Source organism: Vigna umbellata, chromosome 9, assembly GCF_029865625.1.
Source record: "Vigna umbellata cultivar VRB3 chromosome 9, Vumbellata_1.0, whole genome shotgun sequence".
Taxonomy (NCBI): Eukaryota; Viridiplantae; Streptophyta; class Magnoliopsida; order Fabales; family Fabaceae; genus Vigna; species Vigna umbellata.
The window spans coordinates 12,355,124-12,416,071 of NC_142173.1; the positions used below are offsets into that span (position 1 = coordinate 12,355,124).

The 60,948-nt window shown below is 32.6% G+C and overlaps 4 protein-coding genes, 1 long non-coding RNA gene and 3 pseudogenes across 12 annotated transcripts; 4 read left to right on the top strand and 4 right to left on the bottom strand.

Moving 5' to 3' along the window:
* LOC148192567 (uncharacterized) overlaps positions 1 to 3,417 on the bottom strand; it is a 6,236-nt pseudogene extending 2,819 nt beyond the window's left edge.
* Positions 3,418 to 9,512: 6,095 nt separating this feature from the next.
* Positions 9,513 to 12,307, top strand: LOC148192568 (purple acid phosphatase 18 pseudogene; annotated as a pseudogene). Its single transcript, XR_015782282.1, has 2 exons — positions 9,513 to 9,802; positions 11,585 to 12,307. The product of XR_015782282.1 is annotated as a purple acid phosphatase 18 pseudogene (transcript).
* A 1,359-nt stretch (positions 12,308 to 13,666) lies between these two features.
* LOC148192569 (uncharacterized) lies at positions 13,667 to 18,627 on the top strand. 5 transcript variants are annotated; one of them, XR_015781955.1, is made up of 6 exons: positions 13,669 to 13,969; positions 14,131 to 14,232; positions 15,713 to 15,974; positions 16,100 to 16,205; positions 17,689 to 17,747; positions 18,185 to 18,627. It is a non-coding gene; the product is annotated as an uncharacterized LOC148192569 (long non-coding RNA). The 5 variants fall into 5 exon arrangements; XR_015781952.1 differs by having other exon boundaries at positions 13,667 to 13,969; positions 14,131 to 15,974; XR_015781954.1 differs by having other exon boundaries at positions 13,669 to 14,232.
* Positions 18,628 to 20,703: 2,076 nt separating this feature from the next.
* Positions 20,704 to 26,961, bottom strand: LOC148192570 (uncharacterized; annotated as a pseudogene).
* Positions 26,962 to 33,089: 6,128 nt separating this feature from the next.
* LOC148192571 (purple acid phosphatase 18-like) lies at positions 33,090 to 37,957 on the top strand. The gene is made up of 5 exons (XM_088098680.1): positions 33,090 to 33,369; positions 35,152 to 35,820; positions 36,909 to 37,097; positions 37,172 to 37,260; positions 37,429 to 37,957. The coding sequence occupies exons 1-5, from the start codon at positions 33,238 to 33,240 to the stop codon at positions 37,646 to 37,648; spliced, it is 1,299 nt and encodes a 432-aa protein (XP_087954806.1). The 5' UTR covers positions 33,090 to 33,237; the 3' UTR covers positions 37,649 to 37,957.
* Positions 37,958 to 38,444: 487 nt separating this feature from the next.
* LOC124823055 (uncharacterized) lies at positions 38,445 to 39,972 on the bottom strand. 3 transcript variants are annotated; one of them, XR_015782144.1, is made up of 4 exons: positions 39,752 to 39,972; positions 39,473 to 39,571; positions 39,242 to 39,393; positions 38,445 to 39,128 (listed from the first exon to the last, which is right to left on the bottom strand). XR_015782144.1 is itself a non-coding variant. In XM_047295180.2 (3 exons), exons 2-3 carry the CDS (start codon positions 39,529 to 39,531, stop codon positions 38,930 to 38,932), a joined length of 489 nt encoding a protein of 162 aa, XP_047151136.1. In that variant the 5' UTR covers positions 39,532 to 39,571; positions 39,752 to 39,950; the 3' UTR covers positions 38,445 to 38,929. The 3 variants fall into 3 exon arrangements, 2 of the variants coding, with proteins under 2 accessions (XP_047151136.1, XP_047151137.1); XM_047295180.2 differs by having other exon boundaries at positions 39,242 to 39,571; positions 39,752 to 39,950; XM_047295181.2 differs by lacking the exon at positions 39,752 to 39,972 and having other exon boundaries at positions 39,242 to 39,744.
* A 14,567-nt stretch (positions 39,973 to 54,539) lies between these two features.
* On the top strand, positions 54,540 to 55,747 carry LOC148192572 (fatty acid desaturase 4, chloroplastic-like). Its single transcript, XM_088099087.1, has one exon. The coding sequence runs from the start codon at positions 54,678 to 54,680 to the stop codon at positions 55,596 to 55,598; it is 921 nt and encodes a 306-aa protein (XP_087955213.1). The 5' UTR covers positions 54,540 to 54,677; the 3' UTR covers positions 55,599 to 55,747.
* A 661-nt stretch (positions 55,748 to 56,408) lies between these two features.
* On the bottom strand, positions 56,409 to 60,699 carry LOC148192573 (vacuolar protein sorting-associated protein 22 homolog 1). Its single transcript, XM_088098320.1, has 6 exons — positions 60,432 to 60,699; positions 59,530 to 59,665; positions 58,746 to 58,900; positions 57,579 to 57,686; positions 56,863 to 56,952; positions 56,409 to 56,753 (listed from the first exon to the last, which is right to left on the bottom strand). The coding sequence occupies exons 1-6, from the start codon at positions 60,591 to 60,593 to the stop codon at positions 56,652 to 56,654; spliced, it is 753 nt and encodes a 250-aa protein (XP_087954446.1). The 5' UTR covers positions 60,594 to 60,699; the 3' UTR covers positions 56,409 to 56,651.
* Positions 60,700 to 60,948: the final 249 nt, after the last annotated feature.

Here is a 60,948-nt window from a genome sequence, read left to right on the forward strand (position 1 = left end):
TTCGTCTTTTGGCTCTTGGTTTGAAGCTGGCTTATCCACACCTATGAGCACAAATAAAATAAGGAATTTCAAGTAAGTCATAACAGATAAAAAATGCAAGAACATTGTTTATATAGATTGAACACATAATTTTACAGTTTTTAACAATTTTTAACAACAATAAACAATATATATTATAGATTACGTTAGAAACTTTATTCTTAATTCTTCTCTGTCGATACATAAATAAAAGAAAACTGATTTTCTTACCAGAGGCTTTGAAGCCTTTGTCCACCGACTCATCCCTTTTTATTTGAGTAGGTAGCTCTAAATTTTTTGTTTCACTTTGATTAGAATTGAATTTTCGAAGAAGATCTTCCATCACTCCTAATTTTTTCCTAAGTTCTTCATTTTCTTTGGAAGACATCCCCTTTATTTTGTCTAGCTTGGACATAAAACTTTCAAACTTTTCTTCAATCTTTCTATCTTTTTTCTGCAATACTCTTCTCGTCTCGTGTCTCTTGACTTGAAGGTGGCTTTTCAATACCTATGAGCATAAATAAAATACAGGTACCAATTTATATATACAAAATTGAAATTAATTTCTACATTACCACAAAATAATTTATATATAAGCTGATTTTAGTTTATAAAGAGCTTTTGTTTTTCTCTTTTAAATATGCTTCAAGAAAACTTATGCCTATATGTCAAGTTGATGGGTTCATTTCATCTCATGTCTATTTATCCATATAAATTTAATTTCTTAAAAATCCATGATGATGACTCTTAATATATAAACATAGCGCCATCATATCTTAACAACTTTTTCTAATAATTTTTTGATAATAAATTATGTATCATTGTTTTATTAGTTAGTATATCTTCGTATATTTAAAATAGATTAATCAGTGCATTGTAAAAGAATTATCAATTCGATATTTTCCATAAACATATAAGCAATATTATTCGCACGTCATTTTTTTAACAATTACATCATCATTGGTTAGAATATATTGAAAACAATAAAAAATTGAGAGTCTTATTTCCTAGATGAAATTTCACGTATAATTTTCTACTTTCCAGCAAATTTTAAATAAATAATATATCACATATTCTGTTAATGAGAGACTTTATTGTCAACCCCCTCTCTATATAAAAGAAGTTGATGTTCTTACCAGTGGCTTTCAAGTCTTGATCTAGTGATTCCTCCCTTGATTTTTGTCTTGGTAGCTCTGAACTTTTTGTTTCACTTTGATCAGAATCTTGTGAAGGCTTGGCAATCCCAGATGAGCTTTTAACTTCTTCTACTATGCTCTTCTTGTCTTTTGTCAATTGGCTAGAAGATGGCTTATCAGTTCCTATGAACACAAATAGAATACGAATATCAATGTGATAGGTGTAGCAGGATTTCTATAAACAATTTTAAGGGAGAAAAGAATAAGTTTTTTAACAAAATAATTTTTTTTTCACAAAATAAGAATTAATGGTTATTTTCCCGAGAAGCACCTGCTCCAATGGAGTCTTGATTCATCTCCTCCATTGATGTTTGGCTTGGTTGCTCTAATCCTTTTGTTTCATCTTCATTTGCATCTTCTGCGAGCTTAGAGTTGAAGTTCTGAAGGAAATTTTCAAGTTCCCTTAACTTTCTTCGTAGTTCTTCGTTTTTCTTCAGCGTGGAAAAATTGGCCTTCAAGTTCTTAAACGTGCCTTCCAAATTCATTAACTTTTCATCAATCGTTTCATCTTTTTTCCCACTCTTTTCTTCTGCCTTTTCACTTGAAGATGGCTCATCACTCCCTACAAGTCCATATCAAATAATAATATCAAATAATATGATACTATTTCCCTAACAATAATTTCCTTTGTTCAAATTATATATATATATACATATATATATATATATATATATATATATATATATATATATATGCATATATATTATATATATACACATATATACATATATACATATATATTATATATATACACATATATACATATATATTATATATATACACATATACACATATACACATATACATATATATATATATATATACATATACATATATATATATATATATACATATACATATATATATATATACATATACATATATATATATATATATATATATATCAGTACAATGCCAATTTTCATAGCATGTTTTTCTAATATAATATAAGAAAATCAAAATGGACAATGAAATTCTCAAGTGTTCACAGAAATTTTAAGGATTTTAATGTTGGTATTGAAAAAGTCTCTTATATTCTCCACTCACTTCTTTTGGTCTTCTCGAACTCATAAAAGTATTGTCTCAGAGGGAAAAGAAAATTGTTTTTTACTGATTGGATGAAGAATTTTAATAATTCTGAACACTTAAAATACATTATATTTAAAGTACTTGTAATTAAAATTTCTTTTATTTTTAAATATTATTTGGATTGAGTAATTTTTTTTTGGATAAAATAATTGATTTTTTCTTTTAAGATAAAATTTCATTTTAAAAATATGTATTTTAAAATTTAAATTTTAAAAAACTGTTAGTCAAATTTAAATTATGAAATAACATTTAACAATTTTATTTTTTTTTCTTAAATATATACGTAATGTGTATAAAAAGGTACAAGCAGAAGTGACGACTACTTGTGTAATTTTAATTTTCTTTCTTTTTCTTGAATAAGTTTCAAATTCCATTATTTTAATTATTTAAAATATTTTATTAAAATTTATAAGTTTTAATTTTTTTTTAAAATTTCCCATCCAAACAATTCAGGCTATCTAAAAATAATTAAAATTCATTAAATAAATAAATTACTCTAGTAAATCCCTTCTTTCAAATTCATTAAATAAATAAATCACTTCAAACATACTATTCTATGGCTGTAATAGCAACCAAAACCCTAATAAATCAGAACCAAAAATAGAGAAATGTACACCAAATTCGTGCGTTCATGCAGCCATCAAATTGGAACTTGTAAGGGCAAATCAAATTACTCACGTAAATATCAGATACCATGATCTCATTCCGAACTAACATCATATTTGTAATGGTAAAGAATATTAAACATTAAACATAATATACAAAAGACTTGAATATATATATATATAGAGAGAGAGAGAAATTTAGCAGCTCACCCTTTTGTGGATCGGCTTTCTCTGTTTCCAAAATTCGATCGGAAATCTCGTGGAACTTTTCTGTTTTGAAGTTGCGAAGAAGATCATCGACAAGTTTTAACGTGTCAAGGAGTTCTTCTTCGTTACTTTTCACTGTTGAAAACAAATCTTTTATGGCTGTTAGATCAGACATTAACCTGTCAAGCTTATAAGAAATATTAGGCTCTTCTCTGCTCTTAACCGATGTCAACCGTCTCTGCAGTGATGGCACTGCTTTCATTCGGTTTGTTCTGATAGACATTTTTCCTCAATTCTTAACAACTTTTCTTTCTTTCTCACAAATTTTCAAGACACAATCAAATGTTATATGTATATATACATATATATACACACACAAAGGTTTTCGTGAACTATGGCATCAGATTAAACATTATACACAAGCAAGTGAAGGAACCAAAGTGCAAAAGTTCCACGTAATTCTTTATCCCTTAAATACTTTTTACTTTTCTACATCCTTGCTTTATCTTTACATTCTTCAATATTCTTTTCATGTCTCAAATTTCAAATTTAGAATATTGGACATTCTTTTGATATAAACTACAATTAACTAATATTTAAATACATAAAATGATATATATGATGAAGTCTTAAAATAAAACTCAAATGATTATTCAAATTTAATGAACCTAAAACAAAATAAAGAAAGTTAAAACCCCGTAAATGTAAACATACAACAAAAATTATTTGGTTTCACTTGATATCTCCTTAATTGATTAGAATTTTAATCTCTTTCATTTCTTCAAGTTTCATTAAAACTGTGACATCTTTACCTCCATTGCTTTCATGAACTAATATGATTTCTAATAAAGAAAAAGAAAAAAATTTCCTTTTTAGAACATTTCAATATAAATTAAGTTTTTGTCTTTTCTCATGTCATGTGAGAGAGATCATTCAATATTAGTATCACTTCATTAGTTTATAATATCCACATTTTATTCAGTAATAAAATATTATAAAAGAGTCTACTATTATTATTAGCATTTCTCTTTCTGGATTCATTTTCCAAAATTCAAATTAAATAGTTCATTCCTTTGATTCCCTTATTGTTTTTTTTTTTTTCCTTTTTTTCGTATTGGCCAAGCATCCCAAATGAGTGTGTACATATCTCTTTTATAACTTATATAAAAACAAGTTGGGTGGGTCCCTTTTTCAATCATATAAATCAAAGCTACCAAAACACCTTTTTTGACACCAAAACATAATTGCAGAAATGTTTAATTGATCTTTACAATTTCATATTATAGGTTTCTACTTCTTTTTCAAAGACATCTTTGTCATACTCATGAATTTCAATTATAGTTGCATACACGCTATTTAAGAATTGAGGATGAACATCGATCATAAATACTTAATGGGAAAGTGACAAAAGTAGAATAACTACAATACACATCCTTTAGTTTGGCTTTTTTTGAGCCGTGTTGCACCCGTGACATGCCACCACTCTTGAGAAATGAGCAATACCTTCCATTTTTTTTTCTGATAAATTAATTTGTTGATGTTATAAAATGTTTTGAACTGAATAATTATTTTAAAACTTATCAATGTTTTATTTTTTTAATTTTTAAATTGAATAATTTTATTTTTCTAAATGTTATCTATTTTGTCTTTGTATATTACAATATCACTTAAGGAATTATACTATTCGCATTTTATAATTAAAGAGATTAAAAACGGATAAATTTCTTTTAGAATGATTAAAATTGAATTTAAAAGATATTATAATGACTTTAGAAACATATTTTATCCTAGTTTTTTTCACACGCACCCACATACTAAGTTCTTAATTTGTAATTGGAAACACACTTTTTGACCGTAGACATACTAAAATATATCTTTTAATAAATTGTTTCGATATATTGATTAACAAAATTCAATTCTAATTTAGAAATTTGAAGAAAGACGACTATATATCATTATTTCAATTTTTACTAACAGCTAATAAACTTAATTTACCAGTGCAGTCAAGAAAAATGACACCGGGTTTTTTTCGTTTATATATACCGGTTCTGCAACCGACGTATATACAGGTGATGTAAAAAGAGATAAGTTTTTCGCCTCAGTTCTGAACCGAGTCAAAAAGGTTTGGATTCTACCTCGGTTCATAGACAACCAAGGCAGTAGAGTGTTTTTAATTTTTTTTAATCTTGGTTCCTCATTCTGTTTTGTTTTTCTATGTTATTTTACTTTCTCTTTTCCTTATCTTTTGTGCCTTAAACTTCTCTCTCTATTTTTTAATATCAAGCTTATCCTACAAATGTTTTTACACAAGTGGGGGCAAAGGAAGGTGTCCTATTCAATATTTAACTCCATTGCAATCATACATCTGTGCATCATTGCATCCACGAACATTTTGCACAAATTGTTGTTTACATAAGTTATTTAACTCTCAAACAAGTTACAAAGAGAAGATATCAATTGCAAAATGAACTTTAGTTTATACCTAGAGCCCAACTCTGCATGACAGACTAATCGGAGCCCATCACCAGCGGACAGACCGATCAGATAAGATTTTTGTCCTTTACGAAGGGAGCTTACGGACGGGCTAAGCTCTTTATGACTTCTTTGGCGCCGGGTAGTCAGCCTATTTCCATCAGGCGATGGGAGTGAGACCTTTCGCCATCCAAACCGCAAACACTATCCATTTCGCCATCCACCTGCGGAGAAACAGAACCAAAAACCCAAGGAAGAGAAACGCAGACCCACCGGCTACGCCCTCGCCGCACCATCGTTGTGCTCTCACCGCCATCGCACCATCGCTGCTCTCTCGCCGCACCGTCGCTGCGCTCTCACTGCCATCGCAGCCGCCATCGAAGCCACACCATCCGAGAACTAGAGCTGAACGTGTGGTTGGAGAAGATTAGGCAACGAAAGAAGCACACAGATCTATACACTCTAGGTTTCGATGTTGAAGTGGAAAAGGAACGAGCAAACCCTAGATCTGAAGGATTGTTCGGTGAAGGTTAGAGATCGGGGTTGTATGGTGGTTTAATCGGTGAAATGGTGCAATTAAACGATGGGAAAGGCTAGAAACGAAGATTTAACTGGTGTATATGGTTAATTTCAATCGGTGAGAATGAAGGAAAGGTAAAATGGTGGATCTGACTTACAGTGAAGGTTCTGTGATGGTGGATCTGTGAAGCTGAGGACAACGAAGTTATGGCTGGTGCGAGTGAAGCGCAAGAGAACGAGGGAGACGAAGTTATGGCTGGTGCGAGTAAAGCGCGAGAGAACGAGGAAGACTCGCGTGTAGAGGAGAGGAGAAGAGGCATTTGGGGAAAAGTTCCCTAACTTGAAGGTCCCACGGTCCAATTAGAAAGGCTTATATGCCTCGGTTCATCCTGACAACCGAGGGAGTATCTCTGCCCTGTGAGGTTTATGTCTCGGTTCACCCTGCCAACCGAGACACTATTCTCTTTAGACATTGGTTTCTTAACAACCAAAGCGTAATGTGCGAGTTAAAAATACGATTTTTTACTAGTGTACTTGTAAAAATTATTATAATTTTCTTTGTTTCATCTACAAAAAAACATTTTGTTAACCATAAATAAGTTAGTTCAAACCTTAGTAAAATTAAATATGTTACCAACCTTCCTATTTTTGAACTACTAATTAGTTATCAACGTTAACGTTTTATAATATTCCTTTCATCTTTTATAAGATAAAAACAATTATTTCTAAAATTTTGAAAAAAATAATTTAATGAGACAATTGTTTAAAATACTAATATTAATACATTAACCTTCAAAAGTACTAGTAATACTATATTTTACTTGACCATAAGTGAGTGTGTTCACTTGAAAATTTGATTGGTTAATGTTTTTCAAATAGATAACAAATATTAAAATAAAAAAATGTATTATATTAGACAAACTAATTACATATACAAAATAATTTTTAAAAAAATAACGAAGTAGTAGTTATTAAGCATTAAAGTGAAAACACCAAATTTTTTTTTATAATTTTAGCTTTTGAAAGTTTATAATTAATACTCTTATATCATCATGCAAATTTAGTCACTAATTTACAAAGTGTGATTGTGAAAGAATATCCAATCAAAATATTGATATTCAAGTTATGAAAAATGTTGAATACAATGAAATATGTATGAGATTAATCTCCATTATATTGAATATACACATAAAATCATCTATTTATAATAGAATAAATATGAATTAAGTCCAAAATATAAATAACAAATAATAACAAATAAACTAAAAATATAAATAAAAGATAAAAATAATATATCTAACACTTTCTCAAGCTTGTACATACAAATTGTATGTACCAAGCTTATTACTAATATAATCCATAAAGATTTAGTGAATATATATGCTTCTGAGTGATACCAAATTGTTAATGATTTGCAAAGACAACATAAAAGATGAAATATCAACCCAGAAGACTCCCCTGATCAACTCAGAGGTTGCTCCATGTAAATTTCTTCTCGCAAATTGTCGTTAAAGAATGTATTGTTGACATCCAATAGATAAAGATGTCATTATTGAAGAGTCACCACGGCTATAAATAAACTAACAAAAGTCATCTTTTTCATGAGAGAAAAAACATATATAGTCACGTCAAACATAATAGAGATAGGAGGGAAGTTGAAAGAGACAACAACAGAAGATATCACAGATGAACAGGAGAGAGAAACCTTAGAAATCCAAGATTCTTGAAAAATGAAAATGAGCAACCTCGATGCTCTAAATAGCTACTTGAGAGGAGATGAAACGTGCGACCACACACGATGAACCTGAAAGAGAAAAAAGAGCGACCTTGATGTTCTAAATTGCTTCCTAAAGGAGACGAGACATGGCCACCATGCACAGCGAAAAATAGAGTAGATCCACAACTTCGAAAGGTGTTGAGAGCGCGTAAGAGTTCCAATGAAAGTGTCATTGATGAAACGGTCAAACTGTGTAATCGACGGTCAAAACTAGAACTTCGATAAGGGTAACGATAGACGACGATGGTAGATGACGGGGCCGCTGATAATGATGGGTGTAGTGGCTGATATAAATTTTTTTCTCAAAAGAACCTTAGGTTATAATACCCTATTGAATATAGTGAAAATTATGTATGACATTAATCTTTCTTATGTTGAATATATAGATAGGATTCTCCCTTTATAAGAATAGAAAAAAATGAGTTAAGTCTAAAGTACAAATAAGAAATAATTACAAATAAACTAAAGATAAAAGATAAAAAAATATAAAGGTAATATATCTAATATTCCAAATAACATGTTCAAATTTCTAAATAAACACTTGTAAATTGATAATGAGAAATTCAATAATTTTTTCACAAACTAAAGTTAAATTATATATGTTCCTTTATGGGTTCGAGTCACCTAAATCTGTTCCGCTGCCTCCATTCGGCCGTGATCCTTTCTTCTGCTGGTCAAAGTTTGTCTGTCCTGTACGTCTGAGAGGGTCCCTATTAAAGGTGCTCCGAAGCTTAAGTCAGTAAAGGTCCAATCGGTTGTTTAGGTGCTGCAATAAATGCATAATTAATGAATTTGCCTATCTCTTACCTTTGACCTGTATTTATAGTTTTGGTCATGGGCCTAAGATTAGCAAGTCCTTAATCACGGCCCATTCCAGAGCCCAATCTTTTAATCAGTATTTTACCTTGATCGTATATGGAGACCTACCTGTCACGACCGTCCGGTCTGAGTGTGTTGAAAGGTACCATCCGTCCCATGTGTTTATTTGGGGCCGTCTGGAGTCATCTGATACAATATATAAATAAAGAATTGTGTTTTAAGAAGAAATCAATATGAAACATTATTTATGCTGATTAAGTTATATATATATATATATATATATATATATATATATATATATATATATATATATTAGTTTGATTTATTGAGATTTTTTTATTGTTTTATTTATCGTGTCTTGAAATATATTTATCTAAATAAATTTAACTTCAATGAATATTTCATACTAAATTATAAAAATAATTGGTCTAAAAATCATTAATACTAAGAATTTGAATGTTATAAATAAATAACGATAGAACAAATATTTGCAGTACGATGTTAGCTCTGTACCAGGTATTTTCTCTGCTAAACGGATTTTGCTGTACGATATTAACTCTGTAGCAGGTATTTTATCTCCAAAAGTAAAATAAAATAAATATTTTTATACAAATTCATTTTTTATATTTATTTGATATTAATTTTTTTAAATACAAAAAAATTATATTTTTATGAGTATTTTTCTTTATAACGTGGAATATAAATATGTATCCCCTTTCAGTATTCAAAATAAAACTCCGTATCATTATTTAAAAGAAAAATTCAAAGTATATTGAACGAAACAAAAAGTTGATCGAGTGAATATTATAAACTAATCAGTCACACAGTTACAAAACAAAAAGTGGTGCACTATTGCCAAAATCCACGGACTTGAATCCCGGCGTGGTGAACAGTGATGATAGATTCCAGAAGTACATTGTCATCGTGCTGATCCAACGTTATTGACAGAGGTTTGTGTTGACACACAAATGGAACTGAAACTACTCCTAACGGTTTTATTGATTCGGTCTGCAACTGTTGCGGCTGATTACATTCGACCTCCGCCTCGAAAAGCTTTGCATCTTCCATGGCATTCTCAACCCTCCTCTTATCCTCAACAGGTCAGACTCTTCAACACTCTGTATTCTTCAATTAAATCAGTTTTTTTATATACCCTTTTGCTTATGGCTGATCAATACCACTCTTTTCCATTCTTTGTTTTCTTGTGCTTTTGGTTCAGAATCTGGGTTTTTGCAAGGAAAAAATAAGAAAGATTAACATGGGTGTATTTCATTTTTATTTCAAAACTGTTATTAACTTTGAACATGCAAGTAAACAATGTTCAACCAAGAAGATCACACTTAAAACTGGGTGGAATGGACTTGTGTCTTTTAAGTATGATCTCGGTTTTAAGTTTTGTAGATGTAATAAAATTAGTTGGAATGAGAGACTCCCGCAACCCAACCAGATTTTTGGATAAAGATTAGTCACTGAGAAATCTAATGGATAATCTATACTAGTACAATGTTTAGCGGACGAAAAGGTTGTTCCGAAAGTTGGTGCAGAGTCCCGAAAGTTGTTGCAGAGTGGTGGCACATGGCTGTGTAGAATTGGGATATAGGTTGAATAAGACGAAAATAAGAGAAGAATGAGACAAAGCATCTAAGTGTTCGTGTTTTTAGGATTTTAGACCACTTGTTTTGGATAGAATTTCCAAAACATAATAGTATTTTGATGAGAGATTAATTGGTGAGTAGTTTGAAGTTGTTGCAGAAAATAGTTTTTAATCTCATAAAAACGGACCCTAAGTGTTTATGTTTCTGGTGTGTCTTAATTTAGAATGGTTTTCCTTTACTTTGTGAATTACATAAATGAATGAGGTATTTCAAAGTTCGTCCTCATTGAGCACAATTCTTTGTTCTTACACGGTTTCGGCCCTGCTACTATGGTGAGAAAAAATATATTTTACACCCCAGAGGGGCTATAATTGGAGATACCATTGTTTCTGGTACAGAAGTTCCTATAAAAATGGGAAATGCCCTACCTTTGAGTGCGGTTTGAACTATTGATTTACGTAATTGGAAGTAACCAACTAGGTTTACGGCGAAACCTAGAAATCGATCACTGATCCAATTGGAGTACCTCTACAGGATAGACCTCAACAGAAAACTGAAGAGTAACGGCAGCAAGTGATTGAGTTCAGTAGTTCCTCATATAAAATTATTGACTCTAGAGATATAGTAATATGGAGAAGACAAAATTGTTTCAAGCACCGACAGAACCGGAAGCACCCTTTGTTTCAAACAGGGGAGGGCGGGTTATTCACATTTCATTTGATGGTCAGAGGCGAATTGAAAGCTAAGCTGTGGTAATTCTAAGGATTCCCCCTGGGAAAAAGAGAGATGTCTCCTTTCTTTGATATTTTTCCCCTTAGGGATTTTATGTAATAGAAATTGTGATATACGGAGAGATTGAAGTGAAATTCAGTGAAGCACCACTTCTTTGATTTGTGACTACTTGGTTGAGGTCCATGACATTAGACTAATTGATTAGCAGCATTTTGTGATTGGAGTCATATTTGATCTTGATTGTTATGATGAAAATTTCTTTGGGAGGTTGGCACTGCAATGTGGATGGTATTCAATTTGCACCCTCAATATGTTTGTGATTATACTCCTCATTAAAACAGGGTGTCTTAAGTGGTGAGAAATCATTATATGATGTCTGTTTGTAGTGATCGTTTGTTTGTTGTAATGCTTGTACTCTGCAAAACGCTTTCATTGAATGTTTCTTATTTGAATTTAAACTGCCCTCCTTTATTTTGGTGAATTCTATGTTAATTGTTGAACTACTCAATTAGTATCAGTTGATTTAGATTCTTATCATCAAAGTTTATATTCCAGGTACACATTTCTTTAGCAGGAGACCAGCACATGAGAGTTACTTGGATTACTGATGATAATTCTGCACCTTCAATTGTAGAATATGGAACACTGCCAGGGCAATATGGCTCTGTAGCTGAAGGAGAGACCACCTCGTACAGTTATGTGTTCTATAACTCAGGAAAGATACACCATGCCGTTATTGGTCCTTTAGAACATGATTCTGTGTACTATTATAGATGTGGTGGACAAGGTCCCGAGTTCCAGCTCAGAACTCCTCCAGCTCAACTTCCAATCACTTTTGCTGTGGCTGGGGATTTGGGTCAAACTGAATGGACTAAATCAACATTGGATCACATTGACCAATGTAAGTATAACGTTCATCTACTTCCAGGAGACCTAGCATATGCTGATTACATCCAGCATCGATGGGACTCCTTTGGTAGGCTAGTGCAGCCACTTGCTAGTTCAAGACCATGGATGGTAACACAAGGGAACCATGAAGTAGAAAGCATACCTTTGTTAAAGGATGGGTTTGTGTCCTATAATTCCAGATGGAAAATGCCATTTAAGGAAAGCGGATCAAATTCAAATNTTGTGAAGAAGTGTTTGGAAAAACAAGATAAAATCACTGAGGAAAACATTAACTGTGTTGCTTATCATTGTCATGGTATTCCTTATGTTGCTGCAACCATGTCAGGTTGGATAGCTAAGCAGATCACCAAAAAGTCAGATTCTAATTGATCTATACATACAGTGCGTGTTTATGATCTTGTTGTTTAGTTTCGAGATTTACTTTTAACAGAAGCATCAATTTTCATGTCCTTTCAATAAGTTTATACCATCCTTATGATATGGTTAAAATGAATGTAAAAGATATAAGAACTTAGGGAAGTTCATTCTCATCTTACAACTGTAAACTTCTGTATAAGTAAATTTCCTAAAAAAAGTATTAGATGCAATATCAATCTAACATATATATATACATATACACATGTATATATATATATATATATATAACTCGATTAAAAGTATGAAAACTTTCAAAAGTTCAATAAATGTTGTGTACATAACTTTTAATTACCAAATAATTTTGTATAATTAACAACGTAAAATGCATTCAAATGAAAATTTACTAGTAAATGCAGAAACGTAAATGACTTCAAAAAACAAAAGGTAAATAGTATTTTGAAAGACAACACATGTACAAAATTAAAGCGATTGTGCTTCAAGAAGAAAAATAGGGAGAGGGTAAAGGATTGCGTAAGTGTTTTGTTTTTGAATAAAAAAAGGTATACTATCCCAATTATATACAAAGCACACAATTTATTAGAGATAAACTACGTTCATACTATAATGTCTTGCTAACCTACGTTCATACTATATTCTTCGAACATGGAGGTATTTTGTATGAATTTTTTTTCTGAGGTTAATATCATAAAGCAAATGCAAATTAAAGTAATATTTAAAAATAATGGCTAAGGCTAAACTACTTTAGTTAAGAAATTAGTTTCCGGTGTAACCTCTTATATATCAAAACAATACATCAAAATTCTAGATAAATTTATTGATTTTATTCTATAATATCATTATAAAAATTCAAATAAATTTCCTCATAGTGGCAAGTCAGAATAAAAATAATATACTCATTTAAATCTACAAAGTTACACTTCCAATTATAAGTATTATTTCGGAATAATGAACTAATAGGCTACTCATTTAAATTTCCAAGATTATACCTCTAACTAATACATCAAATTTTTATTTATCATTTTATAATATATATATATATATATATATATATATATATATATATATATATATTTACAACAATTACTAAATATTAAACCCAAACATGAACAACTAAAACCATCATATAGTTGAAGGTATTAAAAAAATTAGGTCAGGGTCACCTCAATCAAATCAAAATAATAATTAAAATGAGATTATGAACCTAAAAAATAATATATTTTAGGAGGGGTTAGGTTCTGGCGGAGTTAAAAACCCCAAATAAGTTTCGGCGGTTTTGACTAAAATTGTAGTTACCCCTTTTTCTATTTTCTTCAATTTTTTTTAATGTATCCCCTTAAATAATACTCACCCCTCCCAGCGCCTTTCATTTCTTCTACCTTTCCCTGATTCTCTAGTTTCTCCCAAACCCTAATTCTTCTACCTTCACTCATTTCTTCTACCTTCCCCGCGCCTTCTCTGCACCATCTTGGTGTTGGTCCCCCCTTGTTAGGGTTGAGCAAAGTGTCGAGGCGTGGATGCATTTGTGGGCTGAGCGAGGCTTCGAGGCAGCGTGGAGGCGCCTTATTGTTCGTCGAGGTGCTCTCGGAACTGAACTGTAGATTTGCTCTCGAAATTCCTCACATCTATGGTTCACGCAGCTTAGAAAGCGGCAAGGTCACTTCATTTTCTCTTCGTTCATTTTCACTCTACACGTTTGTCTCCTGTACCTTAGTCATTGATTCTATTGTCTCTAACTCTTGTATTTTGCTGCTGTTGTTAACTATTGTATTCGATTTTGCCAACTACTGTTCCGACTGCCCCATATCCACTAACAGTGTGACCTAGAGAATTCGCGCTAGAAGAGGACAGGCTACTGATCCATACAGTATAGCTGAAAGAATCAGGGCTTTGCAAGAGCTGGTTCCTAGTGTCAACAAGTTACTAATTTTTCATCCAGCTATAATTCTGTTTTAGTACAAGTTAGGCCATAATTGCAAAATTATTGCCTAAAGTTTGGGTTTTCTATGATATATGGGCATTTTGATAGAAAGGGAATGCATGTGACTCTAAATATGTCTCTCTCTCTTCCTGCCAATGTTCTTTGATAGGATTGTGTTAATGTTATTTGTTCATGAAAAGGAAGGAATTCCTATTGCTGATATGAGAAAATATTGGACAGCTTTGCACTATGATGAATTTTTTAGCTACTATAGCCCATTGCTTTCTTTTCTATTTTCTTCAAATTCGGGGGGATTTCTTATGCTCCCTCCAAATCTACTTTCTCAAATATATTGTTCTTTCACTATTTGAAGAATAAAGAACATTCTACTGTAACTAAATTTTATCTTTTCTACTGTAACTTGTAACTGCTTTTAGGTTCAGTTTTGTTTTAGTTGCTTTCTCAAGTGCAACATTGGAGGTAAGACGGTGGTAGGGGATCTAAATATAAGTACTAGGATGATGACATTAGATGTCATTAATTAAATCATTCATTATACCAAAGCTTAAGTTGAAAAATTATTCCAATATATGCTTTGTTTTGGAGTGATAAACAGGATAGTGTGCTATAGCAACAACACTTTGATTGTCGCTCTGGTGAACTATCAAGGTTTGAAGTCCCTTTCTATTTTTGTGTAAAGATTGTGAATTCCTGTAGTAGATTTTCTTTCTTGGAGGGTTTGGTATAAGCAAATTATTTTGACTTTTGCTTACATTGAAACCTAAGCATAAGATGTTTTGAAATTCAAGATTCACCTTCCACTTATGTAACTTCTCCTTCTATGCTTTGAACCTATTTTGATGCTTAGCTAATGCTTCTTCATAGCTTCCTTTTTGATGTTATTTTAAATTATAATTAAGTCTTCATGTGTCTAGTTTTCTTTATATTTTAGATAGTCATAAGTAGTTTTAAATGTGTTTTCTGTCTTACTGAAGTAGTTTAAATAGTTTTTAACCTTTGTAATTGGTAGGTTTAGATTTTAGTAATTCTATTAAATGGTTTTATTAAGATGTTTCTTGTAGTAGTTTGATTTGTGTGATTACTTTTTGCTATAAGTAAGAGTTAGTTTAGTCTACTTTAGTTTTGAATTTTATTTTACAAATTAGTGTTACTAACTAAGATTTGTCTGACAATACTAACGGTTTCAGTTGTTCTAATTTTCTGTGACTAACATCTTTTTGCTACCTTAGTCAGTTATCTAACTTTACTAACATCTCTTGTTGTTTCTAACAGTTTTTTTACTGGTGTTGCTTTTGTAGGTTCTACTAAGTTTTTGTTGTACCAGTTCACACAGTTTCATTTTCTTTTGCTGCAGCTGTCCTATAGTTGTAGTTTCTATCTTTTATTAATATTTTATTTATAATAGTACATTAATTTAAATTTAAATGTTACTTGATTGTAGTCTTTTTGTGTTTCAGGACATTGTAGCAAAGTTATTTTAATTTTCACAGCAGAGGCCAAGGGCTTTGTGCAGCTTAACTAGAACTGGAATTGTTTCTGCTATTACTCTGCGCCAACCAGCTTCTACTAGCATCAGTGTTTCTTATGAGGCACGATTGGGAGGCCATTGAGTGGAAAAACCTGGACTTTGCGAGGCTAGGGGTTTTATTATTTCGTAAATATTTTTAAATATAGATACTGGGAGAACTTTTTCAACCGTCTGATAAGTATATCTGCAACGTAAGTTTTCAATTTTATAAATTAGAGGGAAATTGTTTCCTTAATTAGTATTACTTTATTACAATGTAATGTATTTAATGACACTTTGTAGTTCACTTTTTTCTATTCTCTTTCCTTTATTGCAGGTGTTCGCTGGGGAATTAATTGTCAATTTCACATATTAGGATAACTACCTGGTTTTCTTTAATCTGATTGATTGTGAATGGTTGCTTCTGCTGTTCTGATTCCAAGGTATGATTGTTTCTTTTGTGGAATCACATTTTTAGGTAGTAAGTTACGACTATACATCTGCATGCGCTTTATAATATAATTTGAGAAAAGTGAGAAAAAAATTAAACCATCTCTGGAAAAAATGAATCGTCTATAAATGATATTATACCCATTACCAATCTAGAAGCAAGATAATGTACCCTATAAGAGTAGTAATAGAATAAACCCAAAACTTTTTGTTTTCTTAGCACATTCAATTCACTGCAGAGATAGACTAGGATGCATAAGTAGGGGTTTCACAGCTTGGTTGATTATATATAATTCAATTTCACCAGAATTTTTAATACACACTTACATCATCATTAATCAATTATATTAACCTATTTTCTTTTTTCTATTTTTGAATTAATTTACTCTATGAATTATTGTTTTGAAATTTTTTTTATTTTTTATCTTAAAAGTATATCATCTTCTTGTTGGTTGAAGCAGAGGTTAATTTCTAAAAGATTTAGATATGTTAGAACTTGGAAGGTAGAGATTCCTAGTTTCCGTATTTTTAAATTAAAAGATTAGTATATTAGGAAAATAGACATCTAAACGGCCTACTCTTTTTGGTTCAAATGTTTAGATTTTTAAAACTAGAAAGGAGTTGAATTGCATTTGAAGTTGTATATATAGTAATGAAGTTAAATAATTGCATACTTTTTTATTTCTATTTTATTACATTCATCATCACAATATGTGCAGTTAAGCTACATAGAAGTGATTTGACAAGTGTTTTTGGTTAGTTGAAAATTCTAATTGCAACATACTTTAATGTTTCATTTTTCACGTTATATTGTCTTTTTTTTATTTAGTGTATAATCTTTTGGGTGGTTACTTTAGGTTAGATTGGATAATAATTTTTATAGTTAAATATATTTTAAGTTTATGCATTTACCTGAATATTATATTTTAGTTCCTTGTAAAAAGTGTTTTTTTTTATTAATAAAAATGTATGTTTTAGAATATGAACATACATTATGGCCAATTTTTAGGACCTGTGACTTGACTTGGGAGGACGATGGTTCCTACCAACGCAGTTTGGTGAATTAATAATAAATCACTTTCTTTTTTTCTAAAATGAAAGTAACGATGAATATTAAATTATAATAATTAATATTATAAAGCAGTAAATAAGGAGAGAGGGTGGAAAAGAACTAAGAAAAATGGAGATTTAGAATTAGTCAATTTGCATATGAATGCATATTTGATGTCACCCTCTTAGGTGTTCTTGATCTTAATCAAAGCTTCACTCATTTTTTTAATTCTCTTTGCTTTGTTCAATCAACATTAGAATTTTTCATATTTTGTGAATTTTTTTGTCGGCACAACTTATGTTGGGAGATCAATTTCATTCTTTTTAGTAAGTGTATTCTTGTATATATTCTAATTTATTTTGATGATCTAAAAATTCATAATCAATTGTATAACAACATTTTTGTATTCACTTCTTGTGTATCAGGGAGTCTTATTAGCTGTGTTACAAGATTTGGAGACTATTCTGCTAAAAAATCTGAAGTGGTAATACAAAAATTTCCGACTTTGTCCTCATTTTTGAAAAATGTTCTTGTAAATTACTTTTATTTCTTTATGTTGTGTATTATTTCCTTAATATTACTCCTAAAATATTCTTTCCTTAAAATATGAAGTTCCTTCTTCAAATGTTGTTAAGAAATTGGAATGATAAGATGGTAGTTTGTCAAGAGTTTATAATATGATTTATGTAGATAAAAAGTGAAACAAAATCGATCCTAATAAAGTAGCTAATTGTGAAATTAGCTCCTGAAATAAATCCCTTGATTAAGGGATTGTGAGTTGACTTTCCCCATAAAAGGAAAGTCGATTGTAAATGATTTTCCTTGGATTAGTTCTCCAAGTTTAGTAAATTCATCTCATGTAGTGTATTTTGTTGATTATCGTCACTTATTCTAACCTTCCAATCCTCTTGGCATGAACAGAGGTCGTTGTAATGGATAGATCATGGATAGACATGCCTCGAAATACAAATTAATATATGAGAGGATTGAATACCTTCTTGGACTTTGCATTCACTAATAGTGGTGTTAGAGGAAAGATAGTATGCCCATGTCATAAATGCAATTTTAAGAAATGACAAAGTCGTGAAGAAGTATATGAGTACTTAATTATTAAACTTTTTCCAAAAGGTTATACAGTGTGGCTTCTACACGGGGAGAGAAGAGTAAATGACGAAGCTCCTCAAGAAATGGCCGAAGCTCCTCAAGTAATGGTCGAAGCTCCTCAAGAAATGGTCGAAAAAAGGTTATAGTTGTATAAATGATATTAGGTTGAACAATGTAGTTTATTTTATACAATATTATTAAATTTTAGTTCATATTAATTTATTGTTTGTTTTGTCAATAAAATCATTTTTATTATAATATAATTTTATTACAATAAAAAAATGAACTATACAAATTCTCGGTGGTTTTAAAACCCCAGGAAACTAAACCATAAAAAATAGGAGCAGTTTTGAGATAACCCCAGCTAGTTCCGGCGGTTTTTGAGTAGCCCCGCTATTCCCGACAATTTTTATAAAGCCCCAACTAATTCCAGCGATTTCTACAAAACCCCTGGAAATTTTGGCGATTTCTGGAAACCCCCACTAATACTGGCGGTTTTTTCCAAAACCGCCGGTACTTGCTTGACGACGGACGTTTTCCCACTAATTTTTCTAACCGCGGGAAATATGATTTGCAGGGGTTAAAATCGCTGGTAATATTTTAAAAAAACCCCGGTAAAATTACAGATTTTTGTAGTTGCTCTAACGTAACTAAATTAAATAAATAAAAGTAATAAATCAAAATAATATTGACCATCTCATTAAATAAATTAAATAAATAGAATAATAAATATAAATATAAATGAGGTTATGAACATCTCTTTAAATAAATAAAGGATATGGATAGAAATACCACAATCTAGCATATTAATAAAGTTAAGTGAAGATTCACTGCAAAAATTGTAACTTTATAAGAATAAAAGTTTTAATCAAAGAAGCAAGAAAATCTTTTCTTAAAGAATCAAAATGCATATAATATGATTCAAAAGTGTATACATTAGCTTTTGGTACCTTTATATATATGCAGATAAGTTTAAGAAAACTTATAAAACCTAACATAAAGCTCAAAGATAAAAGTTATTTGCACTTATTCCAACTCTCCAATAATTGTATTAAATTCATTAATATGACGAGTAACCGGAATACCTTCATCGAATTTTAGGTTGACAAGTTTGTGAATCAATATATACTTTATTTGCTGTGGATGGTTTCGCATACATATTTGATAACGCCTACATCAAATCAGCTCCCAAGTGTCTGTTGGTAGTCTTCTATTTGCATCTTCCAATATCCGATGTTATTGTCATCATAACCAAATATTTTTTTGACTCAGACAATGTTACAATCGCAAAGCATAGCTCTTGATACCAATTATTAAAAACAAAACAATAAAAGAATGGAAGAGAGAAATAATCAGCACTACAATTTAACGTGATTGAGTTATAATGTGTATATTTAGTCTATTCTACACTAGGAAATATATTTATTTGGTGCATTTATAAATCTTACTTAAGATTGCTTATATAGCAAAATGGAAAGTAAGGTGGGACTAAATCAAGCTACAAAATACTAACACAAGAGGCCATTGCTTGAGAAGCTTTGGATATTTATATTTAACGAGTTGAAAAGAAAATCTAGGGATGCAGAAGATGTTCAAAGTATTCAAAGAATATGTTCCTCTAGAGGTGAGTGGGTTATCCAGGAGGATGATCTATTACGAGAGGATCTGAACAAGTTCATGCGTTATTTGGAACGCAATGAATTCACCTTTGACGAGGGCCTAATTCTGTGGCATATTGCCACTAGTCTCTTGTTCTATGAAGAGGAAGAGAAAGATGAGAAGCGAAAAAAGAAAGAGGATAAAAACGAAAATGATGAGCAGATAAAGAAAGAAAAAAATGCTGAAGATCTCGAGCACGGAAACGGTGATGGTGAAAATGGTGATATTGAACTGCGGCATTTTAATAAGATTTTGTCGGATTACATGTTATACGTCTTGATCATGCAACCTACCATGATGTCTGCTGTTAGAGGAATTGGGCGGAAAAGAGTGGAAAAAGAAAAAGGAAGAACAATGAGGCTTGAAAAGAACACTAGGAGGCCCACATCTAATTTTCTGTCTCGGGCAATGAACACGTGCGAGAGGTTTCGAGAATTCATTCAGTTCTACAAAAGGTTAATAATCCCCCTCAAAACCTTAGAGTGAGGATATACATTCATATACACAGACCAATGACTTGAAATGTTCTTTTAATGTGCTAATTTTTTTCTGCCTAGGTGTTTTGTAGCAATCGCTGTGGTCGAATTCTTTTCAAAGAAAAAGAACCCTCTGTTTTCAGATCAGAAATTTGTTCGTAAGTGTGGGTTATAATTTGGATTTAATTATGACATGTCGAGACAATGAGATGCCGCTAGAACTGACATATAATTGATCAATGCATCAGAGACACAACATAAGTTCAGTTACAATAATCACCAACCTACCACAGAACTCACATATATCTTTTTCTGAACTTTTTCATCACTTCTGACTTGCAACACACTGAACAAATATGCATGGTTGGAATCATATATATGTACAAATAAATATTCGGGTGAACTAAATTTCTCTTCAAATAAAATACATTGAACATTTATGAAATGTTTATGAAATGGGTGTACTTTTACCATCAATAATGCTCCATTCACGGCTATGCTCTTTGACTTTTTTCACCTCGGCATACTTCAGTGAAGGAAACAACTTTATGATATGGTCAATATCAATTTGAAGATTCTTTAGGTATTTCAGACGCAAGATCTCCACCTTACAATTTATTGTACTGTCTTTTAGCTCTTCTATGCTCCTGAGTTTTCCTCCTATTATGTATAGTCTCTTCAATTCAGAAGGTAGGAGTTTCAACCATGTTGGAGTGTTCTCACCAGGAAAGCCTTCCAGGTTTAACTTTTCCAAACCTTGTGGGAGAACGATATCAATATCTTTGTACGTCGGTTCAGGTAACACACCCCATGATATTTTGAAACATTTAACTTCTGAGTTTCTCAGGTTTTCAAACTCTTTATCTTGGATCGCAGCCCCATTTCCAATATATATGCTCAATCGTTTCAACTTTTTAAAGTTTGCAAGATCCGATATTGTAGGAGTCTTGTTGGAACTGCCTACTACAAATCCCTTGAGTACTTGGAGCTCAGTGAGCTTCCCAATCCCCTTTGGCATACTCTCCAACAAGTAGCACTGTGACACATCCAAGTGTGTGAGCTTTTTCAATGAAGTAATTTCATTAGGTAAGGTTTCGAGATTGTGACAAGCCTTGAGGTCAAGAATTTCTAGGCTAACAAGTTGAGCAATAGAGGGTGGCAAAGCTGATATTCTTGATATACCACGAAGGCTGAGATATTTCAGATGCTTTTGAGCCTTTGTGTCTGTCATGAATTCTGAACCAGCAACTTCAATGTGATGTTCGGGAGACTCTTGCCAACGACCAAGCTGAAGCACCACCAACTTCTTCATTTTAGCCATCCATTGAGGTTCAATAGTAAGATAATTTGCACCAAGATTGAAAACACTTCTCCAATGATCAGATTTCGAAGCAAAGTCACCACCTATTTCAACTTTTTGTTGGTCAAGTACTAGGCAAGAGGTTATTTGTGAATAAAATACAAAGGGTTTTTTATTTTCTCCCAGAACAGATGATACCAACATGTGGCGGATCCAAGGATTAATTTTGAATTTATTGACAACAGGACACTTGGCTGAACCATGTGGTACAATCAGATTAGAATTCAGAAGCTCGTCGAAAACATTCTCACCTTCTTCTTCAGCTGTTTTCTCTGTTGACCTTTTTACAAACCCCTCTCCAATCCACCAGTAAATTATATGTCTTTTCATTATAACAACATTTTCTTTGAAAATCGAGAGAGACAAACAGCAAACTTTTGAATTAGAATTAAGGGCATCATAACTGGCTTGGAACCTTTTCAAGACTAGCACCACAGTCTCATCGTCTCGGCTTAAAGACAGTACGGGGTAATGCACTGTTTTGGATGTTTTTCCTTTTTCTGATGACTCCTTAGCTTTTTTTCCAATTTCACTAACACCAAGCTTTTTAGTTGATTTATTGATCTTTTTATTAATGGCCTCCACTACTTTTTCTACCACCTCCTCCTTGGAATCTTTACGCTTGACATTCTCATCTGAGACTTTTTTGTTGGTGTGTTTTAGAAGATTTTCCTTATTTTTGTTCAATGTTACTAAATCTGCCTTCACCTTGTCTCTCTCAGACTTCAAACTCTCCACCTTTTCATCATCTGATACGTCTTTTTCCACACTCTCCTTGTCTTGTACTTCTTGGCTTAAAGATGGCTTATCAACACCTACAAGCACAGATTACAAATTACAGGCATCGAATGAGAAGCAACTTTATGTACTTAGATTGAATCTAAAACACAAAAAAAATGAGTTTACAGCATAGAAGAAACCCATGTATATGTGATATGATATTATAGATGAACTAATTTTCTATGAACTAATCATATATCTGAAATAACAAATCTTTTCTATCTAAAAAGCTCTCGCTATTATTATCATATCAATTTCTATAGGGATAGAAAAGCAAAAATCTTTGCCTTTCAGTTCTAATTGTGAATTGAAAAAGAAATAATTAAAAAAATTGTATAAAAAATCTAAGAATTCAAAAAATTTAAGGTAAGAGAATAACATGATCAAGTTACGAACTGAAACAGCAATTATAATTTAAAAGTGTAAGCTTTTCAAGCTATTGTAATATGTCGTGTCGTGATTGTTGTCATATTTATCTCTAGTTTTTCATTATGTCAAGCGGTGAAAGTTTTGCAGTTACATTTCTGGGCAACGTTTCACTGTATAAAGGATTACGATAAAAATTGCAATCGCAACCATAACCTAAAACCTTGGACATTACTAATTATATGACACTGATGTTTATACGAATACCTTTAAGGACTTGATTCTCCAACTCTCCCCTTGATATTTGGCTTGTTAGCTCTGAACCCTTTGTTTCAGTTGGGTTTGCATCTTCTGCAGGAATATCAATGCTTTGAAGAAGATCTTCTAGGGTTCTTAACGTTTTAGTCATTTCTTCATTTTCCTTGGCTGGGGGAAACTTGGCCTTCATGTTGTCTAGTTCCAACTTCAAACTCTCCAACTTTTCATCAACGGGTACATATTTTTCCTGAAAATTTTCGTCTTTTGGCTCTTGGTTTGAAGCTGGCTTATCCACACCTATGAGCACAAATAAAATAAGGAATTTCAAGTAAGTCATAACAGATAAAAAATGCAAGAACATTGTTTATATAGATTGAACACATAATTTTACAGTTTTTAACAATTTTTAACAACAATAAACAATATATATTATAGATTACGTTAGAAACTTTATTCTTAATTCTTCTCTGTCGATACATAAATAAAAGAAAACTGATTTTCTTACCAGAGGCTTTGAAGCCTTTGTCCACCGACTCATCCCTTTTTATTTGAGTAGGTAGCTCTAAATTTTTTGTTTCACTTTGATTAGAATTGAATTTTCGAAGAAGATCTTCCATCACTCCTAATTTTTTCCTAAGTTCTTCATTTTCTTTGGAAGACATCCCCTTTATTTTGTCTAGCTTGGACATAAAACTTTCAAACTTTTCTTCAATCTTTCTATCTTTTTTCTGCAATACTCTTCTCGTCTCGTGTCTCTTGACTTGAAGGTGGCTTTTCAATACCTATGAGCATAAATAAAATACAGGTACCAATTTATATATACAAAATTGAAATTAATTTCTACATTACCACAAAATAATTTATATATAAGCTGATTTTAGTTTATAAAGAGCTTTTGTTTTTCTCTTTTAAATATGCTTCAAGAAAACTTATGCCTATATGTCAAGTTGATGGGTTCATTTCATCTCATGTCTATTTATCCATATAAATTTAATTTCTTAAAAATCCATGATGATGACTCTTAATATATAAACATAGCGCCATCATATCTTAACAACTTTTTCTAATAATTTTTTGATAATAAATTATGTATCATTGTTTTATTAGTTAGTATATCTTCGTATATTTAAAATAGATTAATCAGTGCATTGTAAAAGAATTATCAATTCGATATTTTCCATAAACATATAAGCAATATTATTCGCACGTCATTTTTTTAACAATTACATCATCATTGGTTAGAATATATTGAAAACAATAAAAAATTGAGAGTCTTATTTCCTAGATGAAATTTCACGTATAATTTTCTACTTTCCAGCAAATTTTAAATAAATAATATATCACATATTCTGTTAATGAGAGACTTTATTGTCAACCCCCTCTCTATATAAAAGAAGTTGATGTTCTTACCAGTGGCTTTCAAGTCTTGATCTAGTGATTCCTCCCTTGATTTTTGTCTTGGTAGCTCTGAACTTTTTGTTTCACTTTGATCAGAATCTTGTGAAGGCTTGGCAATCCCAGATGAGCTTTTAACTTCTTCTACTATGCTCTTCTTGTCTTTTGTCAATTGGCTAGAAGATGGCTTATCAGTTCCTATGAACACAAATAGAATACGAATATCAATGTGATAGGTGTAGCAGGATTTCTATAAACAATTTTAAGGGAGAAAAGAATAAGTTTTTTAACAAAATAATTTTTTTTTCACAAAATAAGAATTAATGGTTATTTTCCCGAGAAGCACCTGCTCCAATGGAGTCTTGATTCATCTCCTCCATTGATGTTTGGCTTGGTTGCTCTAATCCTTTTGTTTCATCTTCATTTGCATCTTCTGCGAGCTTAGAGTTGAAGTTCTGAAGGAAATTTTCAAGTTCCCTTAACTTTCTTCGTAGTTCTTCGTTTTTCTTCAGCGTGGAAAAATTGGCCTTCAAGTTCTTAAACGTGCCTTCCAAATTCATTAACTTTTCATCAATCGTTTCATCTTTTTTCCCACTCTTTTCTTCTGCCTTTTCACTTGAAGATGGCTCATCACTCCCTACAAGTCCATATCAAATAATAATATCAAATAATATGATACTATTTCCCTAACAATAATTTCCTTTGTTCAAATTATATATATATATACATATATATATATATATATATATATATATATATATATATATATATATATATATATATATATATGCATATATATTATATATATACACATATATACATATATACATATATATTATATATATACACATATATACATATATATTATATATATACACATATACACATATACACATATACATATATATATATATATATACATATACATATATATATATATATATACATATACATATATATATATATACATATACATATATATATATATATATATATATATCAGTACAATGCCAATTTTCATAGCATGTTTTTCTAATATAATATAAGAAAATCAAAATGGACAATGAAATTCTCAAGTGTTCACAGAAATTTTAAGGATTTTAATGTTGGTATTGAAAAAGTCTCTTATATTCTCCACTCACTTCTTTTGGTCTTCTCGAACTCATAAAAGTATTGTCTCAGAGGGAAAAGAAAATTGTTTTTTACTGATTGGATGAAGAATTTTAATAATTCTGAACACTTAAAATACATTATATTTAAAGTACTTGTAATTAAAATTTCTTTTATTTTTAAATATTATTTGGATTGAGTAATTTTTTTTTGGATAAAATAATTGATTTTTTCTTTTAAGATAAAATTTCATTTTAAAAATATGTATTTTAAAATTTAAATTTTAAAAAACTGTTAGTCAAATTTAAATTATGAAATAACATTTAACAATTTTATTTTTTTTTCTTAAATATATACGTAATGTGTATAAAAAGGTACAAGCAGAAGTGACGACTACTTGTGTAATTTTAATTTTCTTTCTTTTTCTTGAATAAGTTTCAAATTCCATTATTTTAATTATTTAAAATATTTTATTAAAATTTATAAGTTTTAATTTTTTTTTAAAATTTCCCATCCAAACAATTCAGGCTATCTAAAAATAATTAAAATTCATTAAATAAATAAATTACTCTAGTAAATCCCTTCTTTCAAATTCATTAAATAAATAAATCACTTCAAACATACTATTCTATGGCTGTAATAGCAACCAAAACCCTAATAAATCAGAACCAAAAATAGAGAAATGTACACCAAATTCGTGCGTTCATGCAGCCATCAAATTGGAACTTGTAAGGGCAAATCAAATTACTCACGTAAATATCAGATACCATGATCTCATTCCGAACTAACATCATATTTGTAATGGTAAAGAATATTAAACATTAAACATAATATACAAAAGACTTGAATATATATATATATATAGAGAGAGAGAGAAATTTAGCAGCTCACCCTTTTGTGGATCGGCTTTCTCTGTTTCCAAAATTCGATCGGAAATCTCGTGGAACTTTTCTGTTTTGAAGTTGCGAAGAAGATCATCGACAAGTTTTAACGTGTCAAGGAGTTCTTCTTCGTTACTTTTCACTGTTGAAAACAAATCTTTTATGGCTGTTAGATCAGACATTAACCTGTCAAGCTTATAAGAAATATTAGGCTCTTCTCTGCTCTTAACCGATGTCAACCGTCTCTGCAGTGATGGCACTGCTTTCATTCGGTTTGTTCTGATAGACATTTTTCCTCAATTCTTAACAACTTTTCTTTCTTTCTCACAAATTTTCAAGACACAATCAAATGTTATATGTATATATACATATATATACACACACAAAGGTTTTCGTGAACTATGGCATCAGATTAAACATTATACACAAGCAAGTGAAGGAACCAAAGTGCAAAAGTTCCACGTAATTCTTTATCCCTTAAATACTTTTTACTTTTCTACATCCTTGCTTTATCTTTACATTCTTCAATATTCTTTTCATGTCTCAAATTTCAAATTTAGAATATTGGACATTCTTTTGATATAAACTACAATTAACTAATATTTAAATACATAAAATGATATATATGATGAAGTCTTAAAATAAAACTCAAATGATTATTCAAATTTAATGAACCTAAAACAAAATAAAGAAAGTTAAAACCCCGTAAATGTAAACATACAACAAAAATTATTTGGTTTCACTTGATATCTCCTTAATTGATTAGAATTTTAATCTCTTTCATTTCTTCAAGTTTCATTAAAACTGTGACATCTTTACCTCCATTGCTTTCATGAACTAATATGATTTCTAATAAAGAAAAAGAAAAAAAATTTCCTTTTTAGAACATTTCAATATAAATTAAGTTTTTGTCTTTTCTCATGTCATGTGAGAGAGATCATTCAATATTAGTATCACTTCATTAGTTTATAATATCCACATTTTATTCAGTAATAAAATATTATAAAAGAGTCTACTATTATTATTAGCATTTCTCTTTCTGGATTCATTTTCCAAAATTCAAATTAAATAGTTCATTCCTTTGATTCCCTTATTGTTTTTTTTTTTTTCCTTTTTTTCGTATTGGCCAAGCATCCCAAATGAGTGTGTACATATCTCTTTTATAACTTATATAAAAACAAGTTGGGTGGGTCCCTTTTTCAATCATATAAATCAAAGCTACCAAAACACCTTTTTTGACACCAAAACATAATTGCAGAAATGTTTAATTGATCTTTACAATTTCATATTATAGGTTTCTACTTCTTTTTCAAAGACATCTTTGTCATACTCATGAATTTCAATTATAGTTGCATACACGCTATTTAAGAATTGAGGATGAACATCGATCATAAATACTTAATGGGAAAGTGACAAAAGTAGAATAACTACAATACACATCCTTTAGTTTGGCTTTTTTTGAGCCGTGTTGCACCCGTGACATGCCACCACTCTTGAGAAATGAGCAATACCTTCCATTTTTTTTTCTGATAAATTAATTTGTTGATGTTATAAAATGTTTTGAACTGAATAATTATTTTAAAACTTATCAATGTTTTATTTTTTTAATTTTTAAATTGAATAATTTTATTTTTCTAAATGTTATCTATTTTGTCTTTGTATATTACAATATCACTTAAGGAATTATACTATTCGCATTTTATAATTAAAGAGATTAAAAACGGATAAATTTCTTTTAGAATGATTAAAATTGAATTTAAAAGATATTATAATGACTTTAGAAACATATTTTATCCTAGTTTTTTTCACACGCACCCACATACTAAGTTCTTAATTTGTAATTGGAAACACACTTTTTGACCGTAGACATACTAAAATATATCTTTTAATAAATTGTTTCGATATATTGATTAACAAAATTCAATTCTAATTTAGAAATTTGAAGAAAGACGACTATATATCATTATTTCAATTTTTACTAACAGCTAATAAACTTAATTTACCAGTGCAGTCAAGAAAAATGACACCGGGTTTTTTTCGTTTATATATACCGGTTCTGCAACCGACGTATATACAGGTGATGTAAAAAGAGATAAGTTTTTCGCCTCAGTTCTGAACCGAGTCAAAAAGGTTTGGATTCTACCTCGGTTCATAGACAACCAAGGCAGTAGAGTGTTTTTAATTTTTTTTTAATCTTGGTTCCTCATTCTGTTTTGTTTTTCTATGTTATTTTACTTTCTCTTTTCCTTATCTTTTGTGCCTTAAACTTCTCTCTCTATTTTTTAATATCAAGCTTATCCTACAAATGTTTTTACACAAGTGGGGGCAAAGGAAGGTGTCCTATTCAATATTTAACTCCATTGCAATCATACATCTGTGCATCATTGCATCCACGAACATTTTGCACAAATTGTTGTTTACATAAGTTATTTAACTCTCAAACAAGTTACAAAGAGAAGATATCAATTGCAAAATGAACTTTAGTTTATACCTAGAGCCCAACTCTGCATGACAGACTAATCGGAGCCCATCACCAGCGGACAGACCGATCAGATAAGATTTTTGTCCTTTACGAAGGGAGCTTACGGACGGGCTAAGCTCTTTATGACTTCTTTGGCGCCGGGTAGTCAGCTTATTTCCATCAGGCGGTGGGAGTGAGACCTTTCGCCATCCAAACTGCAAACACTATCCATTTCGCCATCCACCTGCAGAGAAACAGAACCAAAAACCCAAGGAAGAGAAACGCAAACCCACCGGCTACGCCCTTGCCGCACCATCGTTGTGCTCTCACCGCCATCGCACCATCGCTGCTCTCTCGCTGCACCGTTGTTGCGCTCCAACTGCCATCGCAGCCACACCATCCGAGAACTAGAGCTGAAGCGTGGTTGGAGAAGATGAGGCAACGAAAGAAGCACGTAGATTTATAAACTCTAGGTTTCGATGTTGAAGAGGAAAAGGAACGAGCAAACCCTAGATTCGAAGGATTGTTTGGTGAAGGTTAGAGATCGGGGTTGTATGGTGGTTTAATCGGTGAAATGGTGCGATTAAACGATGGAAAAGGCTGGAAACGAAGATTTAATTGGTGTAAATGGTTAGAACCCGATTTCAATCGGTGAGAATGAAGGAAAGGTAAAATGGTGGATCTGACTTACAGTAAAGGTTCTGTGATGGTGGATCTGTGAAGCTGAGGACAACGAAGTTATGGCTGGTGCGAGTGAAGCGCGAGAGAACGAGGGAGACTCGCGTGTAGAGGAGAGGAGAAGAGGCATTTGGGGAAAAGTTTCCTAACTTGAAGGTCCCACGGTCCAATTAGAAAGGCTTATATGCCTTGGTTCATCCTGACAACCGAGGGAGTATCTCTGTCCTGTGAGGTTTATGCCTCGGTTCACCCTGCCAACCGAGGCAGTATTCTCTTTAGACATTGGTTTCTTAACAACCGAGGCATATAGTGTTTTAAAAATCACGAGACTGTCACCGCGTTTTGATACGCTTCGGTTTTTCTGGAACCGAAGCGTAATGTGCGAGTTAAAAATACAATTTTTTACTAGTGTACTTGTAAAAATTATTATAATTTTCTTTGTTTCATCTAAAAAACATTTTGTTAACCATAAATAAGTTAGTTCAAACCTTAGTAAAATTAAATATGTTACCAACCTTCCTATTTTTGAACTACTAATTAGTTATCAACGTTAACGTTATAATATTCCTTTCATCTTTTATAAGATAAAAACAATTATTTCTAAAATTTTGAAAAAAATAATTTAATGAGACAATTGTTTAAAATACTAATATTAATACATTAACCTTCAAAAGTACTAGTAATACTATATTTTACTTGACCATAAGTGAGTGTGTTCACTTGAAAATTTGATTGGTTAATGTTTTTCAAATAGATAACAAATATTAAAATAAAAAATTGTATTATATTAGACAAACTAATTACATATACAAAATAATTTTTAAAAAAATAACGAAGTAGTAGTTATTAAGCATTAAAGTGAAAACACCAAAAAAAAAATTTAAAATTTTAGCTTTTCAAAGTTTATAATTAATACTCTTATATCATCATGCAAATTTAGTCACTAATTTACAAAGTGTGATTGTGAAAGAATATCCAATCCAATCAAAATATTGATATTCAAGTTATGAAAAATGTTGAATATAATGGAATATGTATGAGATTAATCTCCATTATATTGAATATACACATAAAATCATCTATTTATAATAGAATAAATATGGATTAAGTCCAAAATACAAATAACAAATAATAACAAACAAACTAAAAATATAAATAAAAGATAAAAATAATATATCTAACACTTTCTCAAGCTTGTACATACAAATTGTATGTACCAAGCTTGTTACTAATATAATCCATAAAGATTTAGTGAATATATATGCTTCTGAGTGATACCAAATTGTTAATGATTTGCAAAGACAACATAAAAGATGAAATATCAACCCAGAAGACTCCCCTGATCAACTCAGAGGTTGCTTCATGTAAATTTTTTCTCGCAAATTGCCGTTAAAGAATGTATTGTTGACATCCAATAGATAAAGATGTCATTATTGAAGAGTCCCTACGGCTATAAATAAACTAACAAAAGTCATTTTTGTCATGAGAGAAAAAACATATATAGTCACGTCAAACATAATAGAGATAGAAGGGAAGTTGAAAGAGACAACAGCGGAAGAGATCACAGATGAACAGGAGAGAGAAACCTTAGAAATTCAAGATTCTTGAAAAATGAAAATGAGCAACCTTGATTCTCTAAATAGCTGCCTGAGAGGAGATGAAACGTGTGACCACACACGATGAACCTGAAAGAGAAAAAAGAGCGACCTCGATGTTCTAAATTGCTTCCTGAAAGGAGACGAGACATGCCACCATGCACAGTGAAAAATAGAGTAGATCCACAACTTCAAGAGGTGTTGAGAGCGCATAAGAGTTCCAATGAAAGCGTAATTGATGAAACAGTCAAACTGTGTAATCGACGGTCAAAACTAGAACTCTGAGGGTAACGATAGACGACGATGGTAGATGACGGGGCCGCTGATAATGATGGGTGTAGTGGCTAATATAAATTTTTTTCTCAAAAGAACCTTAGGTTATAATACCCTATTGAATATAGTGAAAATTATGTATGAAATTAATCTTTCTTATATTGAATATATAGATAAGATTCTCCATTTATAATAATAGAAAAAAATGAGTTAAGCCTAAAATACAAATAAAAAATAATTACAAATAAACTAAAGATAAAAGATAAAAAAATATAAAGGTAATATATCTAATATTCCAAATAACATGTTCAAATTTCTAAATAAACACTTGTAAATTGATAATGAGAAATTCAATAATTTTTTCACAAACTAAAGTTAAATTATATATGTTCCTTTATGGGTTCGAGTCACCTAAATCTGTTCCGCTGCCTCCATTCGGCCGTGATCCTTTCTTCTGCTGGTCAAAGTTTGTCTGTCCTGTACGTCTGAGAGGGTCCCTATTAAAGGTGCTCCGAAGCTTAAGTCAGTAAAGGTCCAATCGGTTGTTTAGGTGCTGCAATAAATGCATAATTAATGAATTTGCCTATCTCTTACCTTTGACCTGTATTTATAGTTTTGGTCATGGGCCTAAGATTAGCAAGTCCTTAATCACGGCCCATTCCAGAGCCCAATCTTTTAATCAGTATTTTACCTTGATCGTATATGGAGACCTACCTGTCACGACCGTCCGGTCTGAGTGTGTTGAAAGGTACCATCCGTCCCATGTGTTTATTTGGGGCCGTCTGGAGTCATCTGATACAATATATAAATAAAGAATTGTGTTTTAAGAAGAAATCAATATGAAACATTATTTATGCTGATTAAGTTATATATATATATATATATATATATATATATATATATATATATATATATATATATATTAGTTTGATTTATTGAGATTTTTTTATTGTTTTATTTATCGTGTCTTGAAATATATTTATCTAAATAAATTTAACTTCAATGAATATTTCATACTAAATTATAAAAATAATTGGTCTAAAAATCATTAATACTAAGAATTTGAATGTTATAAATAAATAACGATAGAACAAATATTTGCAGTACGATGTTAGCTCTGTACCAGGTATTTTCTCTGCTAAACGGATTTTGCTGTACGATATTAACTCTGTAGCAGGTATTTTATCTCCAAAAGTAAAATAAAATAAATATTTTTATACAAATTCATTTTTTATATTTATTTGATATTAATTTTTTTAAATACAAAAAAATTATATTTTTATGAGTATTTTTCTTTATAACGTGGAATATAAATATGTATCCCCTTTCAGTATTCAAAATAAAACTCCGTATCATTATTTAAAAGAAAAATTCAAAGTATATTGAACGAAACAAAAAGTTGATCGAGTGAATATTATAAACTAATCAGTCACACAGTTACAAAACAAAAAGTGGTGCACTATTGCCAAAATCCACGGACTTGAATCCCGGCGTGGTGAACAGTGATGATAGATTCCAGAAGTACATTGTCATCGTGCTGATCCAACGTTATTGACAGAGGTTTGTGTTGACACACAAATGGAACTGAAACTACTCCTAACGGTTTTATTGATTCGGTCTGCAACTGTTGCGGCTGATTACATTCGACCTCCGCCTCGAAAAGCTTTGCATCTTCCATGGCATTCTCAACCCTCCTCTTATCCTCAACAGGTCAGACTCTTCAACACTCTGTATTCTTCAATTAAATCAGTTTTTTTATATACCCTTTTGCTTATGGCTGATCAATACCACTCTTTTCCATTCTTTGTTTTCTTGTGCTTTTGGTTCAGAATCTGGGTTTTTGCAAGGAAAAAATAAGAAAGATTAACATGGGTGTATTTCATTTTTATTTCAAAACTGTTATTAACTTTGAACATGCAAGTAAACAATGTTCAACCAAGAAGATCACACTTAAAACTGGGTGGAATGGACTTGTGTCTTTTAAGTATGATCTCGGTTTTAAGTTTTGTAGATGTAATAAAATTAGTTGGAATGAGAGACTCCCGCAACCCAACCAGATTTTTGGATAAAGATTAGTCACTGAGAAATCTAATGGATAATCTATACTAGTACAATGTTTAGCGGACGAAAAGGTTGTTCCGAAAGTTGGTGCAGAGTCCCGAAAGTTGTTGCAGAGTGGTGGCACATGGCTGTGTAGAATTGGGATATAGGTTGAATAAGACGAAAATAAGAGAAGAATGAGACAAAGCATCTAAGTGTTCGTGTTTTTAGGATTTTAGACCACTTGTTTTGGATAGAATTTCCAAAACATAATAGTATTTTGATGAGAGATTAATTGGTGAGTAGTTTGAAGTTGTTGCAGAAAATAGTTTTTAATCTCATAAAAACGGACCCTAAGTGTTTATGTTTCTGGTGTGTCTTAATTTAGAATGGTTTTCCTTTACTTTGTGAATTACATAAATGAATGAGGTATTTCAAAGTTCGTCCTCATTGAGCACAATTCTTTGTTCTTACACGGTTTCGGCCCTGCTACTATGGTGAGAAAAAATATATTTTACACCCCAGAGGGGCTATAATTGGAGATACCATTGTTTCTGGTACAGAAGTTCCTATAAAAATGGGAAATGCCCTACCTTTGAGTGCGGTTTGAACTATTGATTTACGTAATTGGAAGTAACCAACTAGGTTTACGGCGAAACCTAGAAATCGATCACTGATCCAATTGGAGTACCTCTACAGGATAGACCTCAACAGAAAACTGAAGAGTAACGGCAGCAAGTGATTGAGTTCAGTAGTTCCTCATATAAAATTATTGACTCTAGAGATATAGTAATATGGAGAAGACAAAATTGTTTCAAGCACCGACAGAACCGGAAGCACCCTTTGTTTCAAACAGGGGAGGGCGGGTTATTCACATTTCATTTGATGGTCAGAGGCGAATTGAAAGCTAAGCTGTGGTAATTCTAAGGATTCCCCCTGGGAAAAAGAGAGATGTCTCCTTTCTTTGATATTTTTCCCCTTAGGGATTTTATGTAATAGAAATTGTGATATACGGAGAGATTGAAGTGAAATTCAGTGAAGCACCACTTCTTTGATTTGTGACTACTTGGTTGAGGTCCATGACATTAGACTAATTGATTAGCAGCATTTTGTGATTGGAGTCATATTTGATCTTGATTGTTATGATGAAAATTTCTTTGGGAGGTTGGCACTGCAATGTGGATGGTATTCAATTTGCACCCTCAATATGTTTGTGATTATACTCCTCATTAAAACAGGGTGTCTTAAGTGGTGAGAAATCATTATATGATGTCTGTTTGTAGTGATCGTTTGTTTGTTGTAATGCTTGTACTCTGCAAAACGCTTTCATTGAATGTTTCTTATTTGAATTTAAACTGCCCTCCTTTATTTTGGTGAATTCTATGTTAATTGTTGAACTACTCAATTAGTATCAGTTGATTTAGATTCTTATCATCAAAGTTTATATTCCAGGTACACATTTCTTTAGCAGGAGACCAGCACATGAGAGTTACTTGGATTACTGATGATAATTCTGCACCTTCAATTGTAGAATATGGAACACTGCCAGGGCAATATGGCTCTGTAGCTGAAGGAGAGACCACCTCGTACAGTTATGTGTTCTATAACTCAGGAAAGATACACCATGCCGTTATTGGTCCTTTAGAACATGATTCTGTGTACTATTATAGATGTGGTGGACAAGGTCCCGAGTTCCAGCTCAGAACTCCTCCAGCTCAACTTCCAATCACTTTTGCTGTGGCTGGGGATTTGGGTCAAACTGAATGGACTAAATCAACATTGGATCACATTGACCAATGTAAGTATAACGTTCATCTACTTCCAGGAGACCTAGCATATGCTGATTACATCCAGCATCGATGGGACTCCTTTGGTAGGCTAGTGCAGCCACTTGCTAGTTCAAGACCATGGATGGTAACACAAGGGAACCATGAAGTAGAAAGCATACCTTTGTTAAAGGATGGGTTTGTGTCCTATAATTCCAGATGGAAAATGCCATTTAAGGAAAGCGGATCAAATTCAAATCTCTTTTATTCATTTGAAGTTGCAGGTGCTCACGTTATCATGCTTGGGTCCTATACAGATTATGATGAATACTCTGAACAAAATAGATGGCTTAAGGTTTGTTGGTTTCTCTAACAGATTAGTAGTTACTATATTCTGACAAGTCTTGCTTTATCTATTTCCACCATTAAGTAGTAAGTGCTTGGAGAGAATAAATGTGGATAACAAAAGCTTCTTCTGTGCTAGGTTTTCATTTTCTAGTTTTTGGTTTTAGTCTACACTTTTAATGAAAAGCATTCTCAGCAATGGTTAGAAGCACAGTATGATTTTTTATTATTAGGAATGGCATGTATCATATCCACAGGGGAAAACTAAATTTGATCTGTGACAGTCTTGGACTCTTGGGATATTTAACTCATGATTCATCATGGCCATGTAGAAGAATTCTTGCTTTGGAATTTTAGACTGTTAGTTTTCATTTTTTTTTTCCAATGAGAATATGTCATTAATATATGAGTTGGATAAGATTGCTTTCGGTTCCTGTATTCTTCATGCCTTAATATGTTATATTACTTTTCAACTGTCACAATGTCCTTGTTTTTTATTGTTCTTTATTTATCTTGTTACAGATTTTCCAAATGAAGTCAATTGATCCATATATGTCTTGTCATCAGTCACAAGACTAAATATTCGTTTAAAAAGCAATGACTAGCATCTGTATTTCTTACATCCTGTTGCCTTCAAATCTCTCAATGGAATTATGAAGAAATTAAAAACACAATTGCTTCTTTCCTTCCTCGATTTCATTTTTTACTGCTTACACTCGAGCATGAAGCCTAATGTAGAGCACACTGATGTTAAAAATACGTGGTAACAGAGGCATGCATTGTATTTTCACATGGCTTTGGCAAAATAACCTACTTAAAAATGATAAGGCTTCATAAAACCAACATTGGGGTCATGTCTTTAACTCAGATATTGGAGATCTTTAGTATTGTGAATTTAAATATCCTCCATTATGCATAGTTGAACATTTCAATGTATATCTATGAAGAGAAGGAAAGATTTAGACGATAAAGTCATTCTTGGTGTTCTGCTGATATTCTTGTGACATTATATTATAATAAACATTTCCAGAGATTTTACATTTTTACTTGAAATATGTTTATGTACACAGGCCTAATGTTCTTGTCAATAATCTGTAGGAAAATCTTTCAAAGGTGGACAGGAAAAGGACACCTTGGTTGCTTGTGTTATTTCATGTGCCGTGGTATAATAGTAACACTGCTCATCAAGGTGAAGGCGCTGATATGATGGCAGCTATGGAGCCATTACTTAATGCTGCTAGCGTCGATTTAGTTCTTGCTGGTCATGTGCATGCTTATGAACGCTCGGTATGCCTACAGAGTTTTGTTTCTTTTAAGTTTGATTGTATTAGGATTTTAAACTGTGCTTGTCTTGTTGGCAGAAACGTGTATACAATGGAAGAGTTGACCCTTGTGGTTCAGTCCATATAACCATTGGTGATGGAGGAAACAAAGAAGGCTTAGCTCATAGGTAAGTTTGATTCAGCATAAACCAAATATATCTTTCTCTTGACCATTTGTTATTTCAAAAAATCTATGTAAACTCAATTTGTCAAAACACAACTTGCATGCTGCTTGTATATAACTTGTGTCATTCTTACGATTTTTGTGGTCACGTCACCTTATTGTTTGTTGACAGATATATAAATCCACAGCCAATATGGTCAGAATTCCGTGAAGCCAGTTTTGGTCACGGCGAGCTAAAGATTGTAAACTCTACCCATGCTTTCTGGAGTTGGCACAGGAATGACGATGATGAGCCGGTAAAATCTGACGATATCTGGATAACCTCTTTGATCAGCTCAGGATGTGTTGATCAGAAGAGAAATGAACTCAGGAATAAACTTATGACTCCTTAAAATCCCCTGGTCTTGTTATTCCTCAACAACAGATTAGCAAGAGTTTGGTCTTGAATGCAAATCATGAAGCAATGCCTCATATTAGTACTGGCACAGTAGCAACTTGATTGGTTTGACCTTGTTTATTCGAGGGAGTGAGTAAACTGTGATATTTCAGTTCTTGTCTTTACATCTTTCCCTGTATTTAGTCTAAGTGCATATTCTATTGTCTTTACACCTTTCCCTGTATTGCTTGCATTTTCTATTGTATTTACTATAAAATACATGGTTTAGAATTACATATAAAAATAGCTTGGGCTTTTTTCACTCTATCTGTAGCACAATGCTGGTGTTTGTTATGGGAAAATATAAAACTTTTAATATTTTGGATCATGAAGAATGTTGGCTAGAACCTTTTCATATTGAAAACTGGCCAAGATTGTGATATCCAAAAAGGGAATGAACCTGTGTTTTGCATTTGGGAAGTTGATGAAACTTTTGTCCATGGATAAGTTCAAGCAGTATTTTAAAACTGATAACCAGAGATTAATTTGTGCTTGTGGAGCATGGAAAGTTGGTGAAGTTTCTTATGTATAATGCTCTTTTGAGAACTAAATATGCTTTATGATAAGGAAAGGAGTGTGTTGCTGAAAAAACCTGAATTCACGATAACCAAATCAGGCCAAACTGTTAAGATCACTAATTATGACAGTAAGTTTCTGCACTCCATCAAGTTCTTTTTAACACCACTTTTTCTTTCCAAATCGTTTGGAATGTTAAATGACATAAATTAATAGCTTTTGGATTAGCCAATCCATAAAGTAAAATAAAAAGCAAACATTTGGGATGTATGAAGAAGCATTTAAGTTGAGAGTATGTTTGTTACAATAAAAAAATAAAATGAAATATTACATATTAAAAATGAATATATAAGAATTTGTAAGAAATTGATTTAGAAACTAAAATATGAATTTTTGGAGACTAACCTCAAACCTAATAAAAATTGATATTTTTATCTTCAAAATTTTTTCCTGAAGACTCTTCTAGCTTGTATTCTTCTTCCAACTTTCCAAGCTCATCCATTATAGTTTCATCCTCTTCGGTGAAATCATCAGGCTCATATCCAACATCAAAATTCTCATATCTTTTCTCATCCCCTAAGTCCATATCCTCTTCTGTTAAAACTGCATTTTCCTCTACATCGCTCTTCAGTGTCTCAAACTCCAAAGTGTTTCCAAAATTTATGTCTGACAAAAACCCCAACCCAAAATCAAAACAATAGCACAAAATCCCAACCCAAGATCAAAACAGAAACCCAAGACTTCCCAATTTCAGAAACCTAATTTCATATAACCCAGAACGCTTTCCCTTTCCGCTCCGCAACCAGACCACCATAAAAGAACCCAGAACGACGTCACTGTGATTCGCGAGTTCATCCTCCTCAATTGACAGAACCAGAAAGCAAATCACGCCTCCTTGATTCAATCTTCTCCACCCCAACCTGCAAACAGAATCACAAAAACAATGTTCGCTCCATCATTCATCTTATTCACCAGGAACCTGAAAGCGTAGAAACCAAACTCAAAAATCGCAAATCCTTTTCATGGTACCTACCTCCATTGACGCAGACGAGTTCTTTTCTTCCTCGCAAGCACAACCATGAGCTTCAATCGCGAACTCCTTAAGCTGCCATCCATGGCCACGCCTCCATCCTCTCCATAGCGGCGTAGGAGTAAGAAGGCAAAATGTTCTTCCCCTTTCCCCATCTGTAGAACCTTAATTTTAGAACCAGGAGGAATTTGTGGAAACGAATAAGAGTTCTTGCAAAGATGACGAAGATGGAACCCTTGTGGAGGCAGCGTCGCTACAGCCCTCACGGTGTTGTGTCGTCGCCGTTCTTTCATCGTGCCCTTGTCGCACCCTAGTCGCGTCCTCCCAGTTTGTCTGCAAGAAAGGAAGAAGAAAGAAGTGATTTTATGCCTCAGGTCACCTCTCGCGCGAGAAAGAAAGAAGAAAGTAGTGAGAAGGGGGGAAGAAGACAGGTGCCCCGGGTCACCTCTCTCACACAGTGAGAAAGCAGTGAGAAAGGGGGAAGAAGTGAGAAAGCAGTGAGAAAGAAAGAACCTCTTGCGCGAGACGCGAGACAAAGAAAGGGGGAAGACTTGGGGAACTTCAATACGCAAGCTTTTATGCCTCTAGCACCTCTCAACCGAGGCACTAAGTCACTTTTATGCCTCAGGTAACCTCTCAGCCGAGGCATTAAGTCTCTTCCAGATTTGAAAAGTCTGACTTGCAGAAAAGTAGGTGAATTTTGCAGGTTATTATGCCTCGGTTTCTCTTATAATCGAGGCAATAGACCCTTTCTACTTCGGTTTCTAAAGAACCAAGACATATAACTTTGCTATTATTACAAAAATGCCACCGTGTTTTTATATGCTTTGGTTTTTATAAAACCGAAGCATATATGGCACGTTAAAATACTAGTTTTTTACTAGTGCATTCTCTCCCTTAAGCTATATGTAGTTGTTACATTTAGCTTACTTCACTTATGTCCCAACTCCAAGCATTTGACGTAGACTCTCAAATTGTTCAAACTTCAATGTTTTGGTCATTATATCAGCCAATTGTTCTTCAGAGTAATAATAACTAAGACAAACAACTTGGTCTTTAACCAAATCTCTAAGGAAATGAAATCTTACTACAATGTGTTTGCTCCTTCCATGAAAGATGAGATTCTTGGACAACTGAATAGTATAGCTGTTATCATATAGGATTCTTGTTGCACCTTCTTCTTTTAAACCGAGATGTTCTGAAATTTTGCAAAGCCAAATACATTGACATGCACAAAATGCTATTACAATGTACTTAGCTTCAGTTGTAGATAGGCTCACCATAGGTTGTTTCTTTGAGGCCCAAGAGACAACAGCCATACCTATTAAAAAACTGAACCAGAAGTACTTCTTCTATCATCTAAGTCACCTGCATAATTACTGTCACTATAGGAAATAAGACCAGTTCTTCCACTCTATTGATAAAACATTCCATACTCAATTGTGCCTTTAAGATATCTTAGGATCCATTTTACCATAGCCCAATGTGATTCCTTTGAATTTGCCATGTACCTGCTGATTAAACTTACCCAATACATCAAATCAAGTGGAGTGATTGTGAGATACATAAGACTACCAATTGCTTGCTTAAACTTTGTAGCAACGATTGTGACCCATTCCTTATATCTAGACAGTGTTATTCCTGATACAATAGGATTTCTTACTAGATTGTTATCTGTCATGTTGAACCGAGCCAATATCTCCCATAAATATCTTCTTTGACAAATGAAAATTCCTACCTTGCTTTGTATGACTTCTATTCCAAGAAAATATTTCATTTTGCCCAGATCATTCATATCAAATTCTAGCTTCATTGAACTTTTAAACTCTTCACACATGTTTACTATTTCTAGTAAAGAGCGAATCATCAACATAAAGACTGATTATTAAAATATTACCCTGAACTTGTTTGGTGAACAAGGTGTGTTCACTAGAACATCGATTAAACTAATATAATAAATACAACATAAAATCAAATACCTTAATGGTTAAAAATAACAACAAAATAACACAACCATGAGAACTAAAAAAAGTGGCATGTTGTTACTACCACAGACTATAACAAACAAAAGGGTTGGTGTTATTATAGAGAAAAGGTTAAATAAAGGTAGTGGCCACGTCCAAAGAAGAAAATGAAAATACACTGCGTAAGAGTTGTCACGTCAAGAAAGAGAGTGCTAAATGGCATGACTACATGATGTGGAAGTACCATTGTGTGGTATGGAACTTTCTCTCTCTGATTTTCTCTGAAACATTCTTCCTCTCATAATTCAATTTTCTACTTGACCTCTCTTTTCTTACCTCTCCGTGTCTTGTTTAACACTTATAGGAATAGAATGCTTGATGAGTTGATGTTCTCTTCAAGTTTAACAGAATATAATTCTATGCATTGAGTTGTTTAAATTATATAATTCTAATTATGTGTTAAATAAATTTTAGAAGTGTTATTATTTTGTTTTCATATTACAATTATAGTGGTTGATTATGTAATTTTGAGTTTAATCCATTACTTTGGTGCTTTCATTGAATTCCATGGTGGAGAATACTAGAATGAAGGAGATGCAAGCAGAGATTTGTACAAATGATGAGGATATTCGTTGTTTGGCCACCATAGTAGACAAACTACAAAAAATGATGGAAGTTAAGAAACAAGTACAAGAAACCAGGATGGAAGAGATCAAAGTAGTGTTACAGCAACTGTTACTTAATTTCGCTAACAATTAGGGAAGAACTCAAGCTCTACAATGAAAGTATCTACCATCACAATGATTTCTCTGAGTAGTGAGATATTTCCTTGGGGTTTCCTCATTTTGATGGTTCTTCGTCAATGTTAGAGTGGAGTTTTAAGATAGATAATTTTTTTAACTATCACAACACATCAGATGCAGAATGAGTGGAAATTGCATCAATGCATTTTGAGAAGGAAGTGTGTTAGCAAAATCATGTAGTATAGAATTTTTTATCATGCCCAAATCAAGTCTCAAGTTCTTACTTTGCTATAAGACCTTCATGAAGACTTGTTTTACGTGTTAAAACTTTTGTAATAAGTAGTTTTATATATAGGGCTTTATATGTTGTTGGTTCCTTGTAATTTAGGCTTTATATATAGGGATTTATAATCGATTAACTACTTAAGATAATCAATTATCACAAAAATGTTTTTAAAGGTCACTAAAAACTCAATTTTGGCTCTAGAATAATCGATTACAAAACTATGATAATCGATTATCTATAATCAATTATCACGACTATTCGTTGGAGGTTTTAGGCATGTTTTTGGCTATTGTGCATTCATTAAATGCATAATCAATCACCATAAGTGGATAATTGATTATCACGCGAGAAAAAGCTGACAACGGATTTTTAGAGGTGTCCTTGAGTGAGGTCTTTATAAAGGTGTTTTAGACTCTCATTATAGCAACGAAAAACATATTTGTTTGTTTAAATTGTGAAAAGTGTGATCTAGGTTTGTTTAACCCTTGTGCTTTGGACTTGAGAACTTTGTGTTATCAAGAGTGAGAACTTTCACTAGGAGTGTGATTGAGTGTTTCTATTGTTGCTGAGTGAAACATATCATCCTTTGTGAAGATTCAAAGGAAGTGTTCATCCTTCATGAAGCATTTGAAGGAGGAGTTCATCCATTGTGACCTTTAGGAGAGGTCAGTTTCATCTTTTGTGATAACAATAAAGGTGTTTTATAAACCCTTAAACTTGTCTTTCTATGTGATTATAATAGTTTATTGGTTTTGTGATAGTGGAACGTTAATCTCTATTTGGGATTAGAAACTGGATGTAGGATCCCTGTGATCTAAACCAATATAAAATTATTTATGCAATTTTTTCTCTCCCTTACACTCTATTATTGTTTTAATTACTTGCTAAGGAAATTAAAATTAAGAGAAATATATTAAAGGCACACATTTGTGATAAAAAACCAGTTTACCCCCCTCTTGGTTTATTGTTCACGCTAAACATTCTGTTGCACCACCCTTACAATTGATATCAGAGCTTGCTTTGATTGTCATTCAAATGGCAGGGGATCATCAAACATTTGTTGAGGGTGCCTCTATCAACATGCCTCCTTTGTTTACTAGTGAAAATTATGCTTTCTAGAAAGTCAAAATGCAAATTTTTATGGAATTTGTTGATACTAAGATTTGGGAAACTGTCACAAATGGTCCTTTTGTTCCTAGTGTATTTATTAAGAACTTTTAGGAACCAAAACCCAGTGACCAAGTGACCAATGGAATGGTAATGATAGAAGAAGAACTCAACATGATGTAAACGCTCGAAATATTATATTATATGCCTTAACTGTTGATGAGCTTTACAAGGTCTCAACTTGTAAGAATGCACAAGCGATGTCGAAGATGCTAAGGGTCACTCACAATTGTACGAATGATGTAAGAAGAGCAAGAAGGAATACCTTGACCCAGAAATATGAGATGTTTTGAATGAAGCAAGGAGAAATAATCATTGGTGTTCAAAAGCGTTTCACTCACATTGTGAATCATCTCTGTTGAGATTGTTGATAGGGGGAGCAAAGGTTCAGCTTAACCCACAATCTCAGTGATATTTGTATTTTTGATGATGACAACACATAATTAATAATACATGTGTGTTCTGAGTTACATGTTCTATATTTACATGATATATGCTTTTGATCAATGTGTTAAATCTGTTTACGCATATATGAGAGCATGCTTGTGTTGGTCATTGCATATCACTGTGTTACAAATGTGTTTTTATATGTGAATGCATGACATACAATGTTGAAAGGGAAAACCACAAGCACTTAGTTGAACTTTAAATGTGTGGCAAAATAACAATTTTAAGTCGATTTCATTATGGGATGAATCGATTAAAACTCGTGTCTTTCCACAAACTATTTTCAAGTGTGTTGTGCGATTTTTTTTCAAGGAGAAAGATTTTCAAAACTATGCTTAACATTTTTACTTAATCGATTGCATGTGTGCTGTATTTGATTAAGTCTGTTATTGTTTTGAAATTTTGTTAATGCTTGACATAAATGTCTAACGGTCATATTTTTAATTGTGTTGACCAAACATTAAATGATAGTCCACTGCATTAATTGCGCATTCAATTAATTGTCGTGATTGTTGCTAACTGTTATAACATAATTGCTGTATACGAATGCATTAGTAACTAAGTCGATTAAATTGCGTCTAAGATGTGTTATTCTATAAATTGACACAAATTTGATTTCTGTAAGAACTTTTGTGATTCCAACATTTTCATATCTTTTGCATAAAGTTGTGATCTTGCAAAAAGAAAAGAAAAGCTCCAAGAAACCAGAGTGATCGTGGTGATCAACTACTTGTGATTTCTTGAAGAGCAAGACTGTTGTGTTTTTCAAAGGCTGATCAACTTGCACATTTGGGTGTCATTGAGAGATCAGATTCTGCAATCTTTTGAAGATTGGTTTGAGGTTCCCTGTTGTGATTACAGGAAGAAGAGTGTGTGGCGTTCTTGACTTTGAGAGTGTCTCAAAGGGTTTAGATAGTAGGAGAGGGGATTCTTGCTGCTGGTCTTCTTGTTTACTGCCTATATTTTGATTAGAGGGTTAGAGAGATGTTTTATATTTTTGACGTGTGGTCGCTATAAAAGCCTTGTTGTAAAATCCTCGATCATTATAATGCATTGGCTTCCTATGGTTGGAAAGGACACTAGACGTAGGCTTGGCCGAACTAGTATAAAAACACAGTGTTTTGAATTTTCTCATCTCTACTCTCTTGATTCAATCGATTACATTCTGCATTCATTCGATTAAGTTTTCATGCATTGAAAATCTTTTACCTTGTGATTCAAGAAAAGTATCAAGGCCTCATTTTTGGGAAAAAGATTTTAAAAGATTTTGTTTTTCAATCTCACCAATTCCCCCCCTCCCCCTCTTGGTGTGAGAAATTGAGTCATTCTATTTTAACAATCTCATTAGGTTAGGTAAGTCTTTCTATAATTATGAGTTAAATATAAAAATTCGTATATCATTGACAAGACTTGGCAACCCAAGGTGACTACGATAAGCGAGTCACAAAATCTCAACACCATGTTGATGGCTACATTGTTTGGTAAGTTGAAAGAACATGAACTTGATCTCAGAAGATTGAAAGAGGACGAGGAACAATGCAAGAAAAAGACGTTAGCCTTCAAATATGAGGTTGAAAAAGTGAAGAGTACCATAGAGTATGAAGACTCTGATGAAGATGAAGAAAATATGAGTCTTGTCATTAAAAAGCTAAGCAAGTTCATGAAGTCTAAAGGTAAAAGAAGATTCAAAAGCGGGATGAAGGAGAAAAAAAACACATGAAAGTTGATTGCCTAAATCAAAAGAAGGGTGAAGAAAGAAATACAAAGAAAATCTTAAAGAAAAAGAAAGCTTACATTGCTTGGGATGATGATAATGAATTAACATCAAGCTCAATTAATTATGACAAGCAAGCAACATTTGTTTAATGGTAGACAACAATATATCTAAAAGTCAAGTAAGTTCCTCTAGCGATTTTGAAAATTCTTATTATAGTCATAGTGAATTGCTTTACACTTATAAAGAATTATTAATTGAATCCGAAAAATTGGATATTGGTCATAAGAAATTGAAAAAAGATTTTAAATAATTAAATTTAAAATTTGAAAATAGTCTACAAGAAAATAACAATTTGAAAAATAAAATTTATATTATGAAAAAGGACTGATGAATGTATTTCTTGCATAAATAAAAAGAAGCTACTAAATAAAACAACCTATGCTGAATGTAGTAAAAATGCTATAGAAAAGAAGTATGTTCCTCATTATAAAAATAAAAGTAAAATAATTCGTAGAGTTTGGTAAAGAAAGGAATTACTTATAGGAACCCAAATGTTGTTACTTGTTTTTATTGCATGAAAATGGGTCATACCTTAAATAAATGTAAAATTAAACATTATGGTGTTCCTTACATTTACTTCAGTTATAAAATAATTCAAAAAATTTTATATTCAACCCAAAGGACCCAAATATTTTTTTTTTGGACCAAAATATGATTTTTTTTTTGTTTTACAAATAAGTACTAGAAGAAGTTTAGAAATTATTGCATGACTGTGGCTTTTGTTTCACAGTTAGAACCTAAGAACATAAAAGAAGCTCTTCAAGATTATCAATGATGTATCGCAATGCAAGAAGAACTACACCACTTTGAAAGAAATCAAGTATGGGAATTAATCCCTAGAAAAGATACTCATCAAGTGATAGGAACAAAATGGGCGTTCAAAAACAAACTGAATGATGGAAACATAACCAAGAACAAAGCTAGGCTTGTAGCACAAAACAATAGTCAAGAAAAAGGTATTGATTATGATGAAACATATGCTCCTATTGCCAGGTTAGAGACAATACACCTACTTCTTGCTTATACATCTATTATGAAATTTAAATTATATCAAATGGATGTTAAAATTGCTTTCCTAAACAGTTTTCTTAAAGAAGATGTATATGTTTAACAACCACCTAGTTTTGAATATTATAAATTTCCAAATCACATCTTTAAATTAAAGCAAGTGTTTTATGGTTTAAAACAAGCACCTAGATCTTAGTATGAAAGACTTAGCAATTTTCTAATAGAAAATAGATTTAATTGAGGTAAAGTTAATTCCATTTTATTTATTAAAAGAGTAGGAAAACATACTCTGCTTACCCAGGTACATGTTGATGGATATTATTTTTGGATCAACTAATAAATCTCTTTGTGAGGATTGTGCTAAGACCATGCAGGGTGAATTTGAGATGTCAATGATGGAAGAGTTGACATTCATCCTTGGTTTACAAATCAAGCAAACGAAAGAAGGTACGTTTCTTTCTCAAAGTAAATATTGTAAAGAAATCCCGGAGAAGTTTGAAATGGACAAAGCTAAGGAGGCATCCACTCCAATGGACATCATGTTATCTAGACAAGGATGAATCAGGTATGCTCGTAAACCAAACTCTATATAAAGGCATGATAGGGCTATATTATATATTACTACTAGTATGCCAGATATTTTGCAAAGTGTTTATGTATGTGCTAGATACTAGTCTAGTTCTAGGGAATCTCATCTCACCGTAGTTAAGCGTATCCTTAAATACCTTAAGGGAAATATGTCCTTTGGTTTGTGGTATCCTTCAGAAGCTTAACCTTGTCTTGTAGGGTTTCTCATGCAAATTATGGAGGATGTAAGATAGATAGAAATAGCACAAATGGTACATGTCACCTCTTAGGTAGTTCCTTAGTTTCCAAGGATTCTAAGAAACAAGCTTGTGAAACCTTTTCCACTGAGGCTGAGTATATTGTTGTAAGTAATTGTTGTGCACAAATTTTATGGATGATTTTGATATATACCTAGACCATATTTCACTAAGAATCCCTTTATGATATCTAGAACCAAACATATATAGATTAGGCCCCACTTTTGTACAAACCATATCCAAAAAGGAGCTGTGATGTAGAACATGTAGATACCAAGCACTAATTAGTAGACATTTTCACTAAGACATTGCCCAATGATAGATTTTATGAGCTTAGAAGGGATTTGGGAACTTAGAAATCTTTTAGAGGTCTTATTTAATGCATTTTCATGTTTTTCGAAAATCCTCGTGAACTAATCGATTATCCCCTACTAATAATTGATTATCCTTCCCATTAGAAAATGTCATTAGTTTTCGAATAATCGATTATAAGAAGCCATAATCGATTATCATAAGTTTCGGGCTTCAGTTTTTTGAAACGATAATTGATTATCTGAAGCAATAATTGATTATCACGAGTTCTGAATGTTGGGAACTCAACATATAGTCATTGCAACGGTAAAAAAACGACTATATTATGCATTTATTAAGCATTTTCCATCTGATATGTATAAATAGGGGCTATAATTGATTAGTATACCATCTTTTGTGCTTTGTATACATTATTGCTCATTTGTGTGAATATTTGCGCTCCATCCCTCTATCTTTTTCCTTGATCCTACACTACTGCTATGGTTGATTCTACAAGGAGAAAGCTCAAGACCTGAAGAGCTTCACAACCTGCTACTATGGAAGAAGAGGAAGTTGATTTCTCCTAAATATGTGGATCTCTATTGGTTCCATATCTATGATTTTCTATTTCCACCTCAGATCTTCCATCAAGGAATTATGTCGCTTTTTGAAATGCAAGGTAAATTATATCTTGATCTGGTTTGAGGTTTCTATTTGAACTTGAAGGTGCGTGATAGGATCTACTCCACAAGGGTAAAAGGATTAGATATTATATTGGATGAGGACATCTGTGGCCAAGATAGAACTACATAAGGATGGTGTAATGCTCTCTCGGGGCCTTAAAGGATTCAATAAGATTATGGCCTTTCGTTCCTTTTTGAAGGATCTTGAGTTGCTTATCAATAAGAACCAGTTGCTTGTTGGGATCTTAAGAAGTATGTGAAAAACACTAGAAGGGGGGAGTGTTAATGGAAAAATTCTTTTCGCAACCCTTCTGATATAGCATGTTATAAAGCTTTATGATTTTCTTTGATTATATCAAGAAGTGTTTTTTTTGTGTTATTTAGAATGTACACAGATGACTTTATAAGGCTTTCCTTTGTGTAACAATAATCATTTAACTTGGGAGGTTCGTGCATTTATAAATAAAAACTCAACTACAGGTTTTGCAAGAGAGGCGTTTAGGCAAGGAGGAATTAATTGCACAAATATTTTATACTAGTTAACTCCCGTCCAGTCTCCTTTATAGAGGGTTCCACTATAATCTTTACAAGATTACACTGAGTATTCACACCACTCCTAGGTTCCACAGTGAGCGAGTAAACTTTTGTTACTTTAAACTTGGATGAGTATTCTTACCACTCTTGGTCTCTACGGTCAGCGAATAACCACCTGTTACCCTATGTTAAAACAAAAGTCGTCTATGCACCCAAACGCTCTCATGTTTTGAAGTTTAATCAAATAACATTAAAACGAGATAATAATATGAAAACAACTTAGGGTGAGAAACCTAGAACCAAATCCTCAAACATAGAAAACCTACACAAAGAATTAGAACTAGAATCCACATCATAGAAAAGCTTAGGAAAGCACTTAAGACCTTAGGTTATAGAAAAACATCTAGGCTAAAACACCAAGACGCATGGCTAAACGTTATTGTTCCTAAAGCGTCCAAGAGACTTGAAGTAAAACGCTTAATGCTTATCACTCCTAAAAGAGGTATTTAGAACAATTGAGACAATGTCTCTGACAAAACACTTTAAAAGACTTTAATTATTAAAATATAAAAAGAAAGCTTTTCCAAACTAAATTATATGTATCTAAAAAGAGACAAAACCAAAAGAAGAGTTTACATGACTAAACGATACCATAAGCTTAAAACAATACTTCGTCCAAAGATGAAGTCTCCATACAATACTTGGTATCTTCAGAAAAGAGCTTAATTGCAAAAAGCTACCTAATGATAGAAAATCAAAAAGCACTTTGTTGTTTTGAGTAAGCATTAAATGACATTAAATGCTCAACGTTCAAAAACAACAAAAGTGATAAGAAAAGACATATTTGTTGCATGCACAATTTACTCTATTCTTTGCAGATTAGTTATTATACATGCATCCACAAAGCTATAAATCAAATATCAAAAGTGAACGTTAGAGACAAAGGAGATATTCAAAGAATGTTCTTCACTTGAAGCCATACCTAAAAGGAACGTACAACCTACTTCAAGCAAAATACTGAAAAAGCACGCCTGCTCTCACAAGTTGACTTACCTAACGGTTGTTGTACAACAAAGAAAGAGAAAGCACGAGTATCAAGGCTAAAAGCTCAGTCTAATGGACAATTATTCATGAAGCCTTTAAATAGAACAACTTTCAAAAACAAATTCAAGAGGATAGCCAAGTGAGAAGCTTACAACAAAACATATATCTAATAAGCACTCAAGATAGAACAAAAGCAAAGAGCTAAAAAAAAAAGCACATTTGAGCTGAAGAAGAGAAAAGAGAAGAGAAGAGAAAAAGAGGAAAGAAATCCTCTCAAACTTCACAACTCTAAAATTGGTGATCATGTTGGTATTCACCGAACCATTGATAGAATCAGTGCCCAATTTTATTGGCATAAAATGGAAGAAGATATAAGAAGATTTGTCCAAGAATGTGTTATTTGCCAACTGGCCAAAGTAACTTAATCCTTGCCAGCGTGATTACTTCAACCACTCCCCATTCCCAATCTGATTTAGGAGGATATTGCTATGGATTTCATCATCTCAACGCCTTTAGCTTGTGGATGATCTAACATTAGTCTTGGTACATTAGCTAGCAAACAAATGGTGATAGGATTACCATTTCTAAAACCACCCAAAGATATTTGCAGTGCCTGTTTGGTAGGCAAACAACATAGAGATACGTTGCCAAAGCAAAGCACATGGCGAGCCTTCACAAAGCTTCAATTAATTCATGCAGATATTTGTGGCCCTATTTCACCATCCTCTCACAGTAACAAAAGGTATATTCTAAGCTTTATTGATGATTATTCACGTAAGGCTTGGATTTATTTCCTGCATGAGAAATCTGAAGCACTTACAGCCTTCAAAAGCTTCAAAGCAAATGTTGAGAAGGAATCTGGTGCCTTTATTACTTGCCTTAGAACTGATAGAGGGGGAGAATTCACTTCCAAGGAATTTTCAGATTTCTGCACTCAACAAGGTATATCCAGGCAATTGACAACTGCTTACACCCCACAATAAAACGGTGTTGCTGAACGGAAAAACCGCACCATCATGAATGCCATGCGTACGATTTTGCATGAAAAACAGGTTCCTAAACAGTTTTGGCCTGAAGCAGTACGCTGGTGTGTCCACGTTCAGAATAGAAGTCCTACAACTGCAGCTCTAAATCATCAAACACCAGAAGAGATGTGGAGTGGTTCAAAACCAAGGGTGGATTATTTTCGAACGTTTGGTTGCATTGCCCATGCTCACGTTCCAAATCATACTAGAAGAAAGCTGGATGATAAAAGTCAGAAATGTATTTTCTTGGGGGTAAGTGATGAATCCAAAAGCTTATAAATTATTTAATCCTGTTACAAAGAAGGTTATAGTGAGCAGAGATGTTGTATTTGAAGAAGAGAAAAACTGGAATTGGTAAGATGGCTCTGAGAAAAATAAAACAGAAGCTCTTGACTGGGAAGAAACAGCCACTGCAACAGACGAACATTCTGAACCTGCTTCACAAGAATGTTCTGAACCTTCTTCACAGGAACGCTCTGAATCTGCTTCACAGGAAGTTACAATTAATGATGGTGTAGATCCTGTTATAACAGAATCAAGTTCTAAACATGTTGATATTCCAATGGCAGGGAGGGCAACCAGAATTCGAAGAACTCCCAATTGGATGACAGATTATGAAACTAATTTGGTAATGGAAGAAAGTGATGAATTGTTGGCAATGATGCTGGCAGAATCTGTAGATCCCCAGTCCTTTGAAGAAGCATGGACGAGTCAACAATGGAGAGAAGCAATGAAAGCTGAAATGGAGGCCATTGAGAAAAACAATACATGGCAACTTGTAGATCCACCAGCAGGATCTACACCCATAGGTCTTAAATGGGTTTACAAGACCAAATTTAATGAAAATGGTCATGTAGAAAAATATAAAGCCAGATTGGTAGTTAAAGGTTATGCTCAAAAGTATGGAAAAGATTATACAGAGGTATTTGCACCTGTAGCTAGACTCGATACAGTGAGAATTTTGATAGCATTGGCTGCACAAAATGCATGGGAAGTATTTCAGCTTGATGTAAAAAGTGCGTTTTTGCATGGTGATCTTAAAGAAGAGGTATATGTTCAACAGCCAGCAGGTTTCATTCAAAAGGGTCGAGAAACTCAAGTTTACCGGTTGCAGAAAGCTTTATATGGACTTAAGCAGGCCCCACAAGCTTGGTATAGCAAAATTGAAGCCTACTTTGCCAAAGAAAAGTTTAATCGATGTTCCAGTGAACACACATTGTTCACCAAACAATTTCAGGGAACAATATTGTCTAGAGATGAGGAAGGAGTCCCAATAGATACCACAAAGTTTAAGCAAGCAATTGGTAGTCTTATGTATCTCACAGTCACTCGACCTGATTTGATGTATGGGCTAAGTTTAATAAGCAGGTACATGGCAAATCCAAAGGAATCACATTGGGCAGCGATCAAACGGATCCTGAGATATCTTAAAGGCACAATTGAGTATGGAATCTTTTATCAACAGAGTGGAAGAACTGGTCTTGTTGCCTACAGTGACAGTAATTATGCAGGTGACTTAGATGATCGAAAAAGTACTTCTGGTTCAGTTTTTTTAATGGGTACGGGAGCTGTCTCTTGGGCATCGAAGAAACAACCTGTGGTGAGCTTATCTATAACTGAAGCTGAGTACATTGCAGCGGCATTCTGTGCATGTCAATGTATTTGGCTTTGCAGAATTTTAGAACATCTCGGTTCAAAAGAAGAAGGTGCAACAGAAATCTTATGTGATAATAGCTCTACTATTCAATTATCCAAAAATCTCGTCTTTCATGGAAGAAGTAAACACATTGCAGTAAGATTTCATTTTCTTAGAGATTTGGTTAAAGATCAAGTTATTTGTCTTAGTTATTGTTGCTCTGAAGAACAATTGGCTGATATAATGACCAAAGCATTGAAGCTTGACCAATTTGAGAGTCTACGTCGAATGCTTGGAGTTGTGGACATAAGAGAAATAAGCTAAATGTGACAACATATAGCTTAAGGGAGGGAATGTTGGTTATTTTAAATGTTTTAAAATAAATCTCCTATTTATTAGGGAGAATAAGTCATTAGTCAGTTAGCATATTTTATTCCTAGATAGGTGCTGTTTTTAAATTTCAGTAACTGCCCATTATGCAGAGCAGTTGTGATATACTGGTTTTTTGGCTTTTATAAGCTACGCTTGATTACTCAATAAAATATACACTTAGACAAGTTTTATTCTACGTATCTATTTTATAACAAAGTCTACGTCATGAAGTATACATTTATCTACAGAGCTATTTCAAAAGGAGTGTCGATCTTAAAGTGAAAACAGGTAGGAAAAAAAAAGAGGAAAAAACGAAAAGAGAACTGAGTAATTACTAACCGTGTAATACTCGAGTTGTATACTTTCTTTGTCTAGTTACTTATGAACATTATATCATCTTTAATGTTTTTAATGTCGTAGTTTTATATTTTTTTTTATTAGATAATTTTGTTCCATAAGAATTTCTTATTTTACTAATAGACTGCAAAGCCTAGATTTATAAATCATGTTATTATATATATATATATATATATATATATATATATATATATATATATATATATATATATATATATATATATATGATTTGCATACTGGAATTTTCTCAGAATAAATTATAAAAATGTATATATAATGTAAATTTTATTTTTTTTATATATTTATAGAACTTAAATTGTTTGAAAAATTAAAGCAAATGTTTGGATGGAACTTTTAAGAATAAAATCACATATTCAACAAGAAAAAAAAAATATGTGTACTTATTTAAAGTCATTTATAATAATTTTATGAATATGAAATCATGATTGATTTATGTAAGTGACTCAGAATCAAAATGTTGAACAAACTAAGACTAATAAAGAGTGTTGTAATGTATGAATTGGACTTAGATTTGTTTAGATATCTTATCTCTATAAGTATTTAAAAAAAAATAAGATGATTTTTTTATCCGTTAAAATTAATTTATTTTCATGTTAAAAATAAAAATTTAGAAAAAATATATAGGAGAATTTCTACATGTTCATTAAAAATGAAGTTATTCTTTTTCATTTTATTTTATTTTAAAATAATTATGTTAAAACTCATTCAAACATTCACAATTTGAAACCGAGCAGTGTATGAATTTTGCACTGACTATTTATTACAAGAAGGACCTTCTACAAAATTTTATTCGTGGAAGAAACCCATCCTCACATGTCTATCTTTATTTCTAAGTTATCCTCAAAAGAAAGTTTCGTGTGAGTGGACAAAAGGTGTACAAGTAATGTTCCACGCACTTCAAATTTTCCACTTGTGTGAGTCACCCAACCACACAATCTAATGAAATAAATGGACCACCAAAAAATAGCAATTCTTTTAGTCCAAAGCATTGGAAATTGCTCTACCAAGCTTTTTGGCTCACATGAAACCTAAATAAGGGAATCCATGGTCAAATATGTGACACAAATTTGATGTTAAGTTTCTATGAGAATTGAACAACACCACGAATCCTTCTTTCCCACCACATCATTTAGCCTTCTCCTACTTCCACAAAATCAGCATTTTTCTTCCCACAACCACTATTGACTACCTCCAAATTTGTTATATCTTGCTCTTTCCCACTCAACAAATTTGATTCTTCTTCATTCCTCAACACTTCCAATGTATTCCTTACCTCAACACAAGCATACACCAAACTTGCACCATAAAGTTTGCAAGAATCGCTCACCCTTTCACCCATTGCGGGTGTGTTGTTCCACCACTTCTACACCAAAATCCAATGTTAAGCCATTGGTCATTGAGCCTAGACTCGTGCCTGTGGTACCAAGGGTCATTACCACCATTGATGAACATCGTCCAATTAACAAAGACACTGATTTGCAATCAACATGGTCTCACAGAGCATGGGTGACAGTTGGGTGCACAACTTTGCTCATTTCCTTGGGAGAGTCTATAAAGGGTGCAATGGATTCAAACATGTGGGTTGAACCGATTATAGCAAGTTGGGTTGGTTACATTTTAGCTGATCTTGGATCTGGGGTTTACCATTGGGCTATTGACAATTATGGTGATGGCTCAACCCCAGTTGTTGGAGCTCAGATTGAAGCCTTCCAAGGTCATCACAGGTGGCCTTGGACTATTACCAGACGTGAATTTGCTAACAATTTGCATGCATTGGCACGTGCAGTGACCTTCACTGTGCTTCCTATAGCTATATTTTGTCATGACCCCATTGTTCAAGGATTTGTTGGAGTGTGTTCTGGCTGCATCATGTTTAGCCAACAGTTTCATGCTTGGGCACATGGCACGAAGAGCCGGCTTCCGCCGCTCGTGGTGGCGTTGCAAGAGACTGGCGTGCTAGTGTCACGGTCACAGCATGCTGCACACCACCGGCCACCGTATAACAACAATTACTGTATAGTGAGTGGAGTGTGGAATGATTTTTTGGACAAGCATAAGGTCTTTGAAGCCATGGAAATGGTACTGTATTTTAAAACTGGGGTTAGGCCTAGGTCATGGACTGAACCTGCCCCTGAGTGGATTGAGGAGATTGAGACCTCTTCTCAAATCCAAACCCAATGATGTTTATTCTCTTCTCCATTAATTTCTAAATGATTTATTGCACACATGTGTGTGAATGGGTAGCTTTTGGCTCATGTAATTTACTCTATATTCAAATTATAGTTTTTTAAAGATTAAATATATGAAACAATGGGATGTTTATGTTGTTACTTTGTCAGTTTATGTTAACATGTGATCTCTGGTTGCAGGTTGAGCCAATGGTGTTAAGTATAAATTTGTATTGTCATTGAGAATATTTTGATGTTTCTTACTTTCATAATTATAGAAGTGATTTGTTTCACTTTTGTTTTATTTTCAAAAACTTGTATTAAAAGTAAGAACTGATGACAATACATGTGTATTCAAAAATTTGTTTCACTCTGGGTTTTTTTTTTTTATGATATCAAGTTTGAGTAAAAGGATTTTTAGATATAAACAGAACTATTTTGAATAGAGGTAGTAAAATTAAATCATTTAACTACCTCAATTAATATCAAATAAATTATTTATTTATATTTAACTTGAGAGATAATAAAAACCAACATCTCTCGATTCTATTATATCGTTTACATCTTGGAATCAAATATTAAATGGGAACCTATTGCGCATTATAAAACATATTAGCTTCAATTTGCAATGCTTTACAACATCATGAAGTTATTTGTCATGGAATAAACGAAAAACATATTAAACAAATTAATCATACTGGTTTGCAAACCAGACATTCTAAGCAAAAGTGGGTCATAAATTCTTGTGCTGTAACTGGATATAAGTATGCACGTGATCAATGCTTCCATGATTTTAATAAGTGGAAAAAATGGGGAAAGAAACTGAACAAAGTCCAAATAATTGTACTGCTTTTATGCAAGCACCATTACAGAAAATTTAGTATATATTCCAGTTCAACAAGTACCATACATACAAGTGTATATACTAGATTAACATACAAACAACTAATCAGATTTTAGGACAGAATTCGAGAAAGAAAAAACAATGATAAATCCAATTTTGAAACAATCTAAACATACACGGGCCTTTAAAAATCAGACCAAAGTTTCCTTTCCTCTAAATTTATTAGGTATCAACTGCTGTTGAAGATGAGATAGGAGACACACAAGGAAACCAGTACCTCCGTCTACCATCTCTATGGCCGTCATCAATCATGGCAAGTCCTTCCTGCATCAGCCAACAGTGTTTCTTTATTGTATATGATTTGAAATTGGAGTGTGTTAATAAGTTAAGAAAAAGGAAAAGATTTTTCTTGTATAATTTTTGGTTATCTTACATCAAGTAATGTATCGAGGGCATCAATGGCTCGGCCAGAACTCCAAGATAACCGTCTCTCTACTTCATCGACTGTCACAAATCCTTGAGCCTGCAGTAAAGAAAATGTTATGTTCAAATAGCGAAATGATGCATAGCTACTTTTGCTACATTAGATAAATGAACAGAGGAAGTCTTTTCTTCACAAGTAGGAATGCAAGTTCTAACTAATATCTATCAAATTAAACCACACCATGCGTCAAGTTTCTTGACTACATGATGAATTTTGGTAACAAAATTAAAATTAAATCATATAATCCCTCACCATTAAAAATATAGATTGAAATTTGAAATAAAGGATCTATATAAATTATTAGGGACTAAACCTATATTCACCGAGTGACAACTTCTTTCTTCTATTCATAATAAATTACATGTTACCAGACAGAGTAAAGATAAAGTCCATAAGCAACTTGCTCTTTTGTAAGCCAAAAGAGAACATCAACAAACTAGATTGGTATCCTCCTATTCCATTAAGCCACTCAAAATATTCAGTCTTATCCTCAACAAGCAAACAAAAAGCAAGATCAAGTAAGTTCACAGTCTCCCGGCTCTTAGAAAACATGAAAGGAACAAGTAAATAGTGATTACACCTTAAAAGTTAAACTAGGGTCATACACGTGAGGATCCAATGAAAAAAACACATACATAATCCAAAAAGGAAGAAATAGTTGTTACCTGGGCAAGTTCGAGAATTTCGTTGTGGTCTTTGTTCAATTCAGTTGGAACTGAACGTACAAGTTTTCTCTTTCCAACAGAAATTACTTCAAAACCACTACCCAACACCTGAAATTTTGGTTATACATCAGTATGAAACACCGTGGGCTCCAAAAGGACACATGTAATACATCTCTCAACAAGTGGTGTGTATCAAAGATGTTTCAAAAAAACTATAAAGAAGGAAAATATACAGCTCAAACACACATGCACTCCACAATTCAAATGCTCTTCCAACATATACATGCAAGTTAGGTTCACTGTGTCTAATTTAGTTAATCCAACTATAAGAATAGTCGTCCTCTTTTACTGAAAAAGACACAATAACGATGAAGATTGGTTCATTATAACACTGGCGTCTTTAGATAAGCACTGGGATCCATTATTGGATATTCAGTAAATAGTGTGGTTGCACAGATGCTAAGACCTTGAAAATATTTTTTTTTTCTTTTTCCAAAATGATTTATTATATATGAAATACTTTGAAACATAAAGACCAATAAACAATAGTTGTTTATCTTCTATTCACAATTCACAGATTTAAGGAAGAGTTTTGTCCTATAAATTTTCCCTAGTTTACTCTAAGAAAACTGAAGGTCATTCTTACAACTTAGGGCCATATTTCCAAGCACGTCCAAATTTGTTAAAAGAAGAGGAGTCCTCCCACAAGTAACCCTTCCACATCCCAAAATCTCAATTTCCCTGTTTACCCGAGTATTATGAAGTTTCTTATGCTTTTCTGATACACGTGCTTGACCATTACCATTTGTGATTTCTGCTCATACCATCATCGAATTTAGTAAGTCTTGGGGAGAATCAAAACTCCTGTCCCAAACCAAAATGTTGTAAGGTGGACAACAATTAAAACAAATCAAGAATCTAATGTAATGGAACTGGGAAGAATGAGATGTTGCTGCTCAGTTATGGTCAATCCAGGGCAGAACTAATTAATGGGAAAGTGTTGAGGGCATGCTGTAAAATTAGTAGCACGTTTACGTTGAAAAATGCATTGATGTGCATACATATGGGATAACAAAAACCTTAAACACAAGGATTTGTGTCAAGCATACATTTTCTACATCAAACTCATAAAAAATGATAGTCATGATCTAGTTTATGGGCAACCACCTTCAGCTTACTAATAGCTCGTAGGCAATCATCCTCTGAAACAACTCCTCGATCACTTTTTCGTCTCTGGCGAAGGAGATGGCAGAGTTCCTGCAGGTTGATCAGTCCTCCATTGTGTGCTCTAGTAGCCAAGCAAATATCCACTATTTGAACTCCTGTCTAGTCAAGTAGCTTGTCTTAGCATACATACTAAGAAAATGGTGAAGATAACAAACTTGGATTTAATGTTAATTCAAAGTATAAAATCAGTACCAATTTATAAAATATAAAAGATAAACACTTCAACAATCATAAGTTTGCCACAAGGTGAATTAAAATGTTTTGTGAATAAAACCATAATAGCAACCACCAGTGGAGATAAATGGGCATATGCTAAATATAATTCAGATCAATCAAAGTATCGTGTTCGTGTGCACTGCTAAGTATGATATGTTTGCCTATAGCTAGCAGTTTTGATAACAATCTTCCTGATGCCAAGTCTGATACCCTAAAAGTCAACTTGGTAAATAGGATGACAAATTCTATTATACATTCTCCCAGAATTTGAAGTGTTATTCTTATTTACTGCAATAAAATCTCTAGTACTAAATTCAGGCATTCCTATAGTTCAAATTCGGAATAGTTCAAGACACTACAAACTTTAGCATTGCGGCTCTTATCCATTATTTTTTTTCTCAGGTATTCTATGCTAATTATCACAATATAATACGAATACTTGTACATAAAAGATCCAGACATGCATATCAAACTTATTTCAAACAAGGTTAAGAAATATATCACTAACCCAGTTCATAATAGAAGTCACCAATTCCTAACAGCTCTGCCCAGAAACCCTTGTTTGAGGCCAAGGGATCCACACCAACTTTAGCGCACATCTCATGAAACTGTGATCTGAATGCAGGGTTCTTGCGTATGTCATTCTAAACAAATAAATCAACCATTAGAAACATTAGTGACAATTAAAGTGATATTTCATTATAATACCCACACTAGAAACCATGAGCAATGTGTGTTGGTATACATTAGATAACCACAGCCCCAAAGTTTCAAGGCTATCAAATTAGTCAAACACGCCCTTTAAAAGAACTCCAGCGACAGCTAAGTCAGGAATCAGCAAGCAACATAACCATAACCATAACTAAGGTATTTCGAATTCATCTTATTCCTACGTCCCCCTATTAGGATGAGTTAAACATTTCTCAACTTTTATAAAAGAAAAGTCAACAAAGTCAATGCATTTTAGAAAAACGAAATTATTAAGTATTGTTGGTCCTATTAGAGGTCTACATAGATTACTGTAATCCTAATTGAAGAACAGGACCAACAACATTTAAGTTTGTACTCTATTAATTACCTAAAAACATCAAAAGCAACTCCTTTTCCACTTAAACCATCCAGCTCTAAAAACCCAAATGAGTTTTCCCGACACCCCATCATAAAAAAACGGCGCAGCAGAAGAATGAAACAATTTGACACACAAATGACAAATAACTTGATGACATATCAGAAAAAATATACAATTCAGAAACTATACCAATAATATCAAGACAGAAGTGAAAACTAAGCATCATGTTCAGCATAAAAAACCAACTCATCATAGCACCACAATATGGCTTTCACTGTCCACAATAAAATAAACAAGAGGGTAAAAAACGTGGGGTGAAGAAAACAAAAATAAAAGAGGACCTTGTGTTTGCGAGCGAAATCTTCGAGCTGAGAGCGAAAGGTGGCAAGCTGCTCCTTCATCAAATCCGTTCTGATCTTTGCCACATTTTCACCCAGCAAACGGAATTGATCCCTCGCAGCAGCGTGCGTCTGCAAACCTCCAATTCCTGGCCTTCTTCTCATCTCCCTTTATCCTTCGCCGACTCGAGGTTCCAATTTTATGGCTTCTAACAAATTGGGTTTCTGGGTGCGGATTTTCGTTGATCAAATTTAGAAGGAAGTGAGGAATCTGCTCAGAGAAAGAATTAAAATAACAATTAAATATATTTTTATTTCTTTATATTGAATGATAGTTGTTTTATTTTTATATAATATATAAATTTTTATTTTCTTTTATTTTTTCTTTCTTTCTTTACAATTTTAAAATAGAGATTTTAAGTCCTGATATTCATTTTAAGATGTAAAAAATGATACATATTTTAAGAATGTCAGATATTTATATTATATCACATTAATAATCAACATTATTAAAATGATA

Coding starts and splice junctions, on each gene's coding strand:
- LOC148192573 (XM_088098320.1), bottom strand. CDS start 60,593: ATGAGAAGAAGGCCAGGAATTGGAGGTTTGCAGACGCACGCTGCTGCG. Junction 57,687..58,745: donor GAGCTATTAGTAAGCTGAAG/GTGGTTGCCCAT, acceptor CCAAAATTTCAG/GTGTTGGGTAGTGGTTTTGA. Junction 56,754..56,862: donor CCCTCGATACATTACTTGAT/GTAAGATAACCA, acceptor TGGCTGATGCAG/GAAGGACTTGCCATGATTGA.
- LOC148192571 (XM_088098680.1), top strand. CDS start 33,238: ATGGAACTGAAACTACTCCTAACGGTTTTATTGATTCGGTCTGCAACT. Junction 37,098..37,171: donor TGCATGCTTATGAACGCTCG/GTATGCCTACAG, acceptor TCTTGTTGGCAG/AAACGTGTATACAATGGAAG. Junction 37,261..37,428: donor AAAGAAGGCTTAGCTCATAG/GTAAGTTTGATT, acceptor GTTTGTTGACAG/ATATATAAATCCACAGCCAA.
- LOC124823055 (XM_047295180.2), bottom strand. CDS start 39,531: ATGAAAGAACGGCGACGACACAACACCGTGAGGGCTGTAGCGACGCTG. Junction 39,129..39,241: donor ACTCGTCTGCGTCAATGGAG/GTAGGTACCATG, acceptor TTCTGTTTGCAG/GTTGGGGTGGAGAAGATTGA.
- LOC148192572 (XM_088099087.1), top strand. CDS start 54,678: ATGTATTCCTTACCTCAACACAAGCATACACCAAACTTGCACCATAAA.